The sequence below is a fragment of the Telmatherina bonti genome, assembly GCF_933228915.1.
Source record: "Telmatherina bonti genome assembly, chromosome: 22".
NCBI lineage: Eukaryota > Metazoa > Chordata > Actinopteri > Atheriniformes > Telmatherinidae > Telmatherina > Telmatherina bonti.
Window position 1 is genome coordinate 34,064,149 of NC_136631.1, and position 64,526 is coordinate 34,128,674.

Sequence of the window (64,526 nt, forward strand, 5' to 3'; positions counted from 1 at the left end):
TGTAAACAGACAACATGCCCAGTTCAACACGCCTGCTTTGAAGTTTATTAAATGCTGTGTTCACAGCTTATTTTGACTTATTTCAGTTATTACTGTTTTTATTTTACCTAAAGTACAGCCTCCCAAGGTCATGCTGGGAAAACTGCATTTGATATTGCAGACTTGTCAAAGCTGTTGTGACAGCCACACAGGATAAAATGAAACGGTTTCACAGCCTGGGATGCTTTTCCCAAGATGAGGAAGCTGATCTTCACTTGTGAAATTGGTGAGACACTTCTTTAAAATCATGCACTCAGTCCCAAAGCATCGCAGGTGAGCAGGAGGGGGATGAAAGTGATTTGTTTCTCACACTTTGCTCCATAAATCTATGAAAATCATTTTACTTCTCGAAATGAGCATGTAAGCAGAACTGTGTTGTGCTGTCCTGATTATTTCACTTGCACGTGACTCTGTATTGTGTTCATTATATTAACACACAGCTGGTTAACTGTATGTAAAAGTATGTCACGCAGAGACAGATTGCTCATCTTCTTCAAAAGGAAATCTTCATAACATGTGATGCGCTGTCAGTGGATAAGTGGCGCCACCTGGTGGTTTAAAAGAAATACTTCCGTTTCTTCTCTGACTTCTACGTCAATTTTATTCAATATATTTAGGTGGAAACACACTCGTTGACTGAATCAGGTAATTTTCCTGATTTTGCTCTTGTTTAACCATCACGAACTATCATTTACATGCAGAAAAGAGATCAAATTCAGCTTTGAAAATTATATTTTTAATAATATGTTCCAAAATGCAGCCGTCATTTAACCTTTTCACCGTTTCCCCCATTTACTCAACCTTTATAAAACCATTATAGGTCCCCTGTTTCTCCAACCACATGCTTTATCCCCATCATCCCTGCTGCATCCACTTACCTGATTACCTCAGAGCTATTTAGACCTCCATCTTTTCTCCTACTTTTGCTTCTATAACTGACCTCATTCTTACTTGAGAGTCTTCTTGCAAGTAAAGTTTGTTTTTACCTTCTCTGCCAGCCTGCCCACATTTCATACGAAACTTAACACGTAAAGTTACATTTTGCCACAATTAAAGGCCTCAGCTTTGCTTGGATGATGAGTCCAGAACTTACTGATTAATATGGCATGCTTAGAGCTTTGCTCATAACAAAAAGCATGAAATATGCTTTTTATATTGCAAAGAGGGTTTGAGGTCTTTTTGGAGTCAACAGAGTAGCTTATACCCATACACAATCACAGTGAAGAGCACAACAGCCACAAGACTGATATAAGTATTACAGTGCTGGATTAAAGTGTCATATAGAAGTGAATATATGCTCTTTGCTTTGCTGATTATGTCCAGATTTAAAGCACACGAGTAGGGAAAAAGAAGGTGGAGATATGGTATGGATTAAGGATGAGTACTTCCAGAAATACATATTATATATTGCACATAGATTATGAGTGCTTATGTTTGGATGACTGCATTAAATCTGATGTGCAGTAAAAAATAAAAAATAAAAGAAAAACAACAACAAAAAACAGACTCTTTGATAGAAAAAAAAATGTATTCATCAGCGGTGGAGAACAAAAAGAGGAAATTATAGAAGTAAACATTTCACAAATTATTAGTATTTCAAATTTGATATCTGACAGGATTATAAATCAACTTCAGTCTTTCTACATATATATATACATTGATAATAATAACCCAATAATATATGACATGACCTTTCAGATAGATAGATAGATAGATAGATAGATAGATAGATAGATAGATAGATAGATAGATAGACATATATTGAAGTAAAATATATTTTAAAATAAACATTTAGTGAATTAGTGAAACTGTAAAAGGTTCGATGTTTTTTTGTTTTTTGCTTTGTGCATAGCTTCCCCCTCTACACTTTCCCCTTTTCTCTCTCTCCGTTTTTTTTTATCCATGTGACGGATTAGCATCAAGGGATTAGAGACAGATGTAAAGCAGAAGTCAGGATCCAATCCAATTCTTCCGCCATCTCGTCACAGCAGACATCTCTGCGGAGAAGGTCTATAAGTGCATATCAAGCAAATCCCGCCTTCCGCTTCAGCCTAAACTCTTTCCTATTGGTCTGCCTTTTGATTGACGTCACTGTTGTCTAATCACAGTAGAGCCTGGGAACTGGGAGGGTCAGATGTGCAGATGTGCATGAAGGCCACGGTGCTGGAGTTTCCAGTGGGAGAAAGAACAGCTCTTCAGAAGCACAAACGACTTACAGGACCAATAAAAAGAAAGGTGAGAACTAGATTATCTGTCATTGCTATTTAAAACCTCTAATCAAGAATTTAATGATGGCAAGTTAGTGTATTTAACTGTTTTAGTTCTACTTCCTGCTATGGACTCCGTTTTTTTGTTGTTTACACACAACTTTGAATGCTAATTCTGTTAAGCTAACCCTCACAAATAACAGATTTCTCCATTTTACAAGCATAAACTAAGTCTTTTTAGCTCGTGATGTGTAAATGCAACCTTTTGAAAAACTTTCAGACCTTCTTAGTTTGTTTTATTCCCCAAGTTACTGTGTTTAGAGGTTTAAATCCCATGTTTGCATAATTTAAAAGCTATCGTCAGCCTTTAAACCTATTTTCAATTTCTATCCTCTTAGTCAGCAATTTAACCACAAACTGGGATTAAAAGTTGTAGTATAGATTACAGTATTTTTTTTTTTTTTTTTTTTTATCATTCATAAGCCATTTAGGTATAATTATACAGCCATAATCTGTTAAATCAGCTCTTTTATTGGCAGGATAAGTCATTTCCTCATGTGTGACTATCTTCTGCTCTTCTGTAAGCTTTAAGAGACTGAAACAAGACAGGAAGTTGTAATTGTCAGAGTGTAATCAAGCCTATCTGTAATGAATGAAATCTGACCCGGACTCCTGGACAGTCAAGGAGACTTGCAAGTAATACGACAGTAATGACCTGCCAGTGTAGAGGTCGTTCATTTAACTCAGCCACACATAGTTTGTCCTTGTGCCAAGGTGCATTTTTCCATTATTTTTTCTTCTCCTGCTTCAGACAACACCTCCCTTGTCTTGTTAGTCTGCAATCTTGCATCACTTTTCACCTAAATCTGGGCCTAGAAAAAATGTAACAGAAACAGAAACGTTACTCTTTAGGCCTGACTATAGCAGCAAGTTAACCATGGCCTCTTTGAGCTAATGATAAAATTAGGAAGACTTTGCTCTTTGGTGGCAGTCTTTCAGATTTATTATATTTTGACACAGACTGACCTAGACTGTCCTTGCTAGTGCTTCATTTAGTGGACAGTATATCCTGTGAAAAAGTCCTCCTTGACTGACCTCTCAACAGATTACTTAGTGTTGCTGTTTAGGTAAAAACAAACAGAGGAGCTTAAGATGTATTCATTACAAAAAAGTGTTCCCAAGCTCCCGATCTTCCTCTGAAACATGTGTGTGTGTGTGTGTGTGTGTGTGTGTGTGTGTGTGTGTGTGTGTGTGTGTGTGTGTAATGACACATTTGAAACTTTCCAGCTGCATGCTTTAGGCTCAGATATTAAACTGTATTCTGAAAGGGATTAATCAGTGACTAGTTGGGGCCTGTTTATGTTCTTACACCTTGCAGCTGCAACCTTGAACATCTCACCTTCTTATTAGATAACAAAAAAGGCATAAAGATGAAACATAAAACTTCACATCATTGTAGAGGGTGTTATTTTCCGTATGTTCCCTCCTGCAGATCTCCTTTCACTTTCGGTTTTGTTCTACAGAAATCCCATCATTAAAGATTCGATTATTAACTATTTCCAGTACTGAAATGTTTTGTAATCAGAATAAGCTTTATTCACCAAATATAAACACAAACAAGGAATTTTTTGCTGGCACATGTTTTTACTCTAGTAGAAGCATTAGGACAAGTAAAAATAATAAAATAAGTAAAGGAATAAAATCAATAGGGAGTAAGAAATAAAGCAGACTCCTATGTAGTGGTGTCCAGTATATACAAAGTTGTGCAGCAAATGTAAAATCAAATATACACTATAGTAGATGCAGTCGAGGACCAGCATGAAAGAAACACGAGTCATTAAGTGCAGTTATGGATGGATTAGAAGGAATTAAATATTTAGTAAAGGTTTCATTTACCCACAAAAGTTTTGCCAAACTGCCCTGCCGACTTTTAAATTATTTGCACAGTTTTGTGTCGGTGTAGAAACATCTCTTTTGCTTTCTCTTGACTTTCCAGATGTCATTTGCTAGTGACAAACTCTACAATGGATATCTGCGGCGGAACATGTCAAGCATTGTTAGCATGGTGAAAGTGAGAGAAATTATAATCCATCTGCCTTGCCTGACCGCTCACGACAGGGTAAGTGTCATGAGATGTAATACACCTTCACATATGTTGTAATTATATTCATACCTTATTTGTACTACCTTCAAACTAAGCTCCTATTTTGTATAAGTGTTGTCTCATTCAGTTTAGTTTCAGTTTAGTCACACACCCATATTTACAAAGGAAAATATTTCCCCATTACATGGGGATTAAATCATAGCTGCGTTTCCATAAAATTTTTTTGCGAAATGAAAGTGATATTGTTAAGTTTCAACAAACAGCAGTTACGATTTACGGGTGTTTTCATTGAACAGTGTTTAGCAGATAAGCTGCAGGTCTCGTAAAATCTCATTTAGGTGAGGAGATTTTGCCAGAATTGCGGCCTATGCAGGGTAGCCATGTAGCGTTATTTTGGGGCTACGGCTTTTCAAAGCTTTTCTCCTTCATTTTCTTTTGTAATAGTCTAAAATTCTCAGTTGTTCGTTCTACACCGCACCATCTTTACCAGAAATGAACTGGTCACGACCCCCCACTTCACATCTGGGGACACTACATAGAAAAAAGTGTTTCCAAGACACTTTTGCAATATATTTCTATGGCATAATGACTGAAAAACCACCTCATGAGAGCATAAAAACTTTTAAGCAATATTTGAGACTTTTTTCAAAATGTAGGTGTTTCCATTTGCGTTTTTCTTATTGCGATATTTAGTTTTTGCACAATTCTAGGTGTAATGAAAACGCACCTTACGAGTGATGTGTGAATTAGATCTCCCTAAGAAGCTTTCCTATGCTTTATCTAGATTAAATAATGCTAACTTTATCATTTCATCTTTCAGTGGTACTAAATTACAACATCTTTAGGGAGTAACTGCGAACGTACAATGGGCAGTGATGGTCTTCTGTAGTAACATAGTGGTGTGGCTAGGAGGAGTTTGAACCATTATGTTTTGTCTAGGATAATGGCATTCATTTCCCCCTTTTTGGCCTCAACAGCTCCAGCACTAGTTTATATTATAGCTGGTAATTCAGTTACACGTAAGAAGTGGTTTGAGTTTGTGCAGCCAAAGAGCCACCGTAGTACTTGTAAATTAATGTTTAAACATTACCACAAAGTCATGTAACGCTGTTTTGTATATAATCAGTACACGCTAATTACTAGGGCCCGACCGATGTGGATTTTTTTATACTGATACCGATACAAAGACTTTAGAGCCGATAGCCGATATAATGGCTGATAAATCCATCCACCAGAAAAAAATTCAAAAATATTACTCAAAGCTAAAATACTACATTCTCAGCTCATTCTTAAACTCATGTCTACCTGTTAGACACCATGAACTATCTGAATTATTTACTGATATAAAAAAAAATGTAAATCCGGTTTTCTTATTCCACAGTTCCGACACACCGTCACTGTTTTATCAGCTGACCTCTTTCCTTCTTCATCGTATTTAACAGGGAAACCAAAGTGTTCCCACACAGGGGATTTGAATGAACTGGGGCGTTCAAATTCCTCCGCTCGCCATGACCATGCTGCACTTGTGTGGAACGATTATGCACGCAGCTTTTTTTTTTTTTTTTTTTTAAATATCAATCCGCGGTTCACGTGTGTGCCGAACCGTAGATACTGATCCGAATGGATTGCGGATCAATGATGATCCGTTGCACCACTAATAATAAGTGTTCAGAAGTTGTGTAAATGGCACGCAGCCACCAACTTTCACACACGTTCACCAGGTTAAACACTAAGCACGGCTTTCCTCGCTGCAGCGCGGCCACGAGGCACGCAATGACCAGTCTGTAGAGAATGTAAGAGGGAAAACATCACTGTGTTTGTTTATTTAACATTTCAACTTACCAGTGACAAAATATGAAATACTCATGAGCAGACTTGACTTTACTAGCCTCAGCGTCTATCTGTTTCACCGTCCGGTTTGCTCTGTCTCGGCTTCCACGGTAGGCAGCCATCAGCATACAATTACATTTTTAACTTAGCAGTCTCAGAAACAAACATGACAAAAATAAATCAATAAAAAATCAATTTTTTACCGATAGCTGATATCACCCTGGACCCCCATATCGGCCAATAATATCAGCCGGCCGATATATCGGCCGAGCCCTACTAATTACTAATATTAAAACACAGCTAGTTTTATTGCTGAAGCTGTAAATGGTGTTGAAAACTGCAGATGTGAATACTGCTCCATGCAGTGGGTTGGGCCTTGTTCACAAATCCAGTTACCACCCTACACACACACACACACACACACACACACACACACACACACACACTCCTCTGTCTCTGATTTTTTGGAAACCGTAGCACCAGCATTTTAGGTCTGAAGACATGGTTTCAGCACCTGAAACAAAAAACATCAGGGTTCTCATTAGGTTTCAACTCCAAACTACTACAACATTTAGTCAGATTTTCATAAAGTACTGACATGTTTGAAATACATTTCCCAAAATATCATACACTGGAGCTATAATGCTTTGTTATGTGGTCACATTGCAAACAGGATTTTAATTTAAATGGTTTTGAAATTATTATGTGTTGCATCTTAACACTATAAAACTTAGATAATTTAATTAAAATGTTAATATAAACAGCATTGTTTTGGTAGCCATCAGTTAATTTATTTATCTGTTTTCTACTAAGTAATCTGATGATGTTTACTCTTTTGTTTTTAATGTCACTAGGAAAATATAGAGGCAAAACGCGAAACTTGTGGGAATTACGATGGCATGGTGCTTCTCCTGGACTGTCTGAAGAGAAGAGAAAACTGGCCGGAGCAGTTTATCAAAGCGCTTGAGGCATGTGAGCACACACGTATTGCAGCCGAGATCAGAGCAGAATACAACGCTCTGAAAGTTGTCAACAGTAAGTCACCATATAACTTGTCTTTCCTGTTTCATGTTGAGTTTCATTCATTATTTCCTTTCGCCAGTGACTAGATCAGTCAGAACATGTTTGTGTGTTAACATAATGTACAGAGCGATATGAAACTGGAGCACTGTGTAATGGACAGTAATGTGCAATCATGTGGAAAGAAAATGCTCAATGCTGTTTATAGAAACGTTACTTGATAGTTGTCCTCTATTCCCGTCTCAGACCTGGTTTAAGAGAGCCTAGGGTGAATAAATGTTCATTTCTAATCACATTTGCACGAACGGCTGTAAGGCAAGTGAGACTTGACTGCTATAAACTGCTATACAGCTAAATAAAGCCAGTGTTTCCTCGTTGTTCAACCCCGAGAAATAACCGAGTGCTTGGCACAGGCTGCCGAGAGAGACGAGGTAGAATAGTGATGAGCTCAGTAACTGAGCATGAAGATCCGCATTTCACCATGCAGTGCACGTCATCTTTTGGCTTTGGATTTCACTCGTGGCTACTTTTTCGTTTTACTACCTTTGTTTATTATCTTCTGTTGTTTCATTGTGATTCTATTGTGTTGCATTACTGTGATGACAAGAATTAACGGTACTCTGATATCCACACAAGCCATTGCAGGGATTTGTTTCATCCCTGTTTTGTTGGACTTTAGAGACCCTGTAATCTGAATTTTGTCTGTACTGCACAGAGCTGCAGTCTTATGCGCTTAAAACACATTTTAAATATCACCGCTCTTTGCTTTGTCCTAGATTCCAGCTCTGGCTCCTCTCCAACAACTGTCACGCGGGCACATGTGCATCCAACACCAGCTGCCAGTAATGTACCCATTCCAGAGATTGGTGGTGCTAAGAGTCAGGCTGCTGTGCCTCCACCAGCTGAAGCTCCTCCAGCTCTTTCTGAGCCAGCTGCACAAACACCAGCCGTTCCGAAAACCCCTCAGGGCGCAGGAGGCCAAGTTTCTACTTGTCCTCCTGCGGTCCTAGCTCAGGTTTCTCCACCTGAGCTGGTCTTAGAGCCTCCACAGCCCGCTGACATACCACCCCTTCCATCAACACCTCCTCCTTCCCCTGAGATCCCACGTTCTCAGGCGACCAACGTCCCGCTGCAGCAGGATGAGCTTGATTTTCACCAGGAGCATAAAGTAGATATCCAAGATGTTTCAGGTGACACTGGTCCGATTCCAGATGAGGCAAATCGAGGAAACAAAGCGGCTGCCACCCTTCAACCACAGCCTCCAGCCACACTCTGCGGAACAGACACTGTATCTTCAGCTGCCTCAGTTATAAACGACAAACCACCACAGAGTACAACTCGGATCAGTTTGGATGCAACAGATGTGTCTTCTTTTTCCACAATGAGTCTAGTGAAGCATCCAGTCCAGGACACGGGTCCTCCAGTCAGCAAAGTTTCTAATGCTGTTCTGCAGCCTGAGAAAACCTCTGGACCTGCAGCTACAAAGGTGAGAATATCAACACACACATAGATTGTTCATATTGCATAATCCTTTTATAATATTAATTTATTTATTTAGATTTTCAGAAAGACCTTTATTAGATTCAGGATGTTTATTGTCTTTTTTTTTTTTTTTTTTAACAATTAAATAAATAACAAAATAAATGCCTTAAAAAGTTTTTTTTTTAAAAAGAGAGAAAAAGACAAATAAAATTAAATGTTGAATAAATTGATAGTAATAAATTAATAAACTAAAATATTTAGAATAAATATTTGAATAATTGCAAATAAAGACAATTTTATCAAAGTAATTAGAAAAAAATAAAAATTATATAAGGTCAAAAGCGGTTTGTACCAAATGTGACAATATACATCTTTATAAAAAGAAGAATATCAGAAGTGTACTCCAAGTCAGCAACATATTTGGAAATATTTTTGTTAGAATCATTATTGCTGATTGATGAGGGGTGCAGATGCAGTTCATTCAGCTGAATGTGTGGCTTCTTTGGATGCCAGAATTGATTCTTTTAAACAGACTTTTATAAAAAATCAGCCAAAATATGGACAGATCTTGATCTCTTTATTCATTTCAATGGAGAAGTGTGACTGAAGTTGACCAACATCTTACATTTAACTAACTTTTTTTAAAGGATATCACTTTAATATTATGGGGAAAACTGTGAAGTATAAAGCAGCAGGATTCAGTCTGTCATTGTAAATTCAGCCAATATTGCATGTTTTGTGCTTAAAAAAACACTGAAGAGGCTTAGACCTTTGTAAGACACATGCTAGTGGAAATCTTAGAAACATGACTAAATGAAACTATTAAAACTGTCAATTTTATTCACTTTATATGTATCAACTAAATATGAAAATAATTGTAAAATGGAGAGTAAATTTTCACCTTTTAAAAGTCATTCTCAGCATATTATATCTTCAGATTGCATATAGCTAGCTTTTTGTGGCTGCTGTCTTGGATATTTGCATGTAAAATATGACATATATTTTTAATTACTTTCATCATTTCACCTGCAGATTGTTAAAAGCATCCCAGAAACAGAACCTGCTGCTTCAGCCTCCCCTGGGCCTCCTGCTGATGATTTAACAACATCTATGGACGATGTTTTCCTCAGCAAGCCAACCCAACTCGTTAGCATCCTTCCACAAAATCCTGCCCAGGCATCCAGCCAAACAGAGCAACCCTTCTCTGGTAACACGGAACGTCTGGAAATAAGCGAGGCTGCAGCAGACACCTTGATCTCCACTCACTCTCCTATATACGCTGCTGCAAATCCAGTCACCGCCCTCTCAAGCCAGGAGAACGGTGTTGCTCCAAACCACAACGAACCTGAGGAGAACCACTACGAGTCACCAGACGAGAGCATGGTGCTGGAGGGCCACTTTTCTGAGGTGCCATCTATCCTTAACCTGGATGGACAAACCACAGCACCTCAGCTTCAGTTAATTAACGGAGAAACAGCCAAAGAAGTCATCTCCGCCCCACCAGCATCCGTTACCAATACCGGCAATGTTCTGTCGAGTTTAAATAGCTCTTGCAGTCAGAGCTGCGGTGCTTCTGAACCCGGACAAGCTGGCGTTTCTCCTGACCTGAAATCACTGCAGAATTCAGAGGGACATGCAGCTTCTGAGAGCCATTTTACCCCGTCAAAGCATGTTCTGATGGCTGCAGGAGTGGGTGCATGCGCCCTCCTGATGGCATGGAGGTTGACCAAATAAAGGCGCTTAATACGGAAATACAGAAAGAAGAAGAAGATTAGGCTTCAAGGATGGTGACTGGGGATCTAAAAGAGAAGGTGCCTTATTGTAGTCACTTTTCTAAGATGGCACAAAGCAGCAGTATAATTATTAGCTGCAGTAATAATAGCTCACTTTCTAGACCTTTGATCATGTCATTAAACACACGTCTGTTGTTAAGTTAGACATGTTTCACCTTTTTATGCTTACTGAATCTGACTTAAGAACAAAGCCAAAATTGAACCTTTTGATTGAAGTCAGGGCACTTTGTGGAAGTGGGTTGAAATCTCAGGTTTATTTATTCAAATGCTGCAAATGTAAGGTTTTTAAAAGCACACAAAGGTTGTGTGTTAACAATGGTTTGTATGCTCTTCTCGCAAAGCAGGATAAAACTGTTGGCTGTTTCCCTCTTATATTATTGTATCAAGCACCTGAATTTGTTAAGTTGTCTAATGATTATGAAACATTTTGAGTTTTTTTTCCAGTTGATGTTGGGAAATGTGGTTTTGAGTGATGGCTAGGACAAACTATATTTATTTGTACATAGTCACTAACATGTATATATATATATATGTATATATATATGTATATATATATATATATATATATATATATATATATATATATATATATATACGTGTATATATATATATATATACATATATATATATTATATATATATATATATATATATATATATATATATATATATATATATATATATATATATATTTTTTTTTTTTTTTTTTTTTTTGCAATATATGTTTTGCAATTGTAATTTTGTAAATTGTGTTGTTGAGTTGTGACACAGGTAAACATTTGGACTAGGATTGGAATTAAATGATTGGTTCTGCAGAGTCCTCTGATAATGCATCAAGAAGAAATTGAGATGTGACAGGTTGTGTGAAGCTTTTAGGAATATGGACCAGAGTTGTGACAGCATAGTTAAGAAGGATGTGAGATTGACGTATGAGAAAGCAACGGGATGATGCATGGTTAAGTGAAAATCCCAAAAATCAGGGAATCAAAGCAAACTTGAGGGAACAGATCCTCTTCTATTGAACTTCTGCAAAAAAGCTCATTTATATTTGAGTTTCCAGGTCCACAAATATTTTAATCGATGTCTTTAGTTATGCACTGCAACATTCACTTTAATAAAAATGAGATCATGAACAATCATTTGTTGTTTTTTATGCCTCCTGAACAACTGTAACGAGCAAATTAATGACAGTCCTAGTGTGGCTTATATTGCAGCTGAAAGTGTGCCCCTCATTGGCCTGCAACCTTCCGTTCTTGACTTATTTCCATTCTTATCCATCTTTTTTGGATGACTTTGCCCTATCTTGGAAACCGTGAGCGCTATCGACCCCATTCCACTTCCAGTCGATCGGGCACCCACCCAAACCCCCCCCCAGGACCACTTTCCTAGTTTCTAAGTCCTTTATTTTTTCAGTTATTCCCATTTTTATCCGTCCAAAAACGGGCAAATACCCCCTTACCAAAAGTGTAATGGTGCGTTTGAAAATACAAAGAGTGTACACGTACACGTTTCTCTTTCTTGGCTGTTCAGCGGGAGGAGGCAAATAAACTGAGCCGGGTCGAGGAAATCCTTCCTGCATTTTCTTAGCCGTGAAGAAGTTAATGAAATATAAGAAATGAACAACTTCAATTCGGCTGAACATTTTGATTGGTCAGAGTTTTTACAGATTCACGGGAAACTGAGGGGTCTAAAACTATATTTCTTCTTGTTCATGATTACAGAATGTACAACCTAAATCAAATCAAATCAAACTTTATTTCTTGAGCACTTATAATGCCACGGGCAACACAAAGTGCTTTACAAGATAAAATCAAGTCACAAGAATTAAAACAAACAGTAGATAACAAGACATTTAAAAACAACAAAGACGCAAGCTCTCTCCACACACTCATACACACACAAGGACAGAGAGCAAACACCCCCCCTTGACTAGTATCAAGACGAAGAACCACTTCACCCAGAGTAAAAAGAAAAAAGTCTCTGAGCAAGATTACCTTTAAGTAACAGAAATTAGTCAATTGTCTTCATGTGAGCAAATATTTGAAAAGAACATAGTGGTGGAAAAATCTAATCGAAAAATAGAAAATCTGGATTTTTTTTTGTTTCACAATTTTAAAATTGAATTTTTTTTGCCTGCGGGGGTGGGGGGTTGCTTCTGGGCTCTTGGGGCCGTGGGACCCGCGCTCTGTCTGCCCTGGGGGGCCGGTGCCCGGCGGGGCCGGTCCTCGCTGGTCCGGGCCTGCTGGGGCCTGTTCCCCCTGACTGCGGGGGACTCTGGCTGGGACCCCCCTCTGCCTCCTCCTGGGTCGGTGCATGGCTGGCTCCGGGGTGGGGCGGTTGGGGTCTGCGCCTGGGGATGGCTGCCGATGGCCCTGGTCTCGGGGGTCCTCCTGGCGTGCCTCATGCCTTTGTGTGGGAAGGGTCACACTGGCATGATCACCTTTTCCGGAACACGTTCCACTCTGCATGTTCTGCATGTGACACAGTCACCGAGTCGTCACGCAGTTTTATTCACTAACAGCAGCTAGTTTTCTCATTTCTGTTTGTTTCTCATTTATATTTAACTTTTTAGATTCATAGTTTAGTTACTATGATCTAAAGTTGGCTTGTATGTGTATGTATATGTGTTAATACTGGCAAGTGCGTATATGTTTGTACGTATGTATGTGTGTGTGTGTGTGTGCATAGAGGTGTGTGTGTAAATGTATGTATGTGTATATGTATATGTGTACATATGTATATATTTGTGTATATATATATATTATGTGTGTATACGTGTGTGTATATGTATGTGTATGTATGCGTGTGTATGTGTGTGTATATGTATGTGTGTGCCTGTATGTGTGTATGTATACATCTGTAGGTTGTTTTCTTTCTTTTTGTTTTTGGGTTATTTTTTAGTTGTTGTTTTTTTCTCTCCCTTTTCTCTCCCTTTATCTCTTTCCCTTTTCTTATGAGGTGTTTCTTCTCCTTTCTCTTTCTGTCTTTTGTCTGTCCTCTCTGGTCCAGCAGTACAAACTCTACAATTCAAACAACAATACAAAATAAACATAGAAATAAAATAAAAAATCAGAAAGTCAAGGGGATCATTATATCTATAAAGCTTCCCTTGGCAGAGAAAATTTGCTCAGCAGAACACAGCATCCAGACCATCATTCTGCTTGCCTAAATGCTGGACAAGACAAAAAAAAAAAAAAAAATTGAATTTTTTGACAAAAAAAAAAAAAAACTACAACAATCAGCAATATTAAAGAATTGTGAGAATCACAATATAAATCGAATCGGCATTCAAAAAACCGGAATTGAATCGATTCGGGACAAAAGCATATCGTCACAGCCCAAGAACATAGGTTAAAAATAAAAGTAAAAACTAACCTAATTTGATTAGATTTGTTTAAACTTTCTTGTTATTACAAATATCTTGTGTTTTATTTTAAATTATCAAATAAATGCATTTTAAAAATGATTAAAATCCAGTGACAAGCCATCATTTGCTGTCTGAACTCGTCCTCTAATTGGCTCTGGCTCCCGTCACTCAAGTCTTCGCCCCGCCCATATCTATCTTGACAGCGAACATAAAAACGACGTGTAGCTCCGCCGTTTGTAACGACTCAGTGTTATACATCCGCGCTGTATATTCCTCATATATGTTGTTAATTAGTCATTTCAATGGCGTTTAATGGCCACCAACGCGACGATGATATTGTCGACGAAGACGAAACGCCCATGAAGCAGCCGCGGTCCAACAAGGAGATGCCCGGTTACTTCAGAAACGACCCCCAAAATGAGGCTGCCGCGCCCGCTGGCAGAGCCGCATCCGAGCGGCGGACGTCCAACTCGACGCCGAGGCATCGGAAAGACTCGGTTAAGAAGACTAGGCCGCGTGGGTGTTAACGCTGCTAGCGTGGGCTTGGTGTATTTACTGGTTAAAGGGGGTTAAAGCTGCATGTATATAAAATTTTAAAAGGCGTTCCCATCACAAAAGATAGCCGGTGTTAAAACAGCTTTTTTGGGAAGAAAATACCGTAATATCATTTTATCTAAGAATCATTTAAGGTAGTGGATAGTGCAATGTTATGATAGGAAAACGATAATCAATATGGCATTGGCATTCAGTGTAATATCGATGGTTGTAGTAAATAGCCGGAATCTATTTTGCAACAAGATGGCGTTCGCGGCACACAAAGTACTGCTTCAAGAAATGAAGCCGCTTACCATTATGTGGGCCAACACATCAGCTTTGACTGCTCCTATTGTCACAAAGCATTAGCACACACATGCATTTATTACCTTTATCATAATGCATTTTTAAATGATTGTTATAGGAGTGTCAGTGTGCAGCTCTTTGCATCTGTCGTTTCATGCATTGCAGCATTTCCTTGGTTTGGGATGGATATTGGAGGTACCCTGGTGAAGTTGGTGTACTTTGAGCCAAAAGACATCACAGCAGAGGAAGAGCAGGAAGAGGTGGAGAACCTGAAGAGCATCCGGCGCTATCTGACCTCCAACACGGCTTATGGTAAAACTGGCATCAGGGATGTACATCTGGAGCTGAAGGACCTGACTTTATGTGGCAGGACGGGCAACTTGCACTTCATCCGCTTCCCCACTCATGACCTCCCAGCTTTCCTGCAGATGGGCCGCAACAAGCACTTCTCCAGCCTCCACACCACCCTCTGCGCCACTGGAGGGGGGGCATATAAGTTTGAGTCTGATTTTCGTACGGTAGGTCTACTGTTGTCTCACTCCAGCCAGCAAAACGAAGCGTAGAAATGGCACAACTGTGGTTATTACATGTTTACTGCATGCAGAACAGAAAAGTACTCGTAAAGAAAGGAGTAAATGGAGTATGAGGGCATTTAAGTCAAAGCATATAGATGTGATGTAACACTCCTATTGAATTGTCTCAAAACTTCCTGTTTTCAGAGCACCATATTTTCCCTCTTACCTCAGTTTCCTGCTTCTGTATTCAGACCAATTCCCCTTAGTTATATTCTTTTACCTCTAGCTTGTCTGAAAATATTTATTTTGAAACAGATGGCTGACCTGCAACTGCACAAGCTGGATGAGCTGGACTGTTTGATTCGGGGGGTGCTGTACATTGACTCGGTGATGTCCAGTGGCCCATCAGAGTGCTACTACTTTGAAAACCCCACAGACCCGGATCGCTGTGTCCAGAGGCCGTATACACTGGAGAATCCTTACCCTCTGCTGCTGGTCAACATTGGCTCTGGTGTCAGTATCCTGGCCGTCTACTCGGAGAACAACTACAAACGAGTTACTGGGACCAGGTAATAATAAGCTCAAGTTCACCAAGTTCTGTCAGTGGAAAGTAACCCAGTAACCTCTGTCCATGCGTGGATCCCATTGAATACCTCTGCTGAAACCAGTATATGTCATTATATTAACAAAATAAAAATTAATTCAGCAGTTACTAATTAATTTATATATTAAATTAATGGAGATCAATATCAGTTTTTAATTAAATGCTACATAAGTTTGAAAATCTTATATTTTTGTCAGATAAAACAAGGAAATACAAACTGACAGGCATGTAGGGGAGTCCTCCAAATGAGGAAAATAATCTGTTGGTAATTTTACACATGGCGTTGGTGTGAATCTAAATAGGCAAGATGGACTTACTGTGTATTAAGCCATACTGGACACGGTAACAATTCAAAACTGCCATGTAGTGAAAAGTTAATCAGATATTGATAATGTGCCTTTGTACATCAGTAATGGCACATTTATGTGTTTAAGCTACCTGGATGAAAGACTTTCAACTCTTTCCAGTGCATTTGATATAGCTTATTTCCCATGTGCACACTGAAAGATATGTTATGTCTAATGGAAGAGGTGTAGGGGTTCTGCCTGCTTGGCATGGATGCATCATGTCTCGTTTTATTCAAGAAAGTCTGATGCTGGTCTGTAAATGGCACTATATTGCTAAAAGTATAGGGACACACCCCTAAAAATCAATGAATTCAGGTCTTTAAAGATCCAGATTGAGCTGCTCAGAGTGCTAACTTACACACGATTTTACACTTTGTGATGAATTGGAGTAGAGACTGAACCGGGCCTTCTTGTCAAACATCTATGCCCCAAAAAAAAAAAAAAAAATGTATGTGTGTGTGTATATATATATATATATATATATATATATATATATATATATATATATATATAATCTGTTGAAAAAGCTTTCAAAGCAATGTAATAATAATAATAATAATAGTAAGTAAGTAAATTTTATTTATATAGCACCTTTCACAGACAGAAGTCACAAAGTGCTTCACAAAAAAGCAAAATACAAAAATAAAATACATATAAAAAGATACAACAAAAACACTGTATATAAAAATAGACACAGAAACTGCTGGTCATAACACCCCTAATCTACACAGCTGGGTATGCCTGCCGAAACAAGAAGGTTTTAAGATTGCACTTAAACACATCAACAGACTCAAGCGAACGTAGGGAGGGTGGAAGATCATTCCAGAGCCTCGGCGCAACAACCTGAAAAGATCGGTCTCCTCGGGTCCTAAAACGAGAACGAGGGACCATGAGTAAGTTTTGATCCAACGATCTCAACCTCCGCATGGGGGTATATGGACACAACAAGTCTCTTCAGTAGGAGGGGGCCTGGCCACGCAAGGCTCTAAAAGTGAGCACCAGGATTTTGAAATTCACACGAAGAGACAGGGAGCCAATGGAGAGTTTTCAGAATTGGCGTGATATGAGCCCTTCGGTTGCATCGAGTCAGCAACCGCGCAGCAGAATTTTGGACCTGCTGCAGACGAGACAACTCTTTTTTGTTTAGACAAGAAGACAAACCGTTACAATAGTCTAAACGAGAAGACACAAAGGCGTGGATAATCATCTCAAGCTCACCTTTGGATACCATTGTTCTAAGTTTAGAGATTTTACTCAGCTGAAAGAAACAATTTTGAGTGAGCTGCTTTGAGTGATGCTGTAATGACATTTCCTTGTCGAAAATTACTCCCAAGATTTCTGAGACTTGACTTACAAGACAAGATAATAATAATAACGCATTTTATTTAAAAGCGCCTTTCAAGTCACTCAAGGACACTGTACAATAAAAACAGGCATTAAAACAATAAAAACAACATAGAACTGTGGGACGGGGTGATTACAGGGAGTATGCTTTCTTGAACAGGTGTGTTTTGAGGATGGATTTAAACAGTCAGTGTCTGACTTTCACTGGTTTAATTCAATAGATTTTTTATTTATTATTTAATTTTTATCTGATTAATTTATTTCTGACCATTGTGACTTTTTTTTTTTTTTTTCATTGACCGAAGGATAACAACAATTTATTGCACGCGTGTTTGGTGTATGTTTCAAGATGTGCTGAACTCTCAGGAACCATAGCACAGCACTTGCCGAAAAACTGCCACATGCACACAGCTGCTGTGTTGATGTTGCTGCCGGTCAGAGGAGCCGATAAGTTATCTTTTGATGCAGGATGAATATTTGCTCCGACTTTTCTAATTGCAGACACAAGTTAAATGTGAGTGATGTTTGTAAGTTTCAGCTTTTTATTGGATTTGTTGTGTAATCTAAAATTAGCCGTACATCTCGACCTCTTTTACCCCATCTTCCTCTTCATCTTTGTGTTTTTTTTCCCCACATCATCAGTAATCATTAAGTAAATAAAATGTGACTGCTCTAAATATGTCATTATCACGCCTGAATGATCACCATGATGTTTACCTGGATACATACACATCAGCGGTCTGTCTTTATGTTTTTATTGACAGAGAAATTCAACCGTTTGCATTTTTAAGAGTATTTCATTAGAGCACCGTCCATCCAGACTTTCCCGCTCTGTAGTTTCTCTTTTTTTTCTCCTTCTTCTTGTGTGGTTTCTGGGGACTCTGAATGGAGCCTTCCTTGTTATCATAATGGCCCTCCTGTTTTCTATGCTGGGAAATAAGAAAAGCTTCCTGTTCTTGGATGAAGAGTTTGGTCGTTGTTGTCTGACCTGTTGTTCTGTGTGTGTTGACAGCCTCGGTGGCGGGACCTTCCTCGGCCTGTGCTGCCTGCTGACTGGCTGCTCTACTTTCGAAGAAGCCTTGGAAATGGCTTCTCAAGGGGAGAGCACGCGCGTGGACAAGCTGGTTCGGGACATCTATGGAGGAGACTATGAGAGGTTTGGGCTGCCAGGCTGGGCTGTGGCCTCAAGGTGCGGTTTACAGCTGCTACTTTTGTTCATAATGTTGAGATGGATTCCAGCCTTAACGGCGCTTCAGTGCAACAAAGTCAAATAAACTCCACTTGTAGCCCCAGGGTGCAAAAACATTCTTCTATGAATGTAGACTTTCCGTTGTAAACAGATTGAAGCTTCAAGGTTTACTCTGAACTATTCTGTTGTTTTTAAGATTAGCGTCACAATGTTTTAACACAAGTCTACTTAAAATTAACGTACAGGAGAGTCACTGAAGTGAAACTACTTCTGATTTGGTAGTTTTGGCAATATGATGTCGAAGGAAAAGAGGGAGTCGGTGTCTAAAGAGGACCTGGCCAGGGCAACGCTTGTCACCATCACCAATAACATCGGCTCCATCACCAGAATGTGTGCTCTCAATGAGGTGAGTCAAAGCTGTGAGGTGTGGTTTTAGTTTTTTTCTTTTTTATAATTTTGCATTGAAGGAAAGAAAGGCTTTTGTATCTTGCAACTCCTCTAACCCGGCTCTGAGAGCAAATCCAGACCTCTAGGGTCACTGTCCTGCAGGTTTTTTACATCTTTCCCTGCTGCAACACACCTGAAATGTCATAAAGAGGCTTATGCAAGCCTCAACCACAAACTTTTGGAGATCCTTTTGACTTGAATCAGCTTTATCGGAGCAGGGAAACATCTAAAACCTCTGATTTTGACCCAGGATCTTTACGGTGATCCATGCTTAAAACCCTTTACCAGGCTAGCTTTCCGTTTGGGCTTGAACACCTTTATGTTGTGGCATCTTCCTGCCACTTGGGAGCACTGTTGGAAATGCGCTCTGCTGTGGAAAAGACAGAAGTTTAATTTGACAAAGGCCTTTTTTATGGCAGAGTAAATTAATATCGTTTATGCATGCACTAAGTTAAATAGAAGTTCATGATTTTTCATTTGATTGCTTGAAAATACTTTGATCTTTAGTTCTGTCAGGATAAAGTACTCCTCCGTCTTGTTTCCTCTTTGCGTTCAGCCTCTTTACGGTGCTGCCTTGTGGCGTCTTGATCAAGCAGCATTGTACAGGGCTATGAAGGCGTCGGGGAGGTAAACGTCAAACCCTGCGGCCGTCTTCTTCAGCCCACTTTCATTCCATAAAACTAACTGCACTTCCTGCTAGTAAAGCAGAAAAATGGGGATTTAAATGTTGGCATTTCTTACCATATCCCTGTTTAAGCCCACTTTTTATGTTTTCGGCTCAGAACATTGAAAGAGTGGTGTTTGTTGGGAACTTCCTACGAGTAAACACCCTCTCTATGAAGCTCTTAGCCTACGCCATGGACTACTGGTCCAAGGGCCAGCTCAAGGCTCTGTTTCTACAACATGAGGTAAGCAGTGAGTTGTCTCCCCTCAGACCCCACACCTGCAGATTCTTTCACTGACGTGTTCAGTTGTTTCTAACGTTGTCTTTTTGCTGTCTGCAGGGTTACTTTGGTGCAGTCGGAGCCCTGTTAGAACTTCTGCATCCATCATAATCCATCTTAACTACAGCTGAAGAAGTATCTGTCTATCTGCTGCTAAGACCAGAAGCACTTTAGACTGTTAGGAATCATTTCTGCGATGGCGTGTTAACGGTAAATCTCGGGTTATTGGAGGCACATATGCAGCAGTCTTGGGAGGTTCTCAGAAACCTGGTTAAGATGGTGAAGTTTTTCCGTACGTGTGCTTTTGTGGTCAGTGGATGGAAGTCTATTGCCTGCCTTGAAAGCTTGTGCGGCAGATCTAACAAATGTATTGTTCTCAAGACTCTGCAGGAGTGAGTCGCATTGGGTCTGAACCATCTGAAAGGAAATTCACCAGGGTTGCCTGAAATACTTTACCTAAAAAGTACTAGTTGTCAGGTGGTCTTATGACTGTCTTTACCCCTCAGTGGGTATCGGGTTCTGGGCCAAATATGTTTTTAAAGTACGTTGAACTGTTACTTTAACCCAGTGAAGGTACTCTGTGGATGTAAGGCATCTTGTTGGTTTTCTCACAAGAACAATCCTTATTTTTTTAAATAATCATTTGAGAAGAGGAGAAACTTTAAAACTTAAAGTTAAAACTTTAATAAATGACCCCAAAATAAGAAATTTTCTATTTTCAGTTGACTTGTTTATTAATCAACTAGCAGTTTGAGCTCCTCATTGTTGTTCTAAAATGATTGTAATTAAATCTTAAAGAGTTAATATGATTCATATTTGATTATTCATATAAAAAAAAAAAAGGCATCATCATGCTAGTTGTTCTGGGGTTTAAAACCTTTAAACACTGCATCATTTTCACCCTCTCCCTACTTTACTTTTTGAGGAATTGATCGCCACTATCTGCTTCAAGGGTTTTGGATACATTACCACTTATTTTAGCAGTGAGAAACAAAACTTTGTTACTGTTACAGAATGTATAACTTTTATTTACTTTGTACTTTCCTCAATGAAGAATTAATATCTTGCTGTTCTAATGCTTTTTCTTATTGAAATCTCAGTGCTTGTAAACTTGGTTGATATATCAGGAAGTCTGCAGTCCGCTTAAAGTGCCCTCAAGCCAGTGCTTCGTCATACTGTAGGAAGAAATCAGAGCAAGCAATCAGACAGACATTCATAGATATGCAGAGACAATCTAGGTCCAAATAATGGGGCTGCTGCACAGAATTTCCTCCGATCAAAACAAAACAGAAAACTTCTGAAGAAACAACGGAGGTGTAAAATGTGAGACCCAAGCGTTTTCTGTTGGTGGTCAGTATGGACTCTGATGCAGGTGTTTGTCCGGTTCCATGTGATTCTTATCCGTCCCATTTTAACACCATCTGTCCATAAATCAGTCCATTAATGATTACAGGGACCATAATAAATTACAAACTCATTCATAATCTGTTTCAGTCACTACAGATATTTCATCTGTAAACTACACAGTTAGTTGGTTTTTTCAAGTGCCTGTCATGTTTTCTGTAGAGTCTGATGAAGATTTTTTTTTTAAATGAATCAAACTTGTTTTCCTGCTGTTAACTTGTATGATGCAATAGGAAACTTTCTATTGTTTTTCTAACTGAGCACTGGTAAATTTCTTATTGAATTTCCCTAATAAATATAATCTCTACATACGTTTCTTGGTGTTTGTCGCCTTTTTTTATGCTCAGAACTTGTGAAAGAGGCAATAATTCATATTTTGACGTTAGACCTGCAAAGTCAGGTTTGTAGAAGTTAATTTAATTTTCATACATTTTACATGGAGTAATTAAACCTGTGGTGCCAGATTCTGTTATCCATCAATATAATTACTCTTCAGAGTGGAGAAATTTCAGTTTAAATGTCATTACATGAATTTATTTTACTACCTGGCAGCTGTTAGGTGAGAGATGGGGGGGGGGGAATTATGAAGTTACATTCTAGTTTATAGGATAGTTCTAAATAAAACAATCATTGTAAAGCATCACCGAGTATTTGCTTCTGCAAACTTAAACTTAATTATACTGCAGAGTTTTTCTTTTTACAGATTTCATGCATCATTTAAATGTGCTGCTTTTCAATCATCAGTGCCTGAGTCCAACTCCCAGACAAAACTTCCCTCAAATCGTATCTAGAGCATTATTTAATAAGTCAAAAGCATTGCCTTTCTAGCAGCAGAAACTGATACAAAACAATAATAATGAATGTAGGCATCGGCTGGATCAGATATGTTTTGGTTAATCGTGAGAAACTAAGAAAAAAAAAAAAATAGTGACACTGAAGTGTGCTTTTGTGGTTAAAATAGACTGTTTTGGATATTTTTCAGTTGAACTAATGTGATAAAAGGTAATTGTTTATCAGATGTCAATAGTTTTGATTGGAAGGAAAACATGAACAGACATATGCTATAAAATATTCATACGTTCAAATAAAAATTAGTTTTAATCAGAGGAACTATCAAAGCAACTCTGAAGGTGGTTTATTCCAGCTATTTTAATATATTGCGGTAAATCGAGCCACCCACAAAGATTGCTTGTTTATTGAAAAAAAGTAGCTAAGTAAACTTTTTAAATCCATCTAGTGAAGTTGATCAAAATATGTATAAATAAACAACCTTTTTTTTTTTTTAAATTTACATGAATGTCTTTTCATGAATTATTTATCAAATCAGATTAAAATAAATAGTTTTTGTCAAGAACAGACCATAAACATTTGAAGTATTTTGGATCCTTGTATTCTGCTCTACTATGGAGTCAAGTTGTACTGAGTTAAATATGGGCACTAAGTAAACAGGGGACAGAATTCAATATGACACCTACTGACAACCTGGACACACCAAGCACTTATTGTGTCGCTATTTATTTATTTTACTGTAATTATTTACAAACAGTTGAAAAGTTTCGCTTTGGGAAGGTGATAGGTGGATGTTATTCTTTGTTATCCCCGATGAAAGCGAAATAGTGCATCTGTAAATGTTCATTCTTCCTTCTTCTGCTTTTTAAACATTTACCTCCCCAAAGGGTTACAAGTCTCGCTTCTCTACGTAAAGTTGACTTTTTCACGGTCTGGTGGGAAACTGGTGAGGCTGCAGAATGAAGCAGAGCTGTGTGTTGGACAGAAAACCATTTGCAGTGACTGGAAAAGTGCGGTTTTCCACGCGCACGTGCGCTTCCACTGGAACCTATGGCTTCCCGTGAAACGATCAAAATTCACGTTTTTTCTTTTAACGTTTCGTAAGTTCAGGATAGACTGTTACAAAACTATCCATGAAAAGAGTTAGTGTCTTTCCAGGGAATAAATCCAGCCCCCTCTGGTCTTGCAACCTCCTCCTCCTCCTCCTCAGTGAAAGCTGCACAGCTGGCAATTTACTGACTAAAGAACATCGTAAGAAGTAATTTCCGCAAATTGTAACCGCTTTGATTGAAGACATGGACTAGAATTGAGATGATCTTTTAAGGGATTTATGGTAAAAACTTGTGAATTGATCAGGTTTTAGAGCCAGATCCCCCCTCTCCACTGGAACCGCTATAACCTCCTCATACTGGCATTATAAGGTAAGAAGACACATTATCGTTTTGTTCTCTGACTTTTAGAGGATGTATGATAGAAGCAAAACTGGGCTTTTCTGCAATATAAGTTGGTAAACAGGTTTGTAAGTAATATGTGACAAGCTAACTTTGATGCAGAAATCTTTAATTTAGCATTAGAAATAAACATCATGCTGTCACACAAGGTTGAGTTAAGTCTGCAGAAGTATTTCATGATGAAAATCTGGCTGATGTAGATCATGTGTTTCATCAGTTTTAGGCTGAATGTGGATCTTCATGGTGTAATAACTTTATCAAACCTGAGTTTATGGATAATAAATGGGTTTTCCAGTGTGTGAGTTTTTCCACAGCAGCTAAAATCTTTTAGCAGTATAAGTTTCTTTTCAGGAATTTATATCTGGACGTTGCCTGACATTTATAAACCAGAGGCTCAGCTTATCCCTCATTGTTCTTAGTTTCTTCCATTGTCTGTTCACCTCCCTGTGGTGTGACTCATGTTTATAGTTATAAAGTTTCCCCAAGTTCCTCTGAGGTCAACAACACACCACAACACAGGATGAAAATCTGTTTTTGATGCCTGGTTAGTATAACCCCCAGTTTTTGTCCACAAAACCAAAAAGATCTCTGGTAGTGATTAGCAATTAGGTCTGTATGTGGAAGCACGGGGCCGTGATGATTCAGGAAACTGGAGCCCTTCAGGACCTGATCCATGAGCACATTGGTATGAAGAGTGACTGCTTTGGTTTGGGTTGAGAGGAAGGGAGACAGTTTTGTGGGAAAGGAAGCTGGTTACACTAAGCTTGGATACAAGCCACTCTCTGATCACTGATATAAAACTCACTGAACTCCACCTCGATTTGTACAAGAAAATAACACAATCGCGGAAAACGGCTTCATTTCTGATCATCTCAGAACAACCTCATCAATGAACAGTTAGTTATATACACATGTGTTAAACCACATACACACTTGCTGATATTTATACACTGATATTACCACAGATAACAAAGACTTTCACATTCCAGTAATGTTAATGGGAACAGCACAATAACATCTAATCTGACTGCCTGTACATAATTTAACAAAAACTTCACTATCTCTGTACTGATGTCAGAAATGCCGTTTGTGAAGGGATTAAAGAAGGTAAATGCTTTGATATTGCTTCAGTTAAAACAGCAGACTGTTCCACAGCGCAATAACAAATACAGACTTGGAAAAACTTCTCCTGTACGGCCGTTCACTGCAAGAAAAATCTATTTACTTTCTTTTAGGAAGTATCTATGCAGGATACAATGCAAACCTTACTCTGATTTAAAGTTAAAAACTAAATAGTTTTGCTGCTTAGTTATAATAAAGCAGGTTGGTGCAGTCAGATTTTATCAAATGATGACATCCAGGTTAATTTCCTATAACTCAACATTGCTGAATGTCTCTGAAGCAGCTTTAAAGGCTAATTGAAAAGGCAAATCCACCGTATTTATATGTCTTTATGAGTATAAGAGATCATGTTTTTGCTACAGCAGGTTATTATTAAAAATCACATTATCAGAATACTTTTTTTGGCATTTACATTCATTTTTCTTTCTTTTCTTAATATTTTAACTAGGGATGCACTGATATCAATACCAGTATCGGTACCAGCTCAATACCAAGCGTGTGTACCGACACGACAACCGATACCCGATACCACACTAGTCAAGTCAGCGCAAATGTGTTTGATGACATGCTTCAGACATGTTTTAAAAGAAATAAATGCCTTGAATGTTAAAATGTGACATTTTTTTTGTTTCACTAAAAGCTGGATCTTTGTTTCAAAACCACACATTTATAGTTGTATTTATAGTTGTATATAGTTGGGCGGCTGTAGCTCAGGAGGAAGAGCAGTTGTCCTTCAACTGGTAAGTTGAGGGATCAATTCCAGGCTTCCCCTGAAATGCCAAAGTGTCCTAGGGCAAGACACTGCCCCCCAATGTGCCTATCAGGGAATGAGTGTGTAGAATGAGTGTGTGTGAATGGGTGAATGTGACAAGTAGTGTAAAGCACTTTGAGTGGTCTGTATGACTATAAAAGCGCTATAGAAGTACAAGTCCATTTACCATTTAGGTAAAATGTCCCAAATCAAGATAAAACTTGTTATCTGTAATGTTATTATATTTGTATTGGTGAGGTAACTTCAGAAAGGATGGGTCATTTATTACAACCTAATGAGATCTTACACAGTTATAACAGCAGTAATAACCATAGTCACAATAATGTTCACATAAACAGATTTGGTATCGGCAAACATCGGTATTGGGAGATATTCAAATTTCAGATATCGGTATCGGATCGGAAATCCCAAAAAGTGGATCATTGGATTCCGGATTTCAACAGTTTAGCTGTTTTATCTGCTGCAGGAAATCTCATCTGTACTATCAGTCAAGTTCAGACAGAAATATACATTTTAAAAAGGTTTAAGATGCAGAACATGATGAAATACGGAGCTTAAGACATGACAGCTCTCCAAAAAAGACCCAACAAAGGCCCAGATCTTTTCAAGGTTTGTGTGTAATAAAATGTGTGCAAGCTCACTGCAGATGCAAATAAAGTACAAACTGATTTACTAACCGCGCACACTGAGGGTTGTGTCTTATAAGGAGGCAAAATAGCACTTCTGCATCCCGTTACTATCTGATCATCAATGAATATGCAATTTTTTTTCAAATAAATGAAACTAATCCATTATAAATCTTTCTCATTTTTATTGTTTTTATTGATCTTTTTACTTTTCTTCTTGGGCATTATAGCAGCAGAATGATGGTCTGACTACTGTGTTGGTTTTTTTCCTAATTGAAATCAAGAAAAATGATGTGCAAATACAAAGTTTTATACATTTATTTTGTTTTTAATCTACAAAAATAATATTGTAGAATCGTGAGAATCGCAATTTAAATTGAATCTGCATCCAAAAGATCGGAATCGAATCGAACTGGGACAAAAGCATATCGTCACAGCCCTACTATATAGGGTGTTCACACGCTGTTTTGTGTGTGTTGGGTGGTGAAAATGTAAACAATATTAATTTAGCAGCCGCAATGTGATCTGTCAATCCTCAAATTTGTTGATAGAAACTGTTTATATTTAACATGTTTCAAAAGGACGTGCAAACAGTCTGTGCATCGAAGGCAAGGAGATGCTACGTTTTTCACCCTTGTGTGAATATTGTTAGGATGAACAAGGAAACTGCCATCAAAACATATGGCCTATCCAGCATTTTGGAGCTGTTGGAGGAAGTCAGAATGGATTTGGAAAGGAGTCATGCATACCAAATGACAGATATTAAATGTCACATCTGGGATCCCACCTGATGTGCTATTCAAGTCTGAAATGCCACGTGTTGCTGAATGCTCGTGGTTATTAGGTTTCCACGCACTCAGCAGTCATTAATTGAGACCAGACACATTTTTAAAAAAAATTTTGTTAGGTTTTCTATAATAGGAGCAAATGATTGCGCCCATGAGGAAAATATCTCAGGTGTGGTCGTGATTGTTTTATTTCCATAAAACAGTCTTCTGTTCTCCAAGCTGTGAGCGGGTGAGGTTTTAGACGGCTGGTTTGTAGGTGGGTCAATATATGAAATTAGGCTTATATTAGTAACAATAGTCGGTATCATATTCATTCATGTTTTCTTTGTTTTTAAGGTGACAGTGCATACACCCTACCTCCCCACTTGTTACATTATGTCTTTTTTTTTTGTTCACCTTCTAATGAAATGTCATCGTTTTATTTGTTCACATTGTTTTACTGAAAGTATTAACTCTTTCATAAATTTGCTCCCATACAACGTTTCTTTGTGTGGCAGTCAGATTTCTTTGCTGTAGGTCTTGTTTCCTCTCCAAAGTCCCCATGCTGCAAACCACGTCCAAAAGTCTCATTTAAATAGAGTCTCAAACACGTTTGCACCTGCCGCCCATTGACTCGATCACTCTTAAACCACCTTTAAACCGTATTTCAGCCCTCTTAAAAAGATGACAACTTGCAAATTGGGATCTTTGTCGATCTGATGCAAAGCGTGTCAAATCAGACTCAGATGATGTAGGCAGCCTCAGACTGTGTGTTAAAAAGGCTAACTTAAATTTGTGGTTCCTGTTCACACATATCACACTACTTTATTTGTGAATGTGATGGAATAACCTGTCTCCACCCCACTCACTTATAGAAATGTAACCTCAAAGTTATCAATAGCAGGTCTATGTGGTGTCCACTAACAACCACCTTCATCCATACAAGCAGGTTTAAGAGCGTGTACTGAAGGCCTTTGAGGAAAAATTGGTTAAATATATGTGTGGATGTTGACACATAGTTAAAAAATGTTTAACCCTTTATTGGGCACTAAATGAAATACCATGAAATTAGATATTTTAACCTGATATAGTCCTTCTGGTATGTAACAAGACCTCCATTCTGTGTTACATTAACAAAAAAATAGTTTCATGCGGAATATGAAAGAAAAAGTGATCAAAAATAGTCACTTGCCCCATAAAGGGGTTAATTCTGTTTTCCATTCGAAGAAAAATAAACAAATAGACAGAAAGTTTTAAATATTAGCATTAATTTAGCTTTTGTAAGTAGCATCATTGTCAGCCAAGGCCTACATATTTTACATTTTTTCCTCTTATCCCCCCTCAAAAACACATAAACAGTGGCCAGATGTTTTAGATTAAACCACTAAAGTGGCTCTGCACACTTCCATGATCGCAAATCCATGTGGTAGCCATACTTCTGACTTCAAATCCATCTTTTACTTTTGCCATATGTTCACAAACAAAAACAAATATAAAGTTTCTGCAGCATTTGGCATCACTTCATGGTCCAAAGTTTGCTCAAATTCCTTTGCAGCACAATCTGATTTCTGTCTTCTGCCCCTTAAAAGACACCAGAAAGCTGAAGATTACACACATGGAGATAAATGATAAATATCCCCAAAAAATGTGGTGCTTTTGTATTTTTACATTTTGTTAAAGGGGTTTAAAAAATAACCTTTTTTTTTTTTTATGGGTCGGGACTTTATTGGTTAAGGTGTAAAAGAAATGTGAATGAAACTCTAAACTCCTCTCCTGTCATGTAAAAGGGCAAATATGTGTCATTACGCTCATCTTGACATTGTTGTTTTCTTTTCCTCACATCCAGCTAAAATAATGGAGAAGTCGAGACGCAGGCAGCAGTTAGCGTTCAGCCTTCTGTTTGGCTTGTGGTTTCCTTGTTGTATAACCCAGACCACGCCGCCAAACAGAGCCACCCCAAAGCCATCGCCTCAGGCTCAGACTGAACAGCTCAGAGTCAGACTGGCTGGATACCCTCGAAAACACAACGAGGGGCGGGTAGAGCTTTTCTACAAGGGAGAGTGGGGGACCATCTGTGACGATGACTTCTCCATAACCAACGCAAACGTCCTCTGTCGCCAACTGGGCTTCGTCTCAGCCACAGGATGGACCCACAGCGCCAAATATGGCAAGGGTCAAGGTAACTTTATTTTACGTAATCCTTATATTTTCTTGTCTGTCTTGTATATAGAATGTATTAATTTATCTTTCTTGACAGTGTTATGGATCTTTGATCAAAATAATCAATTGCCATAAAGTTTTGTTTTTAGAAAATGATCCTCAGAATAAAAACAAATAGAAATAGAAAGTAAGAAAAAGACTAGGTTGCGTTGACACTTGCAGGATGAGTGTTGTGGTTCGTTCCCAAGTGTCACTTCCCTGGATCCTCGCTGACTGTCTGGTGCCTACGCAGGAAAAATCTGGCTCGACAACGTCTTGTGTAACGGAGGTGAGAAGAGCATCGAGCTGTGCAGGTCTCGCGGCTGGGGCAACAGCGACTGTACGCACGATGAAGATGCCGGAGTTGTGTGCAAAGATGAGAGGATTCCTGGCTTTGTGGACTCCAATGTCATCGATGTAAGTTATAAAAATAAAATACAGCTAAGAGAGATTTTGTAATGATTAATGATTAATTTAGTAGCTTTTGAGTTTTTTTGAGTTGTTTGGCTAAAACTGGAGATAAAAACTGTTGCCTTGCAAACGTTGCTGATCAGCTCTGATATGTATCACGTCTGATTTGGTTCAAGCAGTAGCTTTAAACGTTTTTGTCTCAAAGTGATGGAAAATATCTCTTCTCTCCTACTAAACCTTGTCGTCTGGTTCTGATCATGTTGAAGGCTGTTACATCTGGACCGTGGAAAGTCAGGCATTTTTAATGTATCCTACAGATTTGTCAATAGGATAATTGGATAACAAGGACCCAGAGCTTTGTTTGCGGCTCAGCCCCATCATGTGTACTAACTGTAATTTTCTCCACATAAAAGCTGCTGTTCTTCAAATGCAAACAATAAATAGTCTGTAAAAGTTCTCTGTTTGTGCTGCTGGCTCCCATAGCTGAGAACCGCGTGATGCTGGCTGAGATATCTCCACCTGGATACTGTATTCCACACACACACAATTTGATTTATGTTTGTTATGCAGCCGAATAGTCCAGGGTGAACTAGGTTAGTCTGGTGCCTTGGCCCTGCAGACTTCGGGGAACAAATTAAATGATTGGAATTTGCATCTCTATTGAAAAAAAGGGGACCGTACAGAAAAGGTTTTATAAGCATAAGTGGGTGGATTTTTATCACCTCACTAAGACTGTGAGTGGGTCAAATGTGGCAGCCAAGCTTAAATCTGTGACTGCAGGCAGTTTTTTTCCAAAACAAACCACAGCGGAAGTCAGCCATCGCAAAGCTGGCAATTACTGGTAGTCACATTCAGCTCTCATTAGGGAGAGACTTAGATCTGAAATGACTTTTAGTTACAGCTGTAATTCACTGCCATCTGTGTATCTCATGCCAATGGGGAAAAAAAGAAGGAAACACTTCTGAACTCCCTGGCAACGTGCCTTTCCTTTCATCCCAAGAATTCAAACTGCTCAAACACTGAGCATTTAAAATACAGATCTATGGATAAAGTTAGAATTCTCTCCTCTGTCAGGCGCAAGTTGATGAGAACAAAGTGGAGGAGGTGCGACTCCGGCCTGTGGTGCCCATTGCCAAGAAGAAGATGCCCATCACTGAGGGTGTGGTGGAGGTGAAATACAAAGATGGGTGGGCACAGATCTGTGACGTTGGCTGGACAGTCAAAAACACCCATGTGGTCTGCGGCATGTTGGGATTCCCACATGAGAAGAAGGTCAACAAAAACTTCTACAAGTAAGTGACTGACTCAGACTAAAAAGCAGTCATTGATGTGGGTTTGGGAGGTCACACAAGTGGCTAACATAAATTGGACCCTGAGGAACTCAAAGGAAAACAAACTGTCATGAATGATGTGTTTTTTATGCTTTGTACTGTTTAAGAAACAGGTAGCAGTAGTATATATCAGATACTGGACTGGGAGTATAGGTACAGAATATGAGAAAATCAAAGGTCATCAAAAATTGCATTGGTATCTCATCACGCTGGACATTTATATTTACCGGTCGTACGTCCACATACTTGGCAGTGACCATATTTGTATCACCATTTTTTCTGTTGTGTCTGAATGAACAAATGACTGTGTGTGAAGTAAGAACCCTTTGAACCAGAGATCACCACCTCCGAACCTCTCTGGCCACTGTCCTCCACCTTTTAAACATTTCTTTGCTACAACACACCTGATTTAAATCAGTGGGCCTTTAAGACACATTATCATTTCTCTTTTTTTACCCCTTCCTTTACCCCATAATTTTCCTGCCCCTCATCGCTTAAAACAAAGTGATGAGGGGCTGGGAGTGAAAACATTCCCCTGTGAAACGAAATACCTCCCACTTTAGAACTATGCATAGTCAGAAGTAATTGCTAGTTGCTGTGTCAGACAAACCAACAAGTATCTATGACAACCAAATGGCAAACAAACCAATGACAAAAAAGATGTCACCTGCAGCTGTTGAGATATTCAGTTATTGTTTCAGTTACCTGTGCTTTGGGCAAATTTTTGCGTTTGTTTTTAGTAAGATGAATAAACAAAAGGAGATGTTATATTAAAGCGTTGTAATCCTCACTTGGAAGGCTATGCTGTTAAATAAACCAGTATTAGCAATATTAGCAAGCTAGCTAACTTTAACATAAATGTTAATGGCTGTGTCTGAATGTTCACACCATCACACCATTTTCTAGGGTTGTCTGAATGTCCAGAGAGAAAAAGTAATGCACTCAAATTCCATGGTAGACAGGTCAGTATAGACCACAACGCAATGCGGGCAAGAGCTAAAAAATAGCGTAAGTAACACGAATATAAAAGCAGGTTAAAAAAAACTGTAGATCATTCACTTTAAATTCTTATGTGTTTAATAAATGTGCAACAAAGAAAGGATAAAATACAATATATGAAAGTAAAATATTTTCACGAGTTTGGAATGGATTTGGAACGTGTTGCTATGGTGACACTCTGCAATCATGTGATCTGTGACAAGAAGAAAACAGCCAGCTTCTTCTCCGAATTACCAACAGAATGAGCGCACTATGTAGTCTGCATGAAAGTGTAACTCTATGTTGCAAATGAGGGTTTAGGGAACAGAGTGGACATTCGGACACAGCCATTGATTTGTGGTTAGTGACAATCTAATAGTTTTGCTAATAGCCGTATCGTGAACGGGGCCACAAGATGGAACAAAATTTTAAAAGAATTTTTACACTCCTAATGATGCTGGATATACATTTATGGAAGTCCTGTCTTCCCTCTGTCACCATCTTTGCCAATATATGTGGGATATGTTGGGAATTTTTTTATATAGCTGTTTTTGAATTGCAGTCCTGGTCTGTCTTCAGTTAGCAGGTGGGGAGTGCTACGGGGTGCATTTTGCTGATTCTGGCACAGAACTTGATCACAAGCAGTTGGAGAACCATTTCCTTTTAATCAGCTGGGAAACATCTAAAAGTTACAGGACACTGGCCCATGAGTCCCATAGCTTTAAAGACACACTACAAATTTTTTTTGCCATTTTCACGCGACCCCTGTCGACGGCTAATTTAGACGATGGATGCTAATTTAGCATCCATCCTCCACCTTACCTGACCTGTTAGCTCTCTCCAGTCTGCAAAAGAGAATCTTATTATTAGTCTTGTCTCTTACTCTTTAAATCTTGCATTGCTTTGCTAAATCAGCAACATTGCGTGCTCAAAACAGCCAATTCCTTATTACACGTCGTGTCCCAGTAAAAGTTGTATAGAGTTGTATAGAGTTTGTCAGCCTCGGGACGCTGCTGGATAGCAGCGGCTCTATAAATACACATAATAGATGTCACTGTGTCATCAAACACATCTGTGATGTGGAGTTTTAAAGTCATAAAGTTACATAATGGTCTATATAACTGCAGTATTTGCTTTACAGTAATAAGTAATAAGTAATCAAATAAGTAATGCCTTTAAAGGTGCCAAAAGTTGCTGCCTGTAGTGCAGTCTTCACGGCATGTAAAGCACCTGATTACACTAGTTCCACTGGCAGATTAAAACATGCTTATGTCTGGAAGAGTTTTGGCCACTGACAGCCATCATCCAATCATAACTGCGCTTGGAAGTAATTTCTCGGCCATTTTGAATGTGCACTATGGCACACTTGTAGCTTCTTAGCTTAGCTTAGCATGAGGACTAGTCCAAAATGTGTTTTGCAGGTGTCTTTTTCATAACCTAACATTCAGCAGGAAAACTAAAAAGCATGTTTCCAAAAATTTTGACGATTCATTTCAAGTTGCAGGAAAAAGAGCAAAAAAAAAAAATCCTGGAAACTGTTTTTGAAAGCTGTTTTGTTGCAGCCTGTCTGACACTCCCACAATTTGAGTCTATAAAGGAAAGTGGCAACACTTTGACCAAACCACAAGCAGGATCTTAACTTTTGCATGGTGAAACGTTAACATCGAACTCCTGCTGTTTACTGGCGGTGTCTGAGCGAATGTGTCCAGATTCTAGGTCAAGATTTTGTGTGAGTGTCTGACTTCTTATTTCTTTCATGCAAGGATGCTTTCTTCTACTTTTCTTTAGATACGAAGTAAAGAAGACATTTTATTACATGTGTATGTGTACATGTGTGTGCATGTGTTTTTGGTCACATAATCTCTCTTTGGGCTTCTGCCCATTTCTTTGTAGAAGAAGTTAGAGAAGGATTCTTACTTCATTATTTTCATTATTTAATTTTCTGTTTAAATTAAGACTGTTTAGTGGTTTTATCTGTCCTTTCTCAGTCTGTCCTCCCAGTATGAGTGCACACATTCCTGGCTGCTCTCCAGTTCAGAGCCTTTTATTTATCTCTTGCTGATGGTTTACAGTAACACAAGGGGAATTGTGTTTTCTCTCGTACACGTGTGAGGCTCTGGAGAATGATCCGGGGTTGACGAAATGTATTGGAGGGGGTCAGATACTGAGAGTAGCCACCAAAGAACAAATGCTTTGAATGTTTGGAACAGTTCTGTAACTACGATCAAACTTTGGTGACCTGAAGGCTGCAATGTGATATATTGGTGAGCTGTGGAATGTAAAAAATGTCATTCACCGCTGACCCTTGCCGTCCACAGTGGGAGTGTGTGTGTGAGTGCACATGCAGCCGGTTTAAGTGTATGTTTGCATGTAGTTTCTCTCCTGTATGTGATGGAATTTGACCGTCTCACTGTTGCAGACGTCTGAAAAAGCGAGCAGTGGAGAAGGTCTCCGTTCCAAAGATTAATGTTTCAGCTGCTGGAAGGTACACTGTCGCAGGAAAACCCACCGTCCATCCTGTCTGCCTTCTGATTACTGTAGTTTTGACAGTGGGTTTCCTGTTGGAGCAGACAACAACCATTTAGCTTCTGTTTCTTCCTAGTTGACCTTCCTCTCTCTCTCTTTTGGTTTATTATGATGGGCAGCATGTGAATGGCTTAAAATGCAAGGTTGTCTTATGTGGAGCTTCTTTTTTTGTCCCTTTTTATAGCATCACTACTTTCATGGCACAGATTGATGCTGAAAACTAATCAAGATCATTTTAATATTTTTTTTCTTGATACAGTTTCTTTTATAACTGTTAGATCAGTAAATGTGTCTCTAAATTAACTGTTTGACTTGATTAGATGTTTGTCAGTCTGTGCTGTGTCAATAACTTTTCACCTTTTAGTCTTTTTATTCTATCACAACAGTCCTAAACCCCTTTCTTCATCATGGCATGCTTTTTAGAAGAGGTGCTGGCTTCTTTAGCTGAAATTGTCACATGTCCGAGCCTTCAAAGTCTGTGTCACAAGAGCTGCATCTGGTAGAATCTGCAAATAATTAGCGGTGTGTGTCTTAGACCCAAAGTGCCAGATGGGTGAAGTTTTCCACATCAGAGTAGGAGCAAGTCAGTCCATGTGCTGTATTTGCTGTTTAGAACTGTTTTATGACACTGAGTGTCCTGAGGCTGGGCGTTTGTGTTAAAAAGTCAGGATCCAGTTGCATGAAAAGTTTCCTTAGTTGAGAGTAATTGTTGTTAATTTACAGCATAAAGGGATTTTTTGTTTCTTATTACTCGATTTTGGAAAAACCTGAAGTGATTTAACTGTTATAAAGCAGCACACACCATTCAAAAGAAAGAAGATAAGAGAACATGTAAACCACATCATGCTATTGATCACAAATAAACTGAAGATCAACTGAATGGCTTTTATTTCCGATAATATGGTGGTCTGCAGCACCCTCCTACAAACTGAACCTCACTGTGTTGTTGAGGCATGTGAGACTGTTGACAAGACTGTGGACATGTAGGCATGAAATCACTGAGTGGAAAGATCTGGAAGCATAAAACCGTAACGTAATCTTTAACTGTGTCGTGAGGAAGCGCAGCTGTGATTTACAAGGATCCAAATGTAAACAATAAATTCCAGCAGGGTATCCAGCAAGTACTTGGGATGATTTAACTTCTTTAATTTATCTCAAAACCTCTCACACGTTAAAAAAAAAGTTGGAGATACCTCTTTACCATCTCATTTCATTTCAAGGTTCATTTCAAACATGTTTTTTCATTTACAATATGTATATCTTCATATTTCATGACTGAAAAGAAGTAGGCAGTAGAAACTTATATAACCCTACTGTCCTTACCATAAGCTGGTGGCTATAGTCTTTACCACAGAAGTTTGTCTTCCTCAATTCATAATGTGAAGGCAACAAGAAAACCATGAATCCTTTTGAGAGTAAAGAGACTTGAGGTCAAAAGTATTTTCTGCACCCACTTTTATGTTTTCGGAAACCTAAACTTATTATTAAAGGAAAACCTGAGGTCCTTAAAAGAGGATAGAAAAAGCAACTCTATCACTTAAACAGCAGTAACTGATAGAAAATATTCTCCATGTTATGAAATTAAACAGGTGATTGTGCTGTGAAGAAAATAATTCCTGTATATTTTTGTTTTTCTTAACCAAATCGAAATGATCCAATTCGACTATGTACAACCTTCCCGTCCCATCCCAAGTCTTTATCTTACTCAGCCATAGTAAGACGGTAAATAACAGCCTGAGAAGCAAAACAAAAGGTTTAGCGGAGTGACTCAATGTGAAAGACGTGCTAGAGAGAGAGAGAGAGAAAGACATTACATGAACATTACAGGATGTTGGAGTCAAATTCATTATTTCACATATTATAATTTAATTAAAAGGAAAGATAAAAATATCCAAAAGGATTTTGAGCTCTTAAAGTTTATATTTGCTAAAATGCATAGTTTTACGTTTCTTAAGTTATTATACATGACTGGGAAGTTGCTGATTTGTCAGATTGAAGCCAGAGACGTTAGAAGCAACATAGTTTTTTGACCGTGTAATCCTGTTTTGTTCTTATTAAAAACTAAAAGAAAGAAGAACTGGTCTACTCCCGTTTCAAATACAAAGTTGCTAGACTGACTTCAGAGTGGTGGTAAAGAAGAGAAACGAAGTGCCACTACACAGGAAAATATGAGATCTCTTGTCATCATCATCAAGCCAGACTTGCTCTCTATTTTATTTACACTTTGCAGATTCTACCCGACTCACATTTTGACTAACTTGAAATATATCATCAGGCTTTAAATAAAGGCTGAGTAACTTTATTTGGACACCTGTGCAGAGACAGTTTGAAGAACCCAGCAGTGAAAGCACAAATGATCCACTACATGATCATTATCTTTCTCCAGATTATTAGATCCATTCCCAATTCCCAATCTACCTCCCTCCCTCCTGTTTTTAAATTGTGGCAGACAGGGTAGGTGTCTGTTTTGTTTGGCAGTCCAGCCTTAAAACAGCAGAGCTTGGGTCCATGTGCATGGATTCATAGCCACTGCAGCTGGGTTTCCAAAGAAAAGAGAAGAATTGGGATATTTTTATGCAAACCTCTTCCAAACAAAAAGTTATGCTTTATAATGTCAGAAATATCAAATGCAGTAACTTGGTATCGTAATTTATACTAACCAGTGTACGTGTCATATATGAGGTGATTAAAGGTTTATGGACTCCAACAGCACAACCAGTCCATTCCAAGGACGATGACATAGCTACATGTAAAAAGATGTTCATATACGTTTAATCATGTTGTTTTTCTTGTCCTAGTTTTTTTTATTTTATTATTATTTTATTTAGTTTATTATGTTTGTGCTTATTTTGTGAATGTAAGAAGGGTGTGACTGGTTCAGCTAATCCACGTGGCTTTTGTATTTAACACATCTGTACTTCATGAAGTCTAGTCTTTCATGCTGTTGGCTGAGATATTGCGCCTGTGGAGGGTAATGCTTAGCAGCTGTGTTGAAAGTGCTTTTAAACAGTGTAACTCCAACTTTAACATAACTGTGTACCATCCAACCTCTGTATACACTTTGTCAGCTAATTTTGTGCAGTCTAACACGTGTTTACCTTGCAGGCAGACATCCAAAGCTAAAGCTAACTCTAAGTCTAAACAGAGCGGCTCTGGCAAAAGGTAACGTGAGGATAAACGCTTCGGTGGATAAATGTGAAGGTGTCTGAAAAGACCCACACTCATGGTGCTTCCACATACATCACAAACAGCATGACATTTACATTGAACCCAAGGAGGTTTTTGTCAAATGTATGTGTTTAACAGATAAGGTGAATGTGTAGAACACATCTATCTTCTCCAGTATGACCAGTTGGACACGGACATAGCATGTATCCATATCAAGAAACTATATTTAACATATTTAGTTAAATATCAGTGTAATTAGTCTTTATACATGCTGTCTATGTTTGTCGAAGGTAAATTACATAATCAAGCAGCCTGATGTTGGATTAATCGGAAATTGTTTCAGTTCATTTCCTCACAAGCTATATAGAGGATTGATTCCACTCCCACTGGAAAGAAAAGTGATGCCATCCATCCATCCATCCATTTTCTTAACCACTTAGTGCAATTCAGGGTTGGGGGAAGCTGGAGTCTATCCCAGCAATCAATGGGCGAAAGGCAGGGTACATCCTGGAAAGGTTGACGGTTCATCACAAGGCCACACAGAGAAACAACCATTCACGCTCACACTCTGAAAGACAATTAAAAATAACCAATTAATCTAACATGTGAGTCATTGGACAGTGGGAGGAAGCCAGAAAACCCGGAGAGAACCCAAACTACACGAGGCCAACTGAGCCGAACAAAAGGAAGATCTGTGGCAATGTGTTCACACTTGGACCGAGATAGATTTATTGTTCAAAGGGGGAGATGAGGAAAGAACAGAGCAGAAATGGCAACATAGTAATGAATGAGTTGGAGTTCAGGATGCAGCTTAAAACCACAAAAAGCCTCAAAACAGCCAAACCAAAAAGAAAAACAGGCATATAAAGCGGGTTTTTCTCAAACAGAAGCGTCTCAGGTTTAACCTTAACAAAAAGCCTAATAGTGGTAACACTACTGGTGTCACACCTACAAACGACAAGATTTTATAACTACAAACAAAGAAGCTTAACAAGAAAAAACAAAGCTGATCTATCAACATCCACTGGAAATAACAAAGATCAAAGTCCAAACACCACAACAAGCTAGGGGCACACCACTACTGAGCCGGTGGTTGACGTAGCGCGAAGGACTCCAGGTGTCTTTTTACCCACGGCCATTAGTGGAATCAGCTGAGATTGGAGCTCCAATTATCCGATGAGAAGGGAGGAGATGAGCATGTGACCAGTAGGACCAATCCCAGCCAGGAGGCAGAGAGGAATTTTGAAAGACCACTTGATCACAGGTGAAGGCTATCAGGAAATCAGCAGGCAGCCGTAACACACACACCACACTGCGAGAACATGCAAAAACCACACAGAAAGGCCATTATTCAAATCTCCCCTGAGGGTCAAACTAGTAAGCTGCTTGCTGTGAGGCCGCAGTGCTGACCACGACGCTACCGTCCAGCAGAAAAGTCATGCATGAAGCCAAAGTTAGCTTTAGCTTCGCAGTAAGATGAGAAAACAAGGGGAAGCAGTTTTCTTGACTCTGTAACTCAGACTGCATCTGAAGTTTGTTGGTTCCATGGAACCATCTGGAAGTCCTCCAAGAGAAACTGTTGGGATGCAGGAAGTGACTTTTTTGTTGTCCACTTCCTTTGGTCCGCTTGAAACAGGCCGAGACCTGAGATTGTAGGGGGACCGGGTTCGCTTCTTTGATCCATTAAGCCACAACACAACTTGTTGCTTAATGTCGTGTTGTGGCTTTTGTTTTGACACTTCAGGGTCACCATAAACATGTAACCTTTTTCTTTGTAGACGACATTTGTGACCGTCATAGAGCCACGGCAGCTGTTTTTTTCCCCATTACAAACAGTGGTTTACATTGTCTTGGCTAAATCCCAAAAGAAAGTAAATAATGTTTATTTTAAAAAAAAAAGATAAATTATCTAAATTTATTTTGTGCTTCTTTAGTCATGTTGACCGTCCAGAATATTAGCATTGTATTTATTAAAAGCTTTGTTTTTTTGGTTGTTTGTTACTTTTTTCCTCTTTTTTTTTATGACATGATGTCAAATATTGAGAAACATGTCTGTTAAGTTTTGGTTTTGTTTCATTTGTTCATGTCATCATTTGTGGAAACATTTGTCAGTGTTATACTTCATCCTCTCTGCTGCCTTCAGGTTGTACTTGGAGCGTCAGAAGAACTACTTCCACATCCACTCTGTGGCCTGTACAGGTACAGAGGTCCACCTCGCAGCCTGCCCCATGGAGTTCAGCAAACCCAACGCCACATCGTCCTGTGCTGGGGGTATGCCAGCTGTTGTCAGCTGCATGCCGGGGCCAATGTTTATGCAAAACAGTGGCTTGAAAAAGAAACTAAGAGTTTCGGTGAGTTAATAAAGGTGAATGGAATATATGGCTTGATGCCGTTGCTGGAAACAATAATGATCTCATACTTATCAGACCTCTCGACAACTTATCAGCCATGCGTTCAGACTGATGGAGCTTCGTTCTCTTCCTTTGTTGTGCAGAAAAACGTGAGACTGAAGGGAGGCTCCCGGGTGGGCGAAGGCCGGGTCGAGGTGCTGAAAGACAACGAGTGGGGGACAGTTTGTGACGACCGCTGGAACCTGCAGTCAGCCAGCGTCCTTTGTAGGGAGCTCGGTTTCGGAAGTGCCAAAGAAGCACTCACTGGCGCCCGCATGGGACAAGGTGAGGAATGAAAGTCCTTTTCATCTGCACATGAGTTTAAAATGCTTCATCAACCTGAAGTTTGGTTGTGCAGCAAATATAGATGATGATTCATATTAAAATATTAAAGTTTCTCTGACAAATACCATTTGGAAAAAAAAAGATTCAACATGAATTTCTTGGTTTTGAAATGAAGGAAAGACGTTCATGGAAAAGTAGATGAGTTTTGCTGAACATGTGCCATATTATGAATCACTGTTTATTTAATGCTGCTTGTTATCTGAGTCCATTATTTGTTCCAGTTAGTTCAGTTTGAATGTTGCAATATTAACTCACTTTGCCATATCATTAATTTGTTTGATGCAACATAAGTATTACTTGGAAGATGCAACATGTCAATAATGAAAAAAACTGGTTGTACTATAAAGAATTTGGACCATTTTTCAGGCCTTTCTGAAATTAAGCATCACCATTATGCTGCCACCACCGTGCTTAAAAGGTGTTTAAAGGAGAATTCATCATCTTATGTTGAACTCTGCTTTTTTTTAAAAAAAAATAAAATTTAATAGGGCTGTGACTATATGCTATTGTCCCGATTCGATTCGGTTCTGATATTTTGGGTGCCAACTTGATTTAAATTGCATTTCTCACAATTCTTCAATATTGCTGATTTTTGTAGATTGAAAACAAAAACATGTATGAAACCTTTTTTTTCCCCATCATTTTTCTTAATTTCAATTTGGGAAAAAAACAACACAGTAGCTAGACCAATATTCTGATGCTATAATTCCCAAGAAGACAAGTAAAAAGATCAATAAAAAGAATAAAAATGACAAAAATTTTACAATGGAATGTTTTTTTTATTAAAAAAAAGTTTTTTTAACATAAAAAAAAATCTTGATAATCGATTTTACCTTTTGTGGAGAGTTCTGCTTCCTGTGAACATACTCCAAACTCTGCAGTGCCTTTAGATGTAGCTTCGGCCTTCCCTGGATCTGCATGATGGTGTGTTGGTTTGTGGAGTTTCTATGTTTTTCCTGTATCAGTGTAAGTTTTGTCTGAAAACTCGAGCCTCCCCTCATCGTCATAAAAACATGCATGACTGTAAAAGTGAGTATGAGTATGAGTATGCGTGTTTGTTTGCCTCCAGCCCAGGTATCAAAACTGAATGAATCTTTGTTCTCTGATTAGAACCCTTCTTGTCTGGTCTGTGGGATTTTATAGTCTTTCCAGTTCTTTCTTTCTTTTTTTTAAGAACCGATAGAGGGATTTCTATAAGATTTGTTGATGTTTTAATAACCTAACCCCAGAATTTTGCCCATTTCTAGTATGGGAAGCTTCAGTTTGCTACTTGCTAAATAGTTTTATAGACTATGGAGCCTTTTACAACTTTCCATCAACTTTATGCAAACCTGACTTGTTGATGCTCCTAAAGTGATGCCTGGCAGTTTGAAATGTCACATTATATTATATCCTCGCAGTAGCAACTTGCACAAAAATGGAAAGTTTACAAAAATAGGCTGTAGTAGTAGTAATTGTTGTTGTATCACAAACAATGGTGAATATGCGAAAATACATGTTGCCTTCACATTGCATAGATGACTTGGACTTAACTGTGAGGAAAAAATGCACAAACAAAATCATAAGCAGCATCTTTGCCACCAGTTTAAAGGAAAATTACAGCCTGAAGAGATTATTCGGAGATTTGTTCAGAATAATTTTTATCTTTGTATTAATATTCAGCAGGAAAGATTTGGCATCGTAAAAACAAGAACATCTGTTCTCTACTTCTGACTTTATGAAACCTTTGGAAAAATTCTACAGAATGGATATTGGAAAGTAATTTTTATTTAGCCAAGGTACAATTTAATGACATCAAATTCAAACATGATGTAGGCCGACAATAACCTGATTGTTATGGCCAAACAATGAATTCTTCATGAATGCCAGACCCATGCTTTTAATCTTCTTGCGTGAAGAATGCAGTTTTAATAAACGCAGTTAAACAAATAAAACCACATGCATTTAAATGTCAGCTTTTGATGCAATAAAAAGGAAAACCTGAAAGGTTTGCAGGGCTTTGTAGATGTGTAATGTGGTTGTTTTACAACAGAAAATGACATTACATCTGTTAGGCCATGGTCTTTTAATGTGAAAACAAAGAAGTAAAATCAGTAGGGGTTTGTATGTATAATTTAAAACAAATAATCTTTTTTATAATAATGTAAAAGTTGTTGTAAAAACACTACTGAAAGCTGAAGCCTTTTTTTGTAGGTTTGCGACATTTTCTCAACACTGTGAAAAAATGGAAAAGTCCTCTAATTGCACAAATTTAAAGGCGTGTCGCTCGGGATAACAGTGATCTACACATAGAAATATTCTGTTGGTATGTGTGTGTGTGTGTGTGTGTGTGTGTGTGTGTAGTTTTCTCATTAGTGATTTTCCTTAACAAGAAGGAGGTGTGTGTGTTTGGTTAAGCTGCCCAGAGATTCCATCAAAGGAAAAACAAGCAGGCTTTTGAGAAGTACTTCTCAGAAACGCTGAGAGGGAATATTTCTTCTCCTGTGTGCACGTTATGATTTGTGCTACAGAGGAAACTGGCTGGGGAGACTCGTCGTGGATCTGCGAGGGGAAGTAACACACCTGTGCTCAGACTGATGTCAGACCACCGGCTCACTGAATCAGACTAGGAAACATCAGCTGAAAGTTGGAAACTTGACACCGCTGAAGGAACTCCTTTTACAAAATGAACTAAACACAAACTGTTGGACAGAGTTTGTCCAGTGTACATTCAGATTGTGGGGTGAGAATTAGGTGGAACATGATGAAGCAATCGTCCATCTTGATCTAAATCAGCAGTTCTGGGCAGGATGTGATGTTTAATGGCATGGGGGATATTGTCTTGGTGCATGTTGGGTCTTTTAGTACAAACATGGTAAACCAGCACAGCCTGAGTCCTGCTGTTGACCATGTCCATCCCTTTATGAGCAGTGTAGCATCTTCTGGTGGAAACCTCCAGCAGGATGATGCACCATGTCACACAGCTCACATCATCTCCACCATGATGATGAGTTCACTGTCCTCCAGTGGTCTCCAGATCTCAGAATAACCTGGGATGTGGTTGTCATTATGGATGTGCAGCTGACTAATCTGCAGCAGTTGTCTGATGCTGTCATGTTAATATGGAGTAAAATCTATGAGGAACCTTTCCACTACCTTGTTACGACTATGCCAGCAAGAATGAAGACAAATCTGAAGGCGAAAGCGGTCCAACCCAGTACTAACAAGGTAGACCCGATCAAGTGGCCCACGAGTTTGTTTGTGTTAAAGAAGCTGTTTAACATGGGAAAAAAACAGATTCTTTGCATCTCCTCTGACCAAGATTTGCCTAAAAATCTTTAAACTTGCTCCATAAACAACTTTTTTTTTTTTTTTTTTTACGATACTGTCTCTGTGTTTTTCCAGGAATGGGTCCAATTTACATGAGTGAGGTGAAGTGCCATGGTCATGAGAAGTCCATCTGGAACTGCCCCTTTAAAAACCTCACATCAGAAGACTGTCAGCACATGGAGGACGCTGCTGTTCGCTGCAACGTGCCTTACATGGGGCTCGAGAACTCGGTCAGATCTGACTCTTCATACCAATATGTTTCATCCTGAAGCTGCTGATCTGTTAACTTTTCTTATTTATTTCATTGAGATGATTAGAAAGGGAAAGATTAGAGTAGGAATGTAGGACGAAAAAGATGGAGTCATCCCAGTTTCTTTGTATTTGCTGTTCTAACAATCCTGTCTGTGTGCAACAGCATGTGAGATTTGGAGACTGAAATCTCACATCTTCAGCTAAATAATAGCTTTTCTTCACTGTTGTCATGAAGGTTTTTGTGTCTACTAAATTGACTGAATTCAGATCAAGCTCTGATCATATTGTTTAAACAATGTAATTTATAATTTTTTGACAACAGTGATTTACTTTTAAAATTGTTAAACTCTCTGTAGATGCACACAAACTCTGGGCTAAAAATGAATCAGTAAAATGATCTTTTGAAACATCTGCTTTGATGTTTCAGACATCTGCAGAAGCTCCATCCATCTGCGATGGAGTTTGTTTTTAATTAAATCCAGCTCCTGCGTCTCTACATTCGGCTCTGTAGTGCCTAACAGCATGGTCTTGCACAGATCCGACTTACAGGAGGACGAACCCGCTATGAGGGCCGTGTGGAGGCGCTGAGCTTAGACCTTAACAACACACAGATCTGGGGTCTGATCTGTGGCGAGAACTGGACCACCAAGGAGGCCATGGTGGCCTGCAGGCAGCTGGGTTTGGGCTACGCTAACCAGGGCCTGCAAGTAGGTTATTAACACCACTAAAAAAAACTTTTTAATGAATGTGACATATGCAAATATAATATGCTGTCAGGTACGCTCAGTAAGGGTTTCACCTTAGTTTGCTCTTTCCCAGTTTGCACTCATAACCTCCAGACTGGGCTTTATAATGAGCTCCAGCTGCATCGGAGATCCTGGATCCAGCAGCTATCACAATGTTTACTGTTTTCTAATCATATCTCTGACTCAACAAAAGGAGCTGTGAGTGTGATAATAGAAGGTTTCCATTATATTTTCAGGTTTTCTGCATATATGTTCAAATATTTCACATCTGTAGTTTTTAATTATTGACTCGTTAACATGTAGAGATTTTATAGATTCTTTATCGAGCAGAGCACATTCATTTTTGGAATATATTTGAACATGCATGCATTATTATGTGACGGCATATTATACTTTCCATATGCAGTAGATTTTTTCTTCCTCTGCGTACTTTTACATATCAGTTCCATGTGAGCAGATGGAAAAGAGGCAGAAATTTCTGATCTACCTCAAAGCCACGAGGTGACTTCATGTGGAAACCACGTTGATCTCACCTACACTGAGACTAACCCAACTGCTGCTTCCGCGACACATTTTCCACCCACTCAAGGTCTGCATATAAACTCTGGTAATCTCAGCTCAGACAGTTCAGAGACAGGACAGGAAATTTGTCCCTCTCACTGACTCCCAGCAGGACCTTTCTGCAGATCCGGATAGTAGGCGGTCGGAGCAGTTATGAAGGCCGGGTCGAGGTTCAGGTTGGGTCCAAGTGGGGCACAGTGTGCAGCACAGGCTGGACCACAAAGGAGGCCATGGTGGTTTGCAGGCAGCTAGGGCTCGGCTACTCCATGCATGCTATTACCGTAAGTAGGACCGCAGCTATAGATGAAGAGATTTATCCTGCAGCTGAGTTGATGCATCTCACATGCTGCGAGATAAGCAAAGTAAATGCAAAACACAAAAGGAAATGAGGAAAACTCTGAGCATGTTTGTAAAGTAAATTCTAGGTAAATGAATGTAACTATAAAATTAGTTTATGCATTTCACTTCTTTTGGTTTATTTTGGCGTATGAAGCAAAACGGACACATGAGATCAAACATGCCAAAATACGACTAAAGTTGTGTTTTGTTACAATTTTATGGCTCAATTTTACCTTCATGGGATCCAACTTATTAGGTCCACTTTGCTTTTACCAGATTGGACCCCATCCCCCTTCACCTTCAGAACTGCCTTGATCATTGATGTTGGAAACGTTCCTCAGAGTTTTTGCTCCATGTTGACATGAAGCATCACACAGTTGCTGCACATCATGATGAGAATCTCCCGTTCCACCACATCCCAAAGCTGCTCTGCTGGATGTAGATCTGGTGACTGTGGAGGCCGTTGGAGGACAGTGAACTCATTGTTATGTTGAAGAAAGCAGCTGGAAATTCAATTCAATTCAATTCAACTTTTTTTTTATAGCGCCACTTCACAACAATGTTGTCACAGGGCACTTTACATACACGAATCAACATACACATCATTTCGAGCCAATTCTTACATACAGTTGTGCTCATATGTGTTCATACCCTTTCATTAAAAAAAAAAAAAAGGTTGTATTTACAACAGTCACTCAAATTACTGTAGACTTAAAAAAGGAACAATAACTAAAAATTTGCAAAAATATAATTTAGTAATATAAGACACTGTTTTTTCATTTAATTGAGTTTAAGAAAGAGAGAAAAAAACAAACAAACAAGTTGGTCCTGGACAAATTAGAGCAATTTTCTGTTGAACAGTGGGACAAAATACCTGTCAACAGGTGCAGAAATCTGACTGAGAGGAACAGAAAACACCTGACTGGAGCGGAAACATTAAAGGATTGTTCAAGAAAATATTAGTTTATGACTGATGTAATATGTAATAAATTATCTTATTTGTTTGCTTTTTAAAAAAATATTTCTATTGAACCAAAATTAGAAAATAATATAATGATTTTCATACATTTTTTATTTATTATAACTTTAGTCAATTTCAGCTTATTTTACAGGCAGCTGTTTTTTTCCTTCTTTAATGAAAGGCTATGAATAAATATGATCACAACTGTATCCTATCATAGAAACCAACTGATCGAGTCATGACTTGGATCCAATCCTCCATCCTGAGCTGCACGAGGCGACAGTGGGAAGGAAAAAACTCCCCTTTAACCGGAAGAAAACCTCCGGCAGAACCCGGCTCAGGGAGGGCAGCCATCTGCCTCGACTGGTTGGGGTGGAGAGGACAGGAAAGACAGATCAACATGTACAACTGCACTTATTCAGGAAATTATGTGAGCTTTGTGACGTGGGGCATCATCCTGCTCCTTGGCGGCAAGGTCCCGGGGGTGGATGAGATCCGCCCGGAGTTCCTTAAGGCTCTGGATGCTGTGGGGCTGTCCTGGCTGACATGCCTCTGCAGCATCGCGTGGACATCGGGGGCAGTACCGCTGGATTGGCAGACTGGGGTAGTGGTCCCCCTTTTTAAGAAGGGGGACCAGAGGGTGTGTTCCAGTTACAGGGGAATCACACTCCTCAGCCTCCCTGGTAAGGTCTATTCAGGGGTCCTGGAGAGGAGGGTCCGCTGGATTGTCGAATCCCGGATTGAGGAGGAGCAGTGTGGTTTTCGTCCTGGTCGCGGAACAGTGGACCAGCTCTATACCCTCTTTGGGGTCCTGGAGGGGGCATGGGAGTTTTTCCAACCAGTCTACATGTGCTTTGTGGACCTGGAGAAGGCATTCGACCGTGTCCCCCGGGGGCTCCTGTGGGGGGTACTCCGGGAGTATGGGGTACCGGAACCCCTTGTACGAGCTGTCCGGTCCCTGTACGACAGGTGTCAGAGCTTGGTCCGCATTGCCGGTAGTAAGTCGGATTCGTTTCCGGTGAGGGTTGGACTCCGCCAAGGCTGCCCTTTATCACCGATTCTGTTCATAACTTATATGGACAGAATTTCTAGGCACAGCCGAGGTGTTGAGGGGATCCGACTTGGTGGCCTCAGGATTGGGTCCCTGCTTTTTGCAGATGACGTGGTCCTGTTGGCTTCATCTGGTCGGGATCTCCAGCTCTCGCTTGAGCGATTCGCGGCCGAGTGTGAAGCGGCTGGGATGGGAATCAGCACCTCAAAATCTGAGACCATGGTCCTCAGCCGGAATAGGGTGGATTGTCCTCTCCGGGTCGGGAGTCAGGTCCTGCCTCAAGTGGAGGAGTTTAAATATCTCGGGGTCTTGTTCACGAGTGAGGGAAGGATGGAGCGCGAGATCGACAGACGGATCGGTGCGGCGTCTGCAGTAATGCGGACTCTGCACCGGTCTGTCGTGGTGAAGAAGGAGCTGAACCAGAAGGCGAAGCTCTCGATTTACCAGTCGATCTACGTTCCTACCCTCACCTATGGTCATGAGCTGTGGGTCGTGACCGAAAGAAGGAGATCTCGTATACAGGCGGCTGAAATGAGTTTCCTCCACAGGGTGGCCGGGCTCTCCCTTAGAGATAGGGTGAGGGGCTCGGTCATCCGGGAGGAGATCAGAGTAGAGCCGCTGCTCCTCCGCATCGAGAGGAACCAGTTGAGGTGGCTCAGGCATCTGGTCAGGATGCCTCCTGGACCTCCCTGGTGAGGTGTTCCAGGCACGTCCCTCTGGGAGGAGACCCTGGGGAAGACCCAGGACACGCTGGAGGGATTATATCTCTCAGCTGGCCTGGGAACGCCTCGGGATCCCCCCCGCAGAGTTGGCAAATGTGGCTGGGGAGAGGGAAGTCTGGGCTTCCCTGCTTAGGCTGCTGCCCCCGCGACCCGACCCCGGATAAACGGCAGAAGATGAAGATGAAGGCATCATCCTGCTGGACACACCATTACACCACCAGTAGCCTGAACTATTGATAAAAGGCATGATGGATCATTGTTTTCATGTTGTTTACTCCATATTCTGATCCTTCGGACTGTCAGCGTTTTTCTATCTTCTGTCGCCCAGTTTTCGTGTTCCTGCAACAGTTAATGCAAAGCAGGACAGATCTTTGCTTTCATGCTGTTTTTAACCTAATTCTGATCCTACCATCTGAATGTGGAGCCCAGCGATGGTTTTCCATCTTCTATTGTCCAGTTCTGTGGAGTCTGTGTGAATTTTAGCCTCAGTTTCCTGTTCTTAGCTGACAGGAGTGGCACCCGGTGTGGTCTTCTGCTGCTTTACACCATCTGCTTCAAGGTCGGGCGTGTTGTGTATTCAGAGATGATGTTCTGCATATCTTTGTTGGAACCAGTGCTTATTTGACTTCCTGTTGCCTTTCTCTCATCTTCAACCAGTCTGTCCATTCTCCTCTGACGTCAACAAGACATTATTTTCCTGACAACTGCTCCTCACTGGATTTTTATTTATTTTTTGTCAGGGATCAAAAATCTCCTAAATCCCCTCTCTTCTTAATTCTCATGCTCAGTTTAAACTTCATTAAAGCTATAGTTGGTAATCTTGCTCAGAGACATTTTTTTTTTTACTCTGCGTGAAGTGGTTCCTTGTCCTGATAGCAGTCTGTACATTTTGTAATCATAAACAATAAGAAATATAGTTAGACCCCTCAGTGTATTGTAAATCTGTAAAAACTCTGACCAATCAAAATGTTCGGACCGAAATGGAGTTGTTCATCTCTTATATTTCATAAGCTTCTTCTCCCGGCTCCCCTCCTCCCCCTCCTGCAGTGCATACCTAATAGTCACATCCTGCATATAAATAGCGTGTTAGGATGAAAATATAAAGTATTGAGCCAAGAGAGGGCGTCACTTTCAAATCTTGCTTGCTCCCCAACATTACCTACCCCAGCTTTAAGTCATCTTGACCATATCTACATGTCTATTCAGCAGCCACCTTGTGATTGGCCGATTAGGTAATTATGCTAACATTGACCATGTGCTCCTGATAATGTGGCTGCAGATTGTAAATAATTTAGCTCAAGTTGTCTTTCAGTTGCATTTCATGTTTTCTGTTCTTTAGTTTTAGGTCCAAATTCTGCACTGACAAGTAGATCACCAGTAGTTACTGGTGTTAATCCATTTTAAAGCTGCACCAACACCAGTTTAGGTTTCAGAGAGCATTTCTTTGCCTGTTCTCACAACTCTGTCCACTGATGCTGTCTGCGTTGACCAGGGGTGTCCAAAGCTGGTCGTCGAGGGCCGTTATACTGCGGGTTTTCAGTGTCAAGCTCTGGACCATACCTTATTGACTAGAGTCAGGTGTGTTGGAGCAGGGACATATTGAAAACCTGCAGGATTAGCTATTAAGAGTCAGAACTGGACACACCTGTTGGCCTCTACGTTTGTAATCTTCCCATGCCTTTTATTGAATCTCCGCAGGGATTTTTTTGCTCCGCATCAGTTTCTTATTTAGTTGTGATTTCAGAACTTGAGATCATAAAGTGAAACAGATCTTCGTTTATATGCTCTGTCGTTGAATATCAGTGAGATTCTGCATCTTCTCCGATGCTTTCATCCTCAGGTCTATGTAACCGTGGAGCAAATTATATCTTCACATGCAATTGATTAATTAGTTGAGCAGTTACGGCTTTTATTTGTGGCAACAAACAAAGTGGAAATCTGACTGTAGTATGTGTGTACAATTTCACAATAAGCTATGATTTATGCGACAAACCCTCATGTCATTTTGGTCCTATAAATGTGGGATAAATAACTTGTTTGGACATTTCTCTTTTTATGTGTAGATGCACTTCATACGTCTCTCCCTTCATGTCAGTCCCTTAAAATCAAAGAAAACTCATCCAAACACACCTGCTTTGTCATTTTGTGACTCTGCATAAAATCTAGAGCAGATAATTGTTTATTTATAACTGGAATAATATTAACACAATCGGTTAATGATAATTATTTATAATGAATTGTTTCATATAAAAGAAAAATTTGGCATTTTTAAAAGTGATCACAAAACACAAAGGATCCTTAAGTGACACGATACACCAAAAGTTCTTGTTCTGCAGCCCTTATAACTCCACATGTCAATCACTTTGCCTGATCAACATGCTGTGTGTTTTTCTTTCACATGCTTCTCTATTTGTTGTTGTCCAACCCCTTCTAAGGAAACCTGGTACTGGGATAGCAGTAACGTGACGGAGATGGTGATGAGCGGTGTGAGGTGCGTCGGGAACGAGATGTCTCTGAGTCAGTGTCAGCATCACCAAACAGTCACCTGCCAGCGAGCGGCTGCAAAGTTTGCTGCAGGAGTCATCTGCTCGGAGAGTGAGTGTTGAAGAAGTACCAAGCAGGCGATTCAGATATGTGGGTTTGGTGCCTCAAATTTGGTCATTTTTTTTCTCATCATTTTAATACAAATAATAAAACAACACCCGTAGACAAAATGATTGGTACCTCTCTGTTAATGAAAGAAAAAGTCACAAAGTTGAGACCAACTAAATTAATAATGATTAAAGCAGACTGAGAATTGATCAGGCTGCACAGTGGCATAGATTGTTTCTTATGATCCCTGCTTTAAACTCTAGTGAACATCAATAGAAGGAGCTCAAACATGCATCCCGAGCAAGACGCCCTTCAAACCTGAGACGAGTGGAGCAGTTTGCTCATGAGGAGTGGGACTAATACCTGTTGGCAGGTGCAGAAGTCTTCTGACAGATACAGAAACAGTTTAATTGCAGTGATTGTCTCGAAAGGTTTTGCAACAAAATATTAAGTAAAAGGTGCCATTGTTTATATCCAGGCCTGTTACATCAGTTTTTTTATTTTTCTCTTGAATAACAATTCTAAGGCAATGTATGTTTCTCATTTGTTTTATTTATTTATTTATTCATTTATTATCAGTATTATTTTAGTCAGTTTTAGGTGATTTCAGTGACCATTGTTGGATTTTATTATATAAAACAGAGGTACCAATAATTTTGTTGACGTGCGTTTATGTTAATCTGAAATGTCAGATTGACAATGACAAACGAATGATTTGACTACCAGACATCTTAAATTGGAAGATCTGGTTGATTTAAAGTGTGTACTTGTTATGTGGGAAGCTAAGCAGAGGATTCTGCATGATGCTGTTCAAAATCTTTTCATTTCACAGGAATTTTATCACAGACAGAAATATAATTTTCGAACTTTATTTGCACGGACGACACAGAAACAGAAGTGTGTGTCTGCTTATGGAGCTAAATTATGAAACTGTTTATATGGAGAGCTACAATGTTGTATAAGTGTTTTCACAATTTAATAAATGTATAAGGATAAAATTATGAGACAGTATACACAATTGCAAAATAATTTAATCTACCTACAGATATACAAGACAGATGTTTTGATATAATTTTTGAAGTAGTGTGTGATGACCTGGTTAGGATGGGGGTTTATTTATAGAAGTCAACTCAACTTATTATTATTATTATCATTATTATTATTATTATTATTATTATTATTATTATTATTATTTGAAATGTGCTTTAAGAGGCAGATTGCACAAGATTTATCTTCTATCTGTGCCTTTTTGTTCATGTAAAACAATGTAAAGTCAACCTGAACAAGTAATGAACAAATAAATAAATACATAAAATAAATAAATAAATGTAAAATAAATAAATAAAAGTAAAAGAAATAACAGTAAAGGAAAAACAATGTATTCACTGTATAGCTAAGATGTTTTAGTGCTGCATGAAGAATATGAAGCCCGCCTCTCGCCCAATGATTGCTGGGATAGGCTCCAGCTTCCCTTGACCCCTGAAATTTCAGAGGATGGATGGATGGATGGATGGATAGATGGAGAATATGAGCAAAATAATAATCCTGATCGTCCTCCGCCTCCCTCTGTGTCCAGCGGCCTCTGATCTGGTCCTAAATGCATCTCTGGTCCAGCAGACAGTTTACATCGAGGATCGGCCTCTCCACATGCTTTACTGCGCTGCAGAGGAGGACTGCTTGTCAAAATCTGCTGCAAAGGCCAACTGGCCGTACGGACACAGACGTCTGCTTCGCTTCTCCTCGCAGATTCACAACATCGGACGAGCGGATTTCAAGCCAAAGGCTGGGCGCCACTCATGGGTCTGGCATGCATGTCATGGGTTAGTTCTACAGAAAACAAGTCGTCTTTCATTTAAAGGAGGAAATCATCTTCCTGTAAACATATACAAAAACGGAAATGTTTCTACCACAAACAGATTGTTTTACAAGGTCTACATTTGAACTTGGACATTCAGGATCTTTACACTTCGGATGCATGTTCCTCCTTTTGATGCATTTTTCTCTTTACTTAATGCAGCCACTATCACAGCATGGATATTTTCACACACTATGATCTGCTGAATGCAAACGGTACCAAAGTGGCAGAGGGTCACAAAGCCAGCTTCTGCCTGGAGGACACAGATTGTCAGGAAGGTGAGATGGATGCCCCTTCACAGTGACAAGCTGACAACAAATGACCGAAAATAGAAATCATAACACAGACAATAGAATACATTTCTGCTATCCAGAATATCTCGAGATATACTAGTTGTAGCGGACCCCCCCGACTCAAGGATGAGACTTTACTGATGATTTTTTAGGTTTAATGGCAGTAAACCCGCAAATTCACCGTAAGAGCTGGGAAATACACAGAAAAGGCATTTAAATAACAACCCGACTCTTACATCCTTTACAATAAATTTACCACTGGCAGTAAACTCATGAAATTGATTTATGTGGCAATATAAACATCCAAATAGTCCCGTTATGTACATATTAAACATACCTTGTTCCTCTAACAAGGGGGCTGCTATTCATCAAAAGAAAAGAAGACGATATGTTCTTCTGTAAAACTAACATTTTTACCGTCTTTTTAGTTGCCGTTAAGTGCGCTCGCACCACCACAACTGATGGGCGGAAGTACCTTCAAAATAAAAGCATTGACAGAACGTTAACAGTAGCAAGTGCTAAAATAAAATATTACCTTAAAAAAAAAAAAAAAAAAAAAAGAATTACTTGTGGTTATTTACACTAGTGATTACACCAAAATACTGTTAATGAATCAGTGTATTATTATTTAAATGGTAAATTCCATTGTGATTAACGGTTTGTATTTTTTTCAAATGAATTTTTTTTTTTTTATTACCGTTAATAAAGTTTTGTTGTTATTTCATCTGTGACACTCAGGTGTTTCCAAACGATACGAGTGTGCCAACTTTGGAGAGCAGGGTATCACTGTTGGCTGCTGGGATCTGTACCGCCACGACATCGACTGCCAGTGGATCGACATCACAGACGTCAAACCTGGAAATTACATTCTGCAGGTGGGCATGGGACACCCAAATGATCAGAGTCAGAATCAGTTTATTTATCATTAAGAATGTTGTTTAATTTGTCAATATTTGTTCAAGGAATGAGGAAAGGATGCCAGTCAGGGCTCTGAATTATTAATCATTTATTTGATTAATTTCTTGAAGGTTTTTTCTCTTTTTTTGTGGGGTGAAGGTTGGAGCCACTCACAGCAGCACCCCCACAGTGGGTGGCACCCTACGAGCTGTAAAGGCACGCCCTGAGACTGTGTATTCATTGATGTTGACTACTGTTGAGATCTTAGTATGAACAACCTGCAGCAACCTGATACTGATGAAGAAAAATATATATATATATTTAGATAGTATGTCAAGTTTGTCAGTTTCATATTTGTGACTGGAAATTAGCTTTAACCACCAAACTTATAACATTTATCGATCATTATATTCTGAGTATTTTGAGAAGTAAATGCTGAAATATTACCTCCTCTTATATCTGACTGGAGGGGCATTTTTAAAGGCAGTGCTGCTTAGTTTGGCACGTGAAAGTTTAGTGTTATTTATACATCCAAGGACACTTTCTTTAAACTTTTACTTCAGGAGAATCAACACAAAGGAGGGAATTCAATTCAATTCAATTCAATTCAACTTTATTTGTACAGCGCCACTTCACAACAATGTTGTCACAGGGCACTTTACATACACGAATCAACATCCACATCATTTCAAGCCAATTCATACATATCCTATAATAGAAACCAACTGATTGCATCGAGTCATGACTTGGATCCAATCCACCATCCTGAGCTGCACGAGGCGACAGTGGGAAGGAAAAAACTCCCCTTTAACAGGAAGAAAACCTCCAGCAGAACCCGGCTCAGGGAGGGCAGCCATCTGCCTCGACTGGTTGGGGTGGAGACGACAGGAAAGACAGATCAACATGTACAACTGCACTTATTCAGGAAGACCTGCGGAAAAAAGGAGAAATAAGTTAGAGACGGCAATATTGTCATATATTTATACATTAATATATTAGAGAAATAGAGCGAGGTACTTCTCAGTGCATCAGGTAACATCCCCATTGCTACATAAGTAATGGATGACTAGACTACCCATAACTATAAGAGCAATGGACAGTTGGGTCCTGTACATGCAGACTCCAACTCAGGAGATGCTCATATCCTAACTATAAGAATCATGGAAAAGGAAGGTTTTCAGCTCCATCTTAAAGGTGTGGAGGGAGTCTGCCTCCCGAACCCACGGTGGGAGCTGGTTCCATAAGAGAGGAGCCTGATAGCTAAAGGCCCTTCCTCCCATAGGACTCTTTGAGACTCTGGGAACCACCAGTAAACCTGCAGTCTGAGAGCCAAGTGCTCTATTTGGAATATATGGAACTATAAGATCTTTTATGTACAATGGAGCTTGGTCATGGAGAGCTTTATATGTGAGGAGAAGAATTTTAAACTTTATCCTGGATTTAACAGGGAGCCAGTGTAGAGAGGCTAAAACTGGTGAAATATGATCTCTCCTGCTAGTCCTCATCAGAACCCTCGCTGCAGCATTTTGGATCAGATGGAGACTTTTTAGAGCATGAATGGTGCCTCTTTAGGCTATTGCAGCAGACCAGTAAGAGTTAGACTGGGATATTTGTAGTGATGGCAGCAGGTCTGTGTGGGGGTGAAGTGTCATGTTAGTAAGTGGAAAAATAAAGCACTCTGTAAAAACTGAAACAAAAAACATAATAGAACCTTGTTAAGATGTCATTTGTCTAACTGGGACATGAATCTTCAGAAACTGGTGACCAATTTAAACTGCTTCAAGTAGAAAATCAGTGTTGCTGTATTTGTATGACTGCCTGGGGAATGAATTTTATTTCTTAATTATTCTCAGCACTGAAAGAATCCAAGCTACCATTAAAGAAAAAGCTCAGGATAGCTTCAGATTGGCCATTCATCAGGTCTTGTTACCTTTTTTTACACTTTTCAGCGCATTTGTTTATTTTCCTGACCTATTCAGGTTGTGATCAATCCAAACTACGAGGTGGCCGAGAGCGATTTCACCAACAATGCCATGAAATGCAACTGCAAGTATGACGGACATCGGATATGGCTGCATAACTGCCACACCGGTACGCTGTGACACAAACACCTGTGGCTTCCAGCGTTCAGTGTAGACTGTGCTCTTTGTCTTCTTTTTAACGGATACATGTGGTGTTTGTCCCTCTGCAGGCGATGCGTTCAGTGAAGAGGCAGAGAGGAGATTTGAGAAATACCCTGGACAGCTCAACAACAAGATTTCTTAATCAACAATAATTACACAACAATGTGACGGCCAAACAAGCACCTCACCGGCTCAGAGAGAAAGACAACCCTTTGTTTTCAGGTGTTACGAGTCCCCACCATGAAATTCTGTTTGTAGCTTTTAGAAAAAGGCAACACTTGTTTTTATACTTGAAAGTTCAAGTGGTGTGTTTTTCTCTCGTCTAATGGGAGTGTGTGCTGTGTCTTATAGTCAGTCGTACAGTCTGTGTGATGCATGTACAGCATTTTTATGAATGTTTTTGTCACATGTTCTGAATGAAGGTTTTTTTTTTCCGTTTTTTTTAAAAAAAAATTTTTATAACCAGATTTATTTTACTTCCAGTAAACGCATTCTAGCTTTGGAAAGGCAGACAGGTTCACGACACAAGGAGACGATACACCGCTGATGAAGTCTAAAGTGCTCTAAAATCTATGATCATATCGACGTTTATGAACTAAAGTGAATTTTTCTGAATAATTCTTTGTCATTTTTAGCTGAATAGTTGAAATTTTTCAACATTTTCTTAATCTTTCTGTTGACTCAATTTGTAGAAATGGTTTTGGACAACTAGGTTAGCTCATAGTTACAGTATTTTGTGAATATATTTATTACCAAAAATCAAGGTGCTCAAGAAAAGAAGTTTTAAATCAGAGTGTATTTTGTTCCTTGAAGGTGAATACCGTGTGAATGCTGTTGGAATCCCGACTGATGCACCAAATAAATGTGAGAAAGAAAGATTACTCCATATGTGTGAGACGAAACCGGTCAGAAACTCTGTGTTTATATTTTTAGAGCATTTCTCAATTTGCTTTTAAAGTGCGACTGCTACAGTCATCAATCCAAAAACTGTGTTCCTCAAAATTGTGTATGTCAAAGTTGCTGCCAATAAAATGGCTTTATAGGGATACCGACTACAGCATTTTTTAACCATTCAGTAAGTGGGGGTGTACACCAGCGGTGAAGATGACCCACTTGTTTGGCCAGGAACTCAGAGAAGAGACAGGACGCAAGACGGATGTCGAATTTTCTGTCGTTTTTGAAAAAAGCTGCAAAAGTTCATATTATGGAGCTTTAAATGTGTCTTGAAATTGTCACAAATTAGTGCAATACAAAGAAAGCATATCTGAATTTTAATGAACTAAACTGAACAATGGTTGCATTGACTGCATGAATCCACAAATAGTTCCAAGCAATCACACAATAATAAATAAATAAATAAATAAATAAAAGATGGTCTGATTAAATAAAAGAAAAAAAATGTGGAAAATGACTGAGGAAGAATTATATAAGTACATGATGCTTATATTCTGTTTTGATCTCTGATTAAAGAATCAGCCGACCTGATTGTGTAAATAAAGAGGAAATGATGTTCTGACTGACAGAGAAGTGAACCTGCTGCCAGGTGTCTGCTGCTGAGCTGAGGGTTCACCTCAGTCCTGCTTATCCCACTCTTCAATTCCACAGAGGGGCAATCTCATTAACCTCACTTACCAATCACATTAAGCATGTGCACAGTTTTACACCAGCTGCCCTCCGTCGGCGTTCAGCAGCCGTGTTAGTCTGGATCGATGCTGTTAGGACTCCAGAATAAGGGTGATGGAAAATTCTTATGTGTAGAATCTGTTTTTACTATACTCAACAAATATTTGCTTTGTCCAACACATAAAGTCACCAAAAATATTCTGTTATATATATATATATATATATATATATATATATAATGCATTTATGAGTATATATTATATATTCTGTATGATAAAAAAAATAACAGACATCAGAAGACTGAAATAGACGCTTCTAATGGAAAGCTTCTGAGTGAAGTTATTTTTCCAACATCACAACTGGGTTTAGATGTTGTGTTGTGTGCGTGTGAAAGCAGCTGCATGTTCCCAGGTTTTCTACTGAAGGTCTTCACCGCTGGTTGTCATACATTAGCAGGTTAATGCTGTTTAAGAGAGGTGCTCAAAGTGTGGGGAAATATGAGACAAGAGGGTTGGGAAAGCGCCACCTGGCGGGCTGCAGCTGCAAATGCAGGACTGTTAGAAAGGAATGGAAATGTGATCATTATTCCCCAACATCACGCACCAAAACTATGGTGAATGCAAAGACTGACATGTAGGGGGGTGTGAAGGGTTGGTAAATGTTTTAATGTCCATGAAAGACTCTGCACACGGTTGTCCATTTAAGTCTGGTTTTCCTCTGTGGGCTCATCAGAAAGCCACGGCTCCACTAAAAGCTCCTTTCTCTCTCTCTCTCTCTCTCTCTCTCTCTCTCTCTCTCTCTCTCTCTCTCTCTCTCTCTCTATATATATATATATATATATATATATATATATGTGTGTGTGTGTGTATATATATATATGTGTGTGTATAAATATATATATATATATGTATACACATAATGGGAGTGGAACATTAAGTTGTAAAGATATTGATAGAGCCTTGTGCAAAATACACTCACTGGTCATTTTATTGGGTAGACCAGTTCACTTGCTTAACGCAAATATCTAATCAGCCAATTGAAAGACAGCAGCTCAACGCAGTTAGTCCTGTTTACATGGTCAAGACAATTTGGTGAAGTTCAACCTGAGCATCAAAATGAAAAAAAGAGAGGATTTGAGTGGCTTTTAATGTGGCATGTTGTTGGTCTGAGGGTTTTAGAAACTGCTGGGATTTTCACACACAACCATCTGCAGGGTTTCTAAAGGTCATAAAAGCACTGGTTCCAACCAAGATATGCAGAACATCATCTCTGAACACACAACATGTCCAGCCTTGGAGCAGATGGTCTACAGCAGCAGAAACCCACACCGGGTTCCCTCCTGTCAGTAAGAACAGGAAACTGAAGCTACAATTCACACAGACTCACCAGAACTGAACAATAGAAGATGGAAAAGTGTTGATCCACATTGACCTCTGGATTTGGTGGAAACATCAGGAAAGCATGGATCCTGATTTACTTGGGGTCCCAATTGCCAGATTGCAGTCCAGGTGTGATAGAGCTTTCTATGTTTCAGGTCTAGATTGATGGAATAGCCTTCCCTACCATGTTAGAGCTGCCCAATCTGTCTCCAATTTTAGGTCTGTTCCTAAATCCCAATTTTTTGCACTGGCTTTTAATCAAACTTGAGCATGTCCTTTGTGTATTTTAATTTTTTTAATTCCAGGTTTGAACTGTGGAGTGTTGTTGTTGTTTTATTGTTCACACTTTGGGCAGCTGCTGCTGTAAAAAATGTGCTGTATAAATAAACTTGAACTTGATCCATCCTGCCTTGGATCAACGCTTCAGGCTGCTGTTGGCGTGAAGTGGTGTGGTCGGTATTTTTTGACACACATTGGGCCCCTTAGTGCAGCTGGGCATGGTTCACATGCCGCAGCCCACAATGCTGTAACCAACCACGTTCATGACTCGTCATAGCCTCACAAGAGGTTTTTCTTCACTGAATTTAATGTTGAATGTTAAAACTTGACATATCTAGTCAGGTCAAGTCCAGAGATGTGTATTTTGTGTGTGTGTGTGTGTGTGTGTAGTTTTCACTTGAATCATAGATGTGAAAACCATCACTGTCAATGTTTTTGAGTATATACTGATTTCTGTCAGATTGTCTGTTTTTACTGCAAAGCTGACTTTAAAAACAGACACCATCCTTTATCAGAGGTTTCAACCTTGTTTGTTGTTTAGACTTTCCTGAAACCTTTACAGATATTTCATATCATGGAACCTAAAACCCCTCAAACTCTTTTCTATGTTGTATATTTGTAAAAGACTGAACCATCCTGGGATGCTGTTTTATGAGGCGTTCCTACGAAAACAGCTTTTCCAGTCTGTTGTTGCTACTGTGGCATGATTTTATAAACACATTGCTGCCATTGAATTTAAACTAATAGTTTAAAATAATATATATATATATATAATATAGTAGTATTTTCCAGGTTGAAATGATTTGTGAATCTTTGCATTGTTTTTATTTCATATTTTAAGCAGCATCTAAACTTAATTTTTCTGTTTGGAAATCTGTAAATGCTCGTAAAATGTTTTGTAAAATTCGAGTAAATATTTTCTGTGAATTTAAACTAATGTCTCTGATGCAAACCTACCAAACGACCAGGAATGGAAACGTTGCTCTGCAAGACAAACGGAGGATCTCTGATAGAGACGCTGCTCCTTTTGACCTGACAACTGATTATGTGTAAGGCTCTCTAACAGTAAGTAGATGCATCCTAAAAACAGATAAAGTAAACACACAAACTAAATACCATTGTATCACAACCACTGGTGTTAAACTGTGGAACAACTTAAGTGATAAAATGAAGTTATGTCCTACTCTTATCAAATTTAAAAATATCCTAAAAAAAAAACAAAAAAACATATTACAAAGAATGAGGACAGAATTACTTTGATTTATGTATAACGTATGTATGTGCATTTGTCTGTTTATGTATACGTGCTTCATGTGTGCATATTTATATATGTACATGTATGTATGTATATACATCTATGTACATGTAAATGTGAGTGCACATAACTATATGTATGAGAAATGTATTTTGTTTTGTGGAAATGATCACAAACAGTTAAAATGTAGGAAATTATCCATTCATAAAGTGAACAACTTAAGACATATGGCATGCTATGCTTTGATAATTTTGTTTTTTCTCTTTTCATTGAGTATCGCTAAGAAAATAAATAACCATTTATTGGTGCGTTATATTTTCTTTTTAAAAAAACAACAAAAAGGGCAGATATTGCAAGAAATTTTCTTTCTCCTGCTCCTTTTTGAGCATGGTGCTTTGTTTGTTTTGTTTTTGTCCTGTAAAGTCTTGTTACCTTTTGTATGACCATGTGAGGAAAAAAAGAGGTTTACAAAATAAATCTATTCATCATCTGATGTTCAAACAGAATCATTAAGGTTTAGAAATGGTAACATAAATTTACTTCACACATGACAGATGATTATGCTCAAATACCAGCACATCAGTCAAACGAGGAAACAGAAAATTAAAACATTGAAAGTAAAGACTGTGGTTAAACCAGCTCCAGGCATGAGCAGATTTCCATTAAATATTTTCATGTTTCTCAGTTTGTTGGTACATTAACCATGTTCAGCAGCCAGGTTAATAAACCCCCCCCCCCCCCCCCCCCCCCCCCCCTCCTGCTCCCAGACTGCGACCACTGAACTGTGACAGCAGTGAGAAGCTTGCATGTCATCTGCACATGTGCATCAGAGTCCCAAACAATTCTGTCCGCTGTATCACTTCAGCACCGTGTGTTTGACCACTCTCCCTTCTTTGTCGATGGCAAAGTTGTAATTCTTCGGATTGTCCAGAGCCTCCTCAATTCGCTGATCCAGGTTCTCCAAGGTGATGAAGTGCTTTGCTTCCTCCTGTAGGCAGGTGAAAGTATTCATGTGAGCCATAAATCATAGCCAGAGTTTTTCTCAGTATTTTCAGCAATAAAAGCCTTTTCAAACATCTTGTTAGTTTAATTCATACCTGCAGCTGTAAAATCTCCTGCTCTTTTTGTTTGATTAGCACATTCTGCTTCTGTTCAAGCTGGATGATGGCTTCAGTCTTCTTCAGCTGAGCTTCCTCCTCTTCCTTCTGGATCCTTAATAATCTGAACGATATAAACATGCTAGTTAAAGCTGGGGTAGGTAATCTTACTCAGAGACCTTTTTTTTGTTTATTATTTTACTGTGGGTGAAGTGGTTCCTCGTCCTGATAATAGTCTGTACATTTTGTAATCATGAACAATCAGAAATATAGTTGGACCTCTTAGTTTACTGTGAATCTGTAAAAACTCTGACCAATCTAAATGTCCGGACCGAATTAAAGTTGTTCATATCTTATATTTTGTAAGCTTCTTCATGGCTGGGAAAATGTAGGAAAAATTTCCCAGATCTGGCTCAGTTTATTTGCCTCTTCCCGCTGAACAACTGAGAAAGAAGAAGAAGCTGCGAACTAGAAAAGCACCCTGAGAGCACAAACCTCCGCACGACATTTAAAGTTTCTGGATCCAAACGGTGATCCGGAACACCACCGAAATTAATTATGTTCTTCCTTTTCACATTTCCAACAACTCCTGAAAATTTAAGTAAAATACATCCATAACTTTTTGAGTTATGTTGAACACAAACAGATAAACGATGGTAAAAACGAGGCGTGGGGAAATCGAATCGAAAAATCGAAAATCTGGATTTTTTGCTTCACAATTTTAAAATCGATTTTTTTTTTTGTTAAAAAAAAATCTATTTTTTTCCCCCAAATAAATAAAAGTAATACATCATAAAATTTTGATCATTTTTATTGTTTTTATTAATCTTTTTACTTTTTGTCTTGGGCATTATAGATGCAGAATGATTTTGTGGCTCCTGGGTTGTTTCTTCCTCATTGAAATTAATATAATGACGAGTAAAAGAAAAGTTTTAGACATTTTTTTTTTTTGTTATTAATCTACAAAAAAATCAGCAATATTGAAGAATTGTGAAAATCGCAATTTAAATCGAATCGGCACCTAAAAAAATCGGAATCGAATCGGGACAAAAGCATATCGTCACAGCCCTAGTAAAAACAGAACCTCCTTGGCGGAGGTAAGAATATGGGCAAAGAGGTGGAGCTGAGAGGGCAGCCGTGAGCATCATGGTGGATGATTGACATCGTGCGAACTCCGAGTTTTCTGTTGCTAAAAGCTAACCCCGAGATAACAGGAGCTAACCAGCTAACGAAGGTAAGCGGGCTAAAGCTAAGTCACGTTGTTAACTGGCTAAAAACCACGGTTGCTCTACGTTCTTCTAGCTTGAAGTCGGAGATTGGGCCCTGTCAATCAAACGGACACGCCCCTAAATTTGCCGTACTTCGAGACTAAGTTACTTTTAAACGGGCGAGTTAGAAAAAAAATTCACTCCCCCCGCAGTTGTCATGACGCTAAACCTGACCTATTAAACCTAAAATGGATTTTTGAACCAGGCTGTAAACATGTTTATTTCTGCCGTGAAGTTGGTCTTTTTAACATGGGAGTCGATGGGGATTTGCTCAGTTTTGCAGCCCCTAGTGGATGAAGGGGGAACTGCAGTTTTATGCACTTTAGCATAGGCTTCACTTTTAACCGCCGGAGGTTGCTGCTTGGGCAAAACCAGAGGGGGGAGGAGCCAAGACAGGGCGCTACTTTCACATCTTGCTACCACCCAACATTACCTACCCCAGCTTTAAGCCTCAATTCCTCATCAACATTAACTTTGGGTCTAAAATCATTCCGTGTCTTTTCACTGAGTTTCTCCACCTGGCTTTGAGGAGGCGCAGGTTTTCCTGATCGTTCCAGGCCATCAGGGCTCGATGCTCCTCCGCCTCCTGCCTCATCCTCTCCTCGGCCAGGGAGCCCGTCTCTTCCTCATACTTCCTTCTGAGTACTTCCTCCTTAAACTCCAGACTGACAAACAAATGAAATGGAATATATCAACAAAACTCAAGAGGAGTAATTGACCAAAATCCTATGGAAGATTATGTAAAAGAAAGACATTTTTATGTTAAATCATTTCGAGATCTAAATTTTCTCTGAAATGTGTATTTTCCCTATTTATTATATTTCTTCATCCTGGCAACAATCGCCTTTAATTATTTATTGTCTTTTACTACAAAGTGAATCCCTGCGATGTGACTACATCAGAGATTTCTTGCATACTTATTTTTTCATTGACCCAACCTTCATCTGGTGCTCACCTCTCAAATGTATTTTCCTTACAAATCTGGGTCATTTTAAAAGTTGAAATAAACTGGTTTTCCCTTTAAGACATAAACCAACCATATATTTCCTTACTTTTATGCTATGTTTAGAAAGTGTCACCGATTTAAAAGGGGTGACAAATTTCGCCATAACACCAAATAACAGGAGTCACAACCCAGGCTTTTACCGTACCGAAGCGCCTTCATTATCAGCTGATATTCCGCATATCTCTCCTTCAGGACCACCATCTCAACCGGATCCACCGGAGGGGGGACTTTAAGTCGTCCCTCTTTGGATTTCGCCACCGGGTCGGTGCGGGACTTTCGCCCCCGGAGAGCCTCCACCACCACGGAGCTCCTCGGCGCGAGGAGCCGGGCCGTCTGCACCGTCCTCCCGCTGATTATTTGGAACATGCCGGCGTCAAAATATGGTGATAAATACAACTTATTGTTTGCCAAATGTTAAATATGAAGACAGCATTTGTGTATGTAACCCCTGCTGTAGCTTAACATTGACACATGAGTGCATGTTTGTGCCCTTTGACCGACGGAAGTGATTCTTTGCAGCTGTTTCGGCTTTACTGCCATCTTCTGGTTTCAATAAGCGTTTCGTAAA

The 64,526-nt window shown here is 39.2% G+C and overlaps 4 protein-coding genes across 5 annotated transcripts; 3 read left to right on the top strand and 1 right to left on the bottom strand.

Moving 5' to 3' along the window:
* Positions 1-2,198: 2,198 nt before the first annotated feature.
* Positions 2,199-10,972, top strand: mavs (mitochondrial antiviral signaling protein). The gene is made up of 5 exons (XM_079262581.1): positions 2,199-2,274; positions 4,243-4,365; positions 7,035-7,215; positions 7,977-8,686; positions 9,715-10,972. Exons 2-5 carry the CDS (start codon positions 4,243-4,245, stop codon positions 10,414-10,416), a joined length of 1,716 nt encoding a protein of 571 aa, XP_079118707.1. The 5' UTR covers positions 2,199-2,274; the 3' UTR covers positions 10,417-10,972.
* A 3,111-nt stretch (positions 10,973-14,083) lies between these two features.
* pank2 (pantothenate kinase 2) lies at positions 14,084-21,780 on the top strand. Of its 2 annotated transcripts, none has more exons than XM_079261798.1 (7): positions 14,084-14,357; positions 14,847-15,199; positions 15,512-15,765; positions 18,504-18,680; positions 18,963-19,086; positions 19,910-20,035; positions 20,132-21,780. In XM_079261798.1, the coding sequence occupies exons 1-7, from the start codon at positions 14,144-14,146 to the stop codon at positions 20,180-20,182; spliced, it is 1,299 nt and encodes a 432-aa protein (XP_079117924.1). In that variant the 5' UTR covers positions 14,084-14,143; the 3' UTR covers positions 20,183-21,780. The 2 variants fall into 2 exon arrangements, with proteins under 2 accessions (XP_079117924.1, XP_079117925.1); XM_079261799.1 differs by having other exon boundaries at positions 18,504-18,647.
* A 1,733-nt stretch (positions 21,781-23,513) lies between these two features.
* Positions 23,514-57,035, top strand: loxl3b (lysyl oxidase-like 3b). The gene is made up of 14 exons (XM_079262265.1): positions 23,514-23,685; positions 28,849-29,181; positions 29,455-29,618; positions 30,687-30,904; positions 39,759-39,966; positions 40,110-40,290; positions 43,735-43,889; positions 44,448-44,618; positions 50,727-50,886; positions 52,460-52,703; positions 52,901-53,016; positions 53,770-53,906; positions 55,908-56,019; positions 56,120-57,035. Exons 2-14 carry the CDS (start codon positions 28,857-28,859, stop codon positions 56,191-56,193), a joined length of 2,265 nt encoding a protein of 754 aa, XP_079118391.1. The 5' UTR covers positions 23,514-23,685; positions 28,849-28,856; the 3' UTR covers positions 56,194-57,035.
* Positions 57,036-61,353: 4,318 nt separating this feature from the next.
* On the bottom strand, positions 61,354-64,448 carry mrps26 (mitochondrial ribosomal protein S26). Its single transcript, XM_079262264.1, has 4 exons — positions 64,104-64,448; positions 63,471-63,617; positions 61,685-61,808; positions 61,354-61,575 (listed from the first exon to the last, which is right to left on the bottom strand). The coding sequence occupies exons 1-4, from the start codon at positions 64,322-64,324 to the stop codon at positions 61,444-61,446; spliced, it is 624 nt and encodes a 207-aa protein (XP_079118390.1). The 5' UTR covers positions 64,325-64,448; the 3' UTR covers positions 61,354-61,443.
* Between the last annotated feature and the right edge of the window lie 78 nt (positions 64,449-64,526).

What these genes read in the sequence shown, in the direction of transcription:
- mavs (XM_079262581.1), top strand. Translation starts at nt 4,243, where the DNA reads ATGTCATTTGCTAGTGACAAACTCTACAATGGATATCTGCGGCGGAAC. An exon ending in GCCTGACCGCTCACGACAGG is followed by an intron (nt 4,366 to 7,034) that starts GTAAGTGTCATG and finishes TAATGTCACTAG; the next exon opens with GAAAATATAGAGGCAAAACG. An exon ending in CTGGACCTGCAGCTACAAAG is followed by an intron (nt 8,687 to 9,714) that starts GTGAGAATATCA and finishes TTTCACCTGCAG; the next exon opens with ATTGTTAAAAGCATCCCAGA.
- pank2 (XM_079261798.1), top strand. Translation starts at nt 14,144, where the DNA reads ATGGCGTTTAATGGCCACCAACGCGACGATGATATTGTCGACGAAGAC. An exon ending in GGTTAAGAAGACTAGGCCGC is followed by an intron (nt 14,358 to 14,846) that starts GTGGGTGTTAAC and finishes CATGCATTGCAG; the next exon opens with CATTTCCTTGGTTTGGGATG. An exon ending in GAATGTGTGCTCTCAATGAG is followed by an intron (nt 19,087 to 19,909) that starts GTGAGTCAAAGC and finishes TTTTCGGCTCAG; the next exon opens with AACATTGAAAGAGTGGTGTT.
- loxl3b (XM_079262265.1), top strand. Translation starts at nt 28,857, where the DNA reads ATGGAGAAGTCGAGACGCAGGCAGCAGTTAGCGTTCAGCCTTCTGTTT. An exon ending in ACATGGGGCTCGAGAACTCG is followed by an intron (nt 43,890 to 44,447) that starts GTCAGATCTGAC and finishes GGTCTTGCACAG; the next exon opens with ATCCGACTTACAGGAGGACG. An exon ending in AGGAGTCATCTGCTCGGAGA is followed by an intron (nt 50,887 to 52,459) that starts GTGAGTGTTGAA and finishes CTCTGTGTCCAG; the next exon opens with CGGCCTCTGATCTGGTCCTA.
- mrps26 (XM_079262264.1), bottom strand. Translation starts at nt 64,324, where the DNA reads ATGTTCCAAATAATCAGCGGGAGGACGGTGCAGACGGCCCGGCTCCTC. An exon ending in CTGCGCCTCCTCAAAGCCAG is followed by an intron (nt 61,809 to 63,470) that starts GTGGAGAAACTC and finishes TATATCGTTCAG; the next exon opens with ATTATTAAGGATCCAGAAGG. An exon ending in AGGAGATTTTACAGCTGCAG is followed by an intron (nt 61,576 to 61,684) that starts GTATGAATTAAA and finishes ACCTGCCTACAG; the next exon opens with GAGGAAGCAAAGCACTTCAT.